General features: G+C 45.5%; 5 protein-coding genes and 1 long non-coding RNA gene across 7 annotated transcripts in view; 3 read left to right on the top strand and 3 right to left on the bottom strand.

The window, feature by feature from the left end:
* The window catches only part of LOC132463140 (TOG array regulator of axonemal microtubules protein 1-like), a 5,552-nt gene extending 4,943 nt beyond the window's left edge, over positions 1-609 (bottom strand). Inside the window, exons 1-2 of the mRNA XM_060059085.1 lie at positions 341-609; positions 109-214 (exon numbers count right to left, since the gene is read on the bottom strand). Coding sequence (XP_059915068.1) covers positions 109-214; positions 341-483 — 249 coding nt within the window. The 5' untranslated portion in view covers positions 484-609. The remainder of the gene's footprint in view (positions 1-108; positions 215-340) is intronic.
* A 12,287-nt stretch (positions 610-12,896) lies between these two features.
* On the top strand, positions 12,897-18,443 carry rab11bb (RAB11B, member RAS oncogene family, b). Its single transcript, XM_060059558.1, has 5 exons — positions 12,897-13,111; positions 14,986-15,181; positions 16,544-16,737; positions 17,093-17,173; positions 17,652-18,443. The coding sequence occupies exons 1-5, from the start codon at positions 13,072-13,074 to the stop codon at positions 17,795-17,797; spliced, it is 657 nt and encodes a 218-aa protein (XP_059915541.1). The 5' UTR covers positions 12,897-13,071; the 3' UTR covers positions 17,798-18,443.
* A 1,110-nt stretch (positions 18,444-19,553) lies between these two features.
* LOC132463410 (uncharacterized) lies at positions 19,554-21,314 on the bottom strand. Of its 2 annotated transcripts, none has more exons than XM_060059556.1 (4): positions 21,032-21,314; positions 20,570-20,663; positions 20,359-20,446; positions 19,554-19,841 (listed from the first exon to the last, which is right to left on the bottom strand). In XM_060059556.1, the coding sequence occupies exons 1-4, from the start codon at positions 21,057-21,059 to the stop codon at positions 19,803-19,805; spliced, it is 249 nt and encodes an 82-aa protein (XP_059915539.1). In that variant the 5' UTR covers positions 21,060-21,314; the 3' UTR covers positions 19,554-19,802. The 2 variants fall into 2 exon arrangements, with proteins under 2 accessions (XP_059915539.1, XP_059915540.1); XM_060059557.1 differs by lacking the exon at positions 19,554-19,841 and adding an exon at positions 20,041-20,170.
* Positions 21,315-21,891: 577 nt separating this feature from the next.
* On the bottom strand, positions 21,892-26,536 carry LOC132463409 (E3 ubiquitin-protein ligase MARCHF2-like). Its single transcript, XM_060059555.1, has 5 exons — positions 26,227-26,536; positions 24,802-24,993; positions 24,447-24,642; positions 23,594-23,803; positions 21,892-23,206 (listed from the first exon to the last, which is right to left on the bottom strand). Exons 2-5 carry the CDS (start codon positions 24,987-24,989, stop codon positions 23,051-23,053), a joined length of 750 nt encoding a protein of 249 aa, XP_059915538.1. The 5' UTR covers positions 24,990-24,993; positions 26,227-26,536; the 3' UTR covers positions 21,892-23,050.
* Positions 26,537-29,944: 3,408 nt separating this feature from the next.
* On the top strand, positions 29,945-50,795 carry LOC132463408 (solute carrier family 25 member 36-A). Its single transcript, XM_060059554.1, has 7 exons — positions 29,945-30,387; positions 31,990-32,154; positions 37,981-38,058; positions 40,316-40,416; positions 44,899-44,965; positions 46,214-46,503; positions 47,862-50,795. The coding sequence occupies exons 1-7, from the start codon at positions 30,347-30,349 to the stop codon at positions 48,053-48,055; spliced, it is 936 nt and encodes a 311-aa protein (XP_059915537.1). The 5' UTR covers positions 29,945-30,346; the 3' UTR covers positions 48,056-50,795.
* Positions 50,796-52,978: 2,183 nt separating this feature from the next.
* On the top strand, positions 52,979-67,392 carry LOC132463407 (uncharacterized). Its single transcript, XR_009527019.1, has 2 exons — positions 52,979-53,236; positions 64,880-67,392. It is a non-coding gene; the product is annotated as an uncharacterized LOC132463407 (long non-coding RNA).
* The last annotated feature ends 3,293 nt before the right edge of the window (positions 67,393-70,685 follow it).

Here is a 70,685-nt window from a genome sequence, read left to right as displayed (position 1 = left end):
GCCGCCCGCCCACTCACACGCCCACCCACAGTGACAGACGCTGGTCTCCATGTTACGCGGTAGAGAGAGAGAGAGCACCAGAGAGCAGGCCCAGAGAGGGGGAGCTACCTCTTGAACGAGGGCGAGGCAGACGTCGCGGAGCCTGGGGAGCAGCGTGTCCACGTGGTTCTGGGCCAGACTGCGCAGCACCGTGAGCCCTTCCATCTTCTCCTGCCTGCGTTCAGAACCACAGCAGGTCAGTCAGATGAAACACAAGTTCGGATTGCCTCGACTAATTCTGTGTGTGTGTGTGTGTGGGGGGGGGGAAATTCTGAGTGTGTGTGGTGTGTGTGTGTCTCACCAGTTCTCTGAGCTGATGAGAGTGAGGCTCTGTGTCATGGCCAGCTCAGGTTTGGGGAAGGGGTGGGGCCCGGGTGGGTCTCGCTGGGGGCCGCTGAGGGAGCCCTGGGCCGGGCCATCTGCACACACACACGTTTGAAACATAAATGCCGGTCTCAATTAGACGCCGGCGCCTTGCCAGGGTCGCGTGACAACATCACAGACGTATTTTAGAGCATTACCAACTTTCGCCAATAGATGGCATCAGTTCACCAAAAGGAAAATCCAAAGGAATTAAAATGCCTGTTCCATATGGACGCCTGTCCCAAACACAAGCCGCTTGAGTTCAGGGATTGAAACAAATAAAAGCCCGGGCTAATAATTAAAGTTTTATGGTATGCAGGCTCAATCCTATAAAAAAGAAGAGTTACTTTGGATTGATTTATTTGTGTAAGAGATGCCATTCTTACCTCTGCTATCCAACAGCTTCTCCTCCAGCTCGGGCTCAGCGGTCAGCCTCTGGTCGGGGAAACAGCGGCCCCCGTTCTTCTGCCTCTTCCCAGAGGGCCCGGCCTCTTCCCCTGCCTGGTGGGGGGGCGGGCCCCGGAGCTTCTCCCGGGGGATCCTGCCGTTCCTCAGACGCTCCTGCACAGGGGGAAACGGGCTGAACGCGCACTTACCTCTGCCCGCCACGCCTTCAGGAACGTCAGAGGCCGGCGGGCTGCCTGGGGCCTGGGACCTCTGGCCGTTGGCGAACTGGGAGCGCTCCGTCCCAGAGAGGTCCGCCTCGGCGCCTCCGAGCGCCCGGCGGCGGGCGGAGGCAGCGGCGTTCCAGGACGAGGGGGCGGAGCTCAGCGGGGCGTCCCGCAGATCCACTGTGAAGGACACTGTTTAAAAGTACACGTTAAGCATACTTTAAAGCAACAAATATACTTGGAATAACTTTTTCAATGCTTCAATTATATTTGTACTTGTTCACCTGGGGGTCTATGTGGGGGCTTGGCCTCAGTAGGGCGGAGGACGATCCTCTTGTTGGCGCCAGCGGCTGGGGCAGCCAACCGGGGCAGCCTAGCCCCACGAGGGTGGTCAGGGTCAGCCACTTCTAATGAGGGGAAATTAAGTACACTTTAATAAAACATTTTAATAGTGTTTTACACAGGACTTGAAAATAAGTGTACTTTACACAAGTACACAATTGCCGCTTTTCCACTGCATGGTACCAGCTCGACACGACTCGACTCGACTCGACTCAGCTCGCCTTTTTTGCGTTTCCACCGCGAAAACATGGTATCTGGTACCTGAAGTGGCTGCTTTTTCTAGTACCGCCTCGCTCTAGGTTCCAAGCGGCTGAGCCGATGCTAAAAGGTGACGTCGGCAGACGGCCGGCCACTGATTGGCCAGAGTGTGACGAAGTCACGAGAGCGACATGGCAACCATGCTGGTAACAGCCATAGCAGCGCCGCAGCCAACATATTCCACTTCTTCAACATGCCAGCTAATAATACGAACACGAATACCATCGCATCGATGTTCTCCATTGTTGTTATGTGGGTTCTGTCCATGTGTGGGTTACGTAGGTGTTGTTTGCGTCGCGTACAAAAATAGGTCACGGCCCTTTCGCGCAGCCGACCCCGCCCACGTCCCGGAGGTACTATTTGCGGTGGAAAAGGACCCGCGCTGCTACCGTGTCGAGTCGTGTCGTGTCGAGTCGAGCTACATGTGCGGTGGAAAAGCGGCAAATGACCACCTATTTGCAATTTTTCTAAGGCACTCTGATACAATTTGAGATTAACTGTCTGCAAGTATACTAAAATACACTTCTACTCGTGTACTTTTTCTAAGTACACATACGTACAATTTACAATACACTTACAATAAAGTACACTTGCAATACACTAAAGTATACGACTTCTTCACCTGGGGGGGTTCGGCCCGGGGAAGTCTCCTGGCTCGAGGCGGCACCCAGAGCCCGTGCACGGGGGGACACGGTGTCGGAGTGGACCGCCGGGATCCAGGCTTCCTGGCCGTCAGCCTCCTCAGCCACAGCCAACCGGGGCAGCCTAGACCCACGAGGGTAGCGGGGGTTAAGGCCCGGGGGCTTGGCCTCAGTAGGGGGGCGGAGGACGACCCTGCCTGGGGCCTGGGACCTCTGGCTGTTGGCGGACTGGGAGCGCTCCGTCCCAGAGAGGTCCGCCTCGGCGCCTCTGAGCGCCCGGCGGCGGGCAGAGGCAGCGGCGTTCCGGGACGAGGAGGCGGAGCTCAGCAGGGCGTCCCGCAGATCCACTGTGAAGGACACTGTTTAAAAGTACACGTTAAGCATACTTTAAAGCAACAAATATACTTGGAATAACTTTTGTATACTTCAATTATATTTGTACTACAATAAAGTGTACTACTTGTTCACCTGGGGGTCTATGTGGGGGCTTGGCCTCAGTAGGGCGGAGGACGATCCTGTCGTCTGCGCCAGCGGCTGGGGCAGCCAACCGGGGCAGCCTAGCCCCACGAGGGTGGTCAGGGTCAGCCACTTCTAATGAGGGGAAATTTAAGTACACTTTAATAAAACATTTTAATAGTGTAGTACACAGGACTTGAAAATAAGTGTACTTTACACAAGTACACAATGACCACGTATTTGCAATTTTCCTAAGGCACTCTAATACAATTTGAGATTAACTTTCTGCAAGTATACTAAAATACACTTCTACTTTGCTATTTTAGTATACTTTTTCTAAGTACACATATGTACAATTTACAATACACTTACAATAAAGTACACTTTTTTTAAGTACAATGCAATACCACTTTAAGTATTTCAGAATTTATGTACTTTTTTTTTCAGTACATTAAAGTGGAACTTAATGACATTTATTGCGAAGTACAATTTTGAAAAGTACACACGTTAAACATACTTTAATTTAAGGACAAAAAGTAAAAGTTCACTTGTAATAACTTTTGTATGCTTCAATTATATTTGCAATACACTAAAGTATACAACTTCTTCACCTGGGGGGGTTCGGCCCGGGGAAGTCTCCTGGCTCGAGGCGGCACCCAGAGCCCGTGCACGGGGGGACACGGTGTCGGAGTGGGCCGCCGGGATCCAGGCTTCCTGGCCGTCAGCCTCCTCAGCCACAGCCAACCGGGGCAGCCTAGACCCACGAGGGTAGCGGGGGTTAAGGCCCGGGGGCTTGGCCTCAGTAGGGGGGCGGAGGACGACCCTCTCGTTGGCGCCAGCGGCTGGGGCAGCCAACCGGGGCAGCCTAGACCCACGAGGGTAGCGGGGGTTAAGGCCCGGGGGCTTGGCCTCAGTAGGGGGGCGGAGGACGACCCTCTCGTTGCTGCCACCAGCTGGGGCAGCCAACCGGGGCAGCCTAGACCCACGAGGGTAGCGGGGGTTAAGGCCCGGGGGCTTGGCCTCAGTAGGGGGGCGGAGGACGACCCTCTCGTTGGCGCCAGCGGCTGGGGCAGCCAACCGGGGCAGCCTAGACCCACGAGGGTAGCGGGGGTTAAGGCCCGGGGGCTTGGCCTCAGTAGGGGGGCGGAGGACGATCCTGCCTGGGGCCTGGGACCTCTGGCCGTTGGCGGACTGGGAGCGCTCGGTCCCAGAGAGGTCCGCCTCGGCGCCTCTGAGCGCCCGGCGGCGGGCGGAGGCAGCGGCGTTCCGGGACGAGGAGGCGGAGCTCAGCGGGGCGTCCCGCAGATCCACTGTGAAGGACACTGTTTAAAAGTACACGTTAAGCATACTTTAAAGCAACGAATATACTTGGAATAACTTTTGTATACTTCAATTATATTTGTACTACAATAAAGTGTACTACTTGTTCACCTGGGGGTCTATGTGGGGGCTTGGCCTCAGTAGGGCGGAGGACGATCCTGTCGTTGGCTCCAGCGGCTGGGGCAGCCAACCGGGGCAGCCTAGCCCCACGAGGGTGGTCAGGGTCAGTCACTTCTAATGAGGGGAAATTAAGTACACTTTAATAAAACATTTTAATAGTGTAGTACACAGGACTTGAAAATAAGTGTACTTACATAAGTACACTAAATGACCACCTATTTGCAATTTTTCTAAGGCACTCTAATACAATTTGAGATTAACTTTCTGCAAGAATACTAAAATACACTTCTACTTTGCTATTTAGTATACTTTTTCTAAGTACACATACGTACAACTTACAATACACTTACAATAAAGTACACTTTTTATAAGTACAATGCAATACCACTTTAAGTATTTCAGAATTAGAATACTTTTTTTCCAGTACATTAAAGTGGAACTTAATGACATTTATTTTGAAGTACACTTTGGAAAAGTACATACGTTAAACATACTTTTAATTAAGCACAAAAAGTAAAAGTATACTTGTCATAACTTTTGTATGCTTCAATTATATTTGCAATACACTAAAGTATACGACTTCTTCACCTGGGGGGGTTCGGCCCGGGGAAGTCTCCTGGCTCGAGGCGGCACCCAGAGCCCGTGCACAGAGGGACACGGTGTCGGGGGCCGCCGTGATCCAGGCTTCCTGGCCGTCAGCCTCCTCAGCCACAGCCAACCGGGGCAGCCTAGACCCACGAGGGTAGCGGGGGTTAAGGCCCGGGGGCTTGGCCTCAGTAGGGGGGCCGAGGACGATCCTCTCGTTGCTGCCACCAGCTGGGGCAGCCAACCAGGGCAGCCTAGCCCCACGAGGGTAGCGGGGGTTAAGGCCCGGGGGCTTGGCCTCAGTAGGGGGGGCGGGGACGAGCCTGGTCACCTCGGTGTCGGACTCCCTGTCCGCCATCATGATGGAAGCAGGGGTCAGTTGAGCCCACAAAGAAAACAATGTCTTCCTGTCCATCGTCGCTGTTCGATAATCTCTCTATGAGTCTCTGTAATGAAACATATTCAATTTATTATTTAATTAATGGAGTCTTTAGCACATACATAGATTGGACCACTGCTTGGGTCTGAAGCATACTCATGCAATTTTGCATTCTGGTACAAGAAATTAAGCGTGTGAGAAAAAATTGTGAAAAGAGAATAAAACGGCATGAGTTGTACGCTCCTATCACGGTGTCTCATTAAGTTTACAACAACATTACTTGCATTGGAAGTCGATAAAGACACTGAATAATTCGGTAAAAATCACGGTTCAACGCTGAAAAGTTGAACCAACCACGAGTGTGTACAGCGCACACCGAACCATGTAGCCTACTAACATAATTTATACATAAACGTCAGTAGCCACTAACTAGTAAGAGAGTGAGCTAATGCAGTCGTTAAAACACCTCGTGCAGCAGCATTGCTTCAGATATCACCCTCATTAAGTGCGACGGCGTGAATACATGCAGCAAGAACGTTCCACAAATGTACCGATCTGTAGGCCTATATTCATGCGGTATTACGGTTATGGTTTTCGGCTTTACGGATATGGTGACAGAAGGTTACGACGATTACCGCTTAATCGATCGGTGTTTTCACCGTGAAAAACCATTTGCGATAACATACATAATTGTTAGCGTTATCGACTAGTTAGATGACTTTCTAAAATGACATTAAAATTTTCGAAGAGGGGGCAAGGGCCCTTTGGTGTTTGGAGAGCGAGGTGAGAGAGGCCGTGGCGGGCCCGACGTCCACGACGCCCCGAGCACGGCTTAACCTTATTTCAATCGAGCAAAATGTGTTCGATTTATCTTCTACACTTCGATAAATATATAATTGACATGTAATAATGTGCCATGGACGGATTTATAATAGCATTGACATCAAATGGGACTACTTATTACTTAGAGCTATAGTTCATGACTTACCTCTACTTGGCGTCGAAGGGCGAATGAAAACTTTAGAACTTGAGCAGGTACTTGATTGACACGAGACATTATGACGAGTCCAGCTTCCCGAACCTATCATTGAGCGCATTGTGACCTCACAGTAATTTGTGTGTATTTTAATACAAAGCCTGCCTACAGGATACCCCAGATCTTGAAACAAAAATATCACAAAACACTGATGCTTTGCATTATTGCGTATGCATGCTATACTGATACTGAAATTGCACCAGGTGTGATGTGACCGTCAGACCGTGTGAGGATTAAACCAACCTGAGTTGGACATTAGTGAATCACACATATGAATGCATGCGTTCATATGCATGTGCATATGAACATTGCACAGAATAATATTCAACATTTCCACATTCAATCATCATAAAATATCTGATTGCCTAAACTACTGGGCCTACGCTACTACGCATTACAAGGTTAATGTTTGGCAGCAGGTGGCAGTATAGGACCTGAAACCAAACCTTTCAAACCTGCAAGAAAGACACCCTCATATCAATTTGGGGGCCGATTTGAAATCTTTAGTGCCACTCACAGGCCAAAGCTGGGCTTACTTTAGTGCTCAAAAGTTTGAAACATGGCCGGTTAGCTTTTTCCTTTCGGCTCTGTATTCCTTTTCCATGCTGAGAACAACACAATATTCAGTTATGCAATTTATTATTTTTTTGGGCGATTTAAGTCACTAGCCAAAGACAGATGCTTATGTCCAATGGCCTATTGTTGGCTAGGTCTGTTGGTTTACGGCCTGATAACAGATGCTCATTGAATCAGGGTCAAGGACAAAATAACATATTCAAGCACCACAATAACTTTCCTATCCTTCAAATGAATCATCTAATTTTGACATTCTATAATTGTAGGTTGTACTAGGTGATCATGCATTAGCCCTACAATGAAAGGGAGGAACGCAAGCTACAAAGTCTGAAGGACGAGCTTTCTTCAAGGTTGTGTTCTGACCTTGATTTAAACGATAATCACGTGATAATGTAGACCTGCATCGATTCAAGTTAACTCTTTCACATACTCCTTTCCTTGTTCTGTTGAGTTCACTTTATGGCATTCAACTGATACAATCATTTGGTGATGCATCTGTCACTTCTGAAGCTAATTTTGCATGTTATATATGGCATGCCTCAAAATGTTAAGACCTGTGAGAGGTGGCTTTGTTTTGGCCTATTTTACGGGTGACCCAGTTTTTATGAGCGAGAAAAATAAGTATACTTTGGACATAATAAGTAATGAATCCACTCCGCACCCATCTGGAATGCATGTGTTTGATGATGGTATCATGTTTTTCCCCGGCTCCAGGAACCTCAGCCTTCTCCAGCCGCTGCGCAGCCTCACTGGAGCCGCTGAAACAGCAGTGTGCGACGACGCCACCAGGCAGCGCTATAGTCCGCCGGAAGAGGGCGACCCCGGCCCTCATAACAACATAACCCGTACCGCCATTAGTAAACACCAACAAAATCATTGATACTTTATTAACTAATGTTCATTAATGGTTTTACATGTAGCCTACCCTTATCGTAAATTGTAATCCTTATTTACCCAAATAATAATATTTAATCATTATTTTTGTTTATGGTTATGGTTGAAAGTAAGGGAGAGAGTTGCTTTTTTTTTTTTACTTTGGCCGTGTAAATGAAAGCCTCACATGTCAATAAAGCCCTTTAAATCTTTATTTCTGTATTGCATAGAGAGATTGTCTATGTCAAATGTCCTATGAATTGTACAATTTATTCCTATATTGGAATCGATCGAGATAGCAACGTATATTTACACTTCTTATGGCTATGGCTTTTCTATCAAATTACCCTCATATAGTCCCATTGCCCTTAAATCGTACCTACAGCACCTTTTAAGGGTTAGTCCAGATAATAGAGAAGGAGTGATTGCATCTGTGAAGTACAAATATAATTGATCTAAAAGAAACGACAATACATGGCTGGTCAGGTTCCACTAGTTTGGCTGACAGCGATGTAACACCAGGAGTCTGGGAACCTCGGCTGTCTAGCAGCATGCAGCTCTTAAAGACCCAGGCCTGTGGCGGCCTGGGAAGGCATATCTATGTACCTATTTGTACAAAAAATATATATATTCAAATATTAAAACAAAACATTTGTTCAAATGTATGTATGCTTACACAACCAGGTCAAAGGTTAAATGTTCCACAACAAAGCCTTCTATTACATGGTCGTAACATTTTGACAAATGTTGTATTGTCATCCCCTGTCCTGTGGCCACTTCAGTCAGGTAATCAATCATCACACACATGCATTGATTCTTGAGTGGACAGCTTTATAATTAGTTCCTTTCCAATTAGCTGAATGGGGTGTTTGTCCGATGTCAGTGTTATGGATCATAATTTGCACTTGATCATAACTATAATATTTGAAGACCATTAACATTTTACGTGCACAATGATGTGGAAAATCCATTTATTGGAGTGGACTGAGGTAGGTCGTGGGCCACTGCATCCCAGGAAAACTAGAAATCAAAGAAATGATATGAGAGACACCAAAGCACAACTGCGACAATGCATTCCAATACAGCAGACATTTATCTTAACACAATATGATGGTATTTCAAGCATTATATAACCCATTTGTTGAGGTCTGCCCCCAATCCCGGCCATTGTCTTTTGGCTTCTCTTGTCCTTCAGATCCAACAATGCTACGATGCAACTTGCAGGACTACAAATACTGGCTGCCTATATATGGCAGAGAGATTACGTTTTTAAATTAGCCTCTGATTTTTATTATATTTGTAGTAAATGGTTTGAACTTTTCAACAGGATCTTCTAAACAATACCTTGAATTAAGCTTTACCCTAAATACCCTATATAAATTGTCCATGACTTCAAAATAATACTTTGAAACAGATAATAATAATAATAATAATACATTTAATTTAGAGGCGCCTTTCAAAACACCCAAGGTCACCTTACAGAGCATATAGTCATCATACAATTTTTTAAAAAAAACAAGACATTGTGGAAAAAGATAAATAAATAAATAAACATAAGCAATAAGAAATAAATAAAACAAAAACAGGACAAAACTAAAAAACAATCAAAACAGTGATCAGTTAGACGTTGTGTGCGAGTATGAACAGGTGAGTTTTGAGTTGTGACTTGAAGGTTGTAATGGTGTCTGACTGTTTTATGTGTGGGGGGAGGGAGTTCCAGAGCCTGGGTGCTGAACAGCTGAATGACCGGGCACCCATTGAAGTGAGTCGTGATGTGGGGATACATAGTAGTCCAGCAGAGGTTGAGCGGAGGGAGCGGGAGGGAGTGTATTCTTGGAGGAGGTCGCAGAGATAACTGGGGGCTAGGTTGTGGAGAGCTTTGTAGGTGAGGAGTAGGGTTTTGTATTGGATGCGGTAGTGTACTGGGAGCCAGTGAAGTTGAATGAGGACAGGGGTGATGTGGTCAGATGATTTGGTGCGGGTGATGATCCGGGCGGCTGAGTTCTGAATGATCTGCAGTCTGTTGATGAGTTTGGTGGGGAGTCCGGTGAGGAGGGCGTTGCAGTAGTCTATGCGTGATGTGACAAATGAGTGAACTAGGATTTCAGTGCTGGATTGGGTCAGTGATGGGCGGAGTCTGGCAATGTTGCGGAGGTGGAAGAATGCAGTCCGGGTGATGTTGTGAATATGGGGTGCGAATGAGAGGGTGTTGTCCAGGATGACGCCGAGGCTCTTGACTTTGGAGGAGAAGGGTACTGGGAATCCATCGATAATTATGAGTGGAGCTGGGGTGTGTTGTGATTTAGTGAGGGTGGATTTGGATCCGATGAGCAGGGCCTCGGTCTTGTTTCCATTGAGTTTCAGGAAGTTCCTGCTCAACCAGCTCCGGATCTCTTCCAGGCACGTGATGAGGGAAGTGGGGGGGATGGCAGCGGTGGGTTTGGTGGAGATGTAGACCTGTGTGTCGTCAGCGTAGCAGTGAAAATGGACCCCATGGTGACGGAGGAGTGTGCCCAGCGGGAGGAGGTAAGTGGTGAAGAGGAGTGGACCCAAGACTGACCCCTGGGGGACACCCAGTGAGACACCTGAACACCCGGACTTGTGGTTGCTTAGTTGAACAAATTGTTGACGGCCGGTGAGGTAGGATGTAAACCAGGAGAGTGCAGCACCAGTGATCCCAATACCAGCTAGGCGGTCCAGGAGCAGAGGGTGGGAGATGGTGTTGAATGCTGCGCTGAGATCGAGGAGGATGAGAATGGTGAGTAAACCAGAGTCGGCTGCAAGGAGGAGGTCGTTGGTGATTTTGACTAGGGCTGTTTCAGTGCTGTGTTTTGGACGGAAGCCAGATTGGAACGGTTCGTGGAGATTGTTAGTGTCGAGGTGGGACTGTAGTTGTGCGGCAACCACCCTTTCAAGTGTTTTGGAGATGAAAGGGAGATTGGAGATGGGCCGGTAATGGTTAAGGTCAGTTGGGTCAGCACCAGGTTTTTTCAGGATGGGAGTGATGGCAGCCAGCTTGAGAGTGGGGGGTACAGTACCAGTAGTGAGGGAGGAGTTAATTATGTTGGTGATCATGGGGGAGATGGACGGAAGACATGCTTTGACAAGGGAGGTGGGAAGAGGATCGAGCTGACAGGTGGTGGTTTTGGCTTTGCGGATGAGTTCTGAAACGGTCTGTTCTGTTACTAGGGTGTTACTAGATGACCCAAACTGTCCAGACAAATACTCATTTAGACATTAAAAATGTTTTTAATATACACAAAACAACCCATGTGATGTTCGATAAAATGCTTAAAATTGTGTTGACAGAGTTAAACAGATAATTTGACAAGAGCCAGCCACGACCTATGAATGAAGGAGCATGGAGGTGGCGTTCTCATATTGCCATCAGGGCTGCGTTTATCAGTCTGAAAAGAAACATTTTTGCTGCAAGGTACAGTCAAGTCCTCACTACATACGTGGCCCACAAGAGGGAGCTGTTTCTCAAATCCAATGGGCCAACATAATCCTCACGCTATTGTCAATTAGAATGCAGACCCCGGACAGCCAAAGCTCATGGATCGGCCTGTTACCAATCAGCCTCATCCCCGCTGTCAGTAGAGACCCTTTGTTGGTCGATCCCTGCAGGCCTGCAGGAAGCATCTGCTGTGTGGACAGTGCTGCTGAGCGGGCTTCCTGGAGCTCCCTGCAGAAGAATACATGGACTTAATGGTTTGAGGTATCCCCTTCTCCATTTGTTATTGTAAATAAAAAAAGAAAACATTATTTAACCTAACCAACACATTTTGCCTTGTATGATGTTTAAAATGCAAGGAGTAACGTTTGATTGTTGTTGGGAATCCTATTGCATTCCCATGCCTAGAAAATGTGAAGTGTGATGTATCATGCACTTTACACGTATAATGTCTTATTGATAATCCCATGTTATTTGAATGGGTTGTGCGATGTGTCATGATTATGTGAGGGGGTTCGTTACCTTGACATGACACAGGGATGTTGTTAGTGCAAATAGAGAAAATAGAGAAAGATATGTAATTGTCATTTTAGGCAATCATTTATTTCAGGCATTTCAGGCTCACCACTCCCCCTACTCGCTTCCCCTCAATGCAAAGCAAATAGAACTGAGTTGGGGGAGGGTGTAGCCTATAACGACCCCCTATAACGACCCAGTAAAACGCGACGCATTTCAATGTAAACATGTTTGAGGCTTTAACAAAATCCCAGACGATTAAAAAATTCTGCCCTGACACATTTGTAGGTCTCAAAAGAGGATGTGTCCGGGCAAAGGAGGACGTCTGGTCACACCATTACAATTTTGAAGAGAGCGCTAAAATTTTAGAACACCCTTAAGGAAAGTGACAGCAACACACTCCACAACAAGGCTCTCAACCACAGAGAGTTACATCAAGAGAAGTTTCCCATTCTTCGTCCTTCCAACACACAACAACCACCACATCTGGCAAAACCAAATTATAAGAAAACAAAAGGTAAACCATTTGGCACATTGGAAAGAGTTGGCATGCTATTTGTCCCTTAACAGAGAATGCACAGTTGCAGAATACCTGACCACCGTGACCGATCCATAATGGACGAAATCCTTGACCAGGTACAGACTCAGAGAACGTTTGGCTATCGAGAAGGGACACCAAAGATGCTAACAAACACCTGTTGGGAGAAATCACAGTAGCCAGATTCGTCACCTGTAATGAGAGAAGGCCCTCAAACTCCCAATAACCACACTCACCACCCTGGACTAAAATTGTCCACATGATTGCCCTATTTAACATATTCTCCATAGTGTAAACACTGTTGAATTTTTATAATATCCCACATTTTGTTATTATTATTGTTCACCTGGCAATGTAAATGTTCGTTTCTCATGTCAATAAAGCTTTTTGAATTTAATTTAATTTAGAGAGAAAGAGATCGTTGCTTAATTTTATTAGTTTCTAGTTTCCCCCATAACTCTTTGTTTATTTGAATAGCATCTCAACTAAACAGGCATAAATCACAAACATACATCGATTATGTCGAGAGAGAGAGAGAGAGAGAGAGAGAGAGAGAGAGAGAGAGAGAGAGAGAGAGAGAGAGAGAGAGAGAGAGAGAGAGAGAGAGAGAGAGAGAGAGAGAGAGAGATCATGTGCTGCTTACTTTTATAAGCCTCTAGTTTCCCCCATAACTATACGTCATTGATCGGTGTTCCCTGAACGCGTCGCTGGCGACCCCTAGAGGAAGGTATTGACACCGCAGGGGCTAGCGACCCCTAGAGGAAGGTATTGAACCTGCAGGGGCTCCTCCCCTTCTGCAGAGTTGAGGAGCTTTCCTTTCCTGCGGCCAGCTTGCTTTGACAGCCAATACTGGCGCAGAGTCTTGTCACAATTTCTATCCTTTTTATTGTATGTAACGACAATTCATACACACACACTTCAATATCCTCTTCCGACAAGAAGTGGAGGACCGGCCTCGTCTAGAATGGGGAACCGAGACGATGAATACGATTTCTTGTTCAAAGGTAAAAACAACATACAAAGATGACTGCATTCCCCCTATTTCCAGAACATCTACTTGGCTGGTAACATCTATTACTGTTTCATTATCCCGAATATGTATGAATCTAAAATATGTATCAATGTAACATTTATATCAAAGGTGTTAAGGGGGTGTTTAGCAAAGAGACAATGTATTCCCTGATATTTTGGTGTTTTTTTTTTGCTACATAATGCTATCATTGTAACATTACAACTACCGCAGCTATATAGACGTATAATGCCTCACACCATTTAAAACTTGATATGGCATACACTGACTGAATCTAATAGGTAACTTTTTAACAGATGTACTGTTTTGGTTTGCATGTAAACTGTTTGGGCATTTAAAAATCCACACACGGTGTAAAACCTGGATCTGTTGAATGCATAGCCTTTCCAATAGATCAATATAATTAATCAGCCTCTGCATGACATAGGAATGCTAGCCATTGGCGATACTGTGATGACATTCCCCATAATATATCAATTTATTTTGAATAGAAGAGAAGGGAGCGAGAACAACTATATTCACATTCATCATCACTCAGCCTATACTGGTGAAAGAAAGGTTGAGTTTGAGTGTGTATCTAATGTTTTGATTTCATGTCATGCTATTTATTATTATTATTATTCTTTAGCCATGCCATCACCTGTGGTGGCACATTAACAACCCAGGCCTCAGAGCCAAAGGGCCGTCTAAGATGTAACAAAGTATCCTCTGTGAGATGAATAGGACATCTGCGGAAGCACCAGCTCTCTCTCTCTCTCTCTCTTTCTCTCTCTCTCTCTCTCTCTCTCTCTCTCTCTCTCTCTCTTACCCCTTCTCTCTCTCTCTCTCTCTCTCTCTCTCTCTCTCTCTCTCACTCTCTCTCTTTCTCTCTCTCTCTCTCTCTCTCTCTCTCTCTCTCTCTCTCTCTCTCTCTCTCTCTCTCTTACCCCTTCTCTCTCTCTCTCTCTCTCTCTCTCTTACCCCTTCTCTCTCTCTCTCTCTCTCTCTCTCTCTCTCTCTCTCTCTCTCTCTCTCTCTCTCTCTCTCTCTCTCTCTCTCTCTCTCTCTGTCACTCTCTCTCTCCCTCTCTCTCTCTCTCTCTCTCTCTCTCTCTCTCTCTCTCTCTCTCTCTCTCTCTCTCTCTCTCTCTCTCTCTCTCTCTCTCTCTCTCTCTCTTCCCATCTCTCCCTCTCTTTCTCCCCCATCCACATCATTCTTGTACCCGCCGGCTGAACGCAGGAAGGGCCACACAGGGCTGAAACTGCCGATTCAGGTTTTGGTTTGGAACATGTTATCAGCTTCCTGCAGCTAACCCAGCGGCACGAGGCCGTCGGGGGAAGGCAAAAGTCGGGCTGCGTTTCCTTTCTGGAGAGCAGAGGAGCACAATGGGCCTTCACCACAACCAGCACCCCGCCGGGCTATTCCTGAAGACCGGCCTTCAGAGTCTTCGTCTGCTGGGTTCATCCCAGTTCAACCCCAGTTCTACAGTGACTCATCAGCCCAGAGCATCGACGTCCAACAACGACCAAAACAAACGCATGCATTGTACTAATGTAGCATATGATAGAAAGTATCATTATCTCAGTCATGCATCTGTTGTTGTAGCAGTTGACACTGGAAATCTAATCAAACTTTATTCATACAGTGCATTCAAACGTCATGCAAAGATGCATTGCAAAGTGCTTAAGAAGGGACAGTTCAGAGTAAAGAAAATCAACGATATCTGAATCACAGTCACACTTGAGTTGACAGGAATGCAAAGTGTGGTGGACAAGCTAATTTTCAGTGGAGTCAAAGGCGTGGCGCCATAGTGTGTATAACAGCTCTATTATAACGCCCCTTCTCCTCTCCTGGTGTCTCCCTCTGCAGTTGTGTTGATTGGGGACTCGGGCGTAGGGAAGAGCAACCTTCTCTCCAGATTCACACGCAACGAGTTCAACCTGGAGAGCAAGAGCACCATCGGGGTGGAGTTCGCCACGCGCAGCATCCAGGTGGACGGCAAGACGATAAAGGCCCAGATCTGGGACACGGCCGGCCAGGAGCGCTACAGAGCCATCACCTCAGCGTGAGTTTCCCCCCCCCGTCACCGTGGGACCCAGGGCCTGTGAATGAATGGGGTTGAAAATGGGAATGAATATGTGTGAGTAAAAATACGAATGGACATGTAGATGTTGTGGTGGTATGTCGCTCCGCTGTGAATATGTGAATGAAAATGTTTTTGTGAATATGTGAATATACATCCCATAAAATGTGAATGAATAGGTGAATACGTGGATGAATATATGTGTGAATGACCTAATATGTGTGTTAATATATTATCGAATATGTGTGTGATATTGTGTGTCTCTGATAGATGATGAATAGTGTTGCTGCTGAAAAGAGAGGATAAATGTATTTTCATTATGTCTTATTCTTAAAGTTGTTGTGATGAATTGATAATTAAAAAGGTCTATCAAATATGAAAAATTGAAAATGATAATCCCAAGTCAGAGCCCAAAACTGACGTTTGCCTGCTTGGTCTGACTAACATCCAGGATACTAAAGTAATCATTGTGTCATCTCAAACATAGGTAACCGGTCACACATCTGCATTCCTGAACGATTTTTTTGCTGGTTTTTTTTTTGATAAATGACCTTATAATGAATCCTTATGAACATAGATATCATATCAGAACTTGTGTGCTTTTATTAGCCTCTACTACCATGTGCTACCATGGTAACAGAACGAAAACATTGAATGTTGCTACGGTACAGTTAGTGGAAGACTTATAGCAAGGGTTGTTTTATTAGGGTTAATATAACTTTAGATTTACCCGGACCAGCCTACCAAATGAGGCATTGGTTATAGATATTCCAAAGAAATCTCTGTGAATAGAGTCGTGTTTTGGATATTTTGGTACTAGTAGAACTACTATGAGCAAGCTGAATATCATCCCGAAGAGCTGTGTGTGGATGCATTCTTTTCATGAGTTCACGAGTTATCAACCATAGACCTTGAGATCTCGAGAACAGAGAGAGGAGAGACATAGCCCACCCGTCCTCTGACAGATTATAAACTACCCTTGTACGCAGGCGTTCTCATCCCCAGACAGACGTCCTGGGGTGCTTCAAATCTGTGTTATTGACAAGACTTTGGAGGGAGTGAAATTCTCTTCAGTCACACAGCAGGTTTTGCGGTGGGAGGCCAGAGACTGGGAGGGACTTTTGGTAGAGGGTTAACTGTCTCCGTTGCACGTTTTGGATATTGGGTTGTTAAATTCCTTGTTATGCACAGCTCATAGGAAGCAAGAGAAACTAAATAGCTTTTCGACCGACCGGAGGAACGCTCCAAATCAGGACCCTCTCCCAGCCTCGGGGGGACCAGTTTGGATCCCTCTCCTTTCATTGGCCGGGCCTCACCCCACCTGACCTGCGGTCTCCTCCCCAGGTACTACCGGGGGGCGGTGGGCGCCCTGCTGGTGTACGATATCGCCAAGCACCTGACCTACGAGAACGTGGAGCGCTGGCTGAAGGAGCTGCGTGACCACGCCGACAACAACATCGTCATCATGCTGGTGGGCAACAAGAGCGACCTGCGCCACCTGCGGGCCGTGCCCACTGACGAGGCCCGCGCCTTCGCAGGTACCGGGGGGCGGGGACTCAGGAACACATCAGAGGGGCTTTATTGATGCAGTGAAAGTATCGGACAGTCATAACAATTAAAGAGTTGGCAAAAATAAGAAAACGTACTTTTGTGTAAAAAATGTCATAGGTGTGTATGTATGTGTTTAAAGACACACACACACACACACACACACACACACACACACACACACACACACACACACACACACACACACACACACACACACACACACACACACACGCACACACATACGGTAGGAGTAGTGGAAATGCTAACACTATAGACAGTTGAGGTAACACTATTGACATTCGTACAAGCACAAATTGTTTTGTTTTGTTTTTTGTTCCACAGAAAAGAACAATCTGTCATTCATAGAAACATCTGCCTTGGACTCAACAAATGTTGAGGAAGCTTTCAAGAATATCCTAACTGGTAAGCACATGAGAAACTGAAATTAGATGATTGCCTTAAATAAATAAATAAAAAAGCTAAACCATATCTGCTATTTAATGTCGAATACAAACATCCTGGTCTGGATGTTAAGTCTTATTGTTCGATAAGTCTGTTTATGTTTTGATAACAGGCATGTTGTGTCTTCAATCATTTGAAACATCAAAATAAACAATAATCTGGTCATTTGTGGGACAATTTCGAAAATAATATTTATTCCAAGGGATATCGTTTCTAAAAAATAAGGTTCTTAAAATTATCTTTTTACAATTAGCCTACTGTATATTGCACAAAACCTCCAGAACCAGTCCCATATTTAATTTGTTATTAAATATGTGCAATAATTCCTTCTTATCGTATTTGATTTCATGCTCCATGTCAATCAATATCCTGTATAACAACACAGTGATACTATTACTTTGACTATACCCTATTTGCATTGCGTGTCTTTTTTGAACAGAAATCTATCGCATCGTATCACAGAAGCAGATAGCCGAGCGGTCCGCCCACGATGAGTCCCCGGGAAACAATGTGGTGGATATCAGTGTTCCACCCACCACCGATGGGCAGCGGGGGGGCAAACTGCAGTGCTGCCAAAACCTGTAACCCACGGCAACTGGTCTACCACACCTGGGGAGATTACTCATTCAAAATCGTTTTTGTCAGTTATGTTGAGCATTTACTTTCTCTCTGGGCACCTCCAGTGTTTACTACGAGAACGATCGCAGGAAGTGCACTTAACAGAGCACACAGAGCACGCCGGTGCTGCCTGATCTCTGCATAGAGCCGTCATCCCAGAAAGTATGTAATTGAATAGATTTTCAACGGTAATCTCACCCAGATTGGCTGCATTGGTTATTGTCCCGAAACGCGACTGATGGTACTGCTATGGGTTGCCACGATGTATAAGCTGTGATAGCCTTAGCGGTGTAGTGTCGCCGGAGCCCCTCTGCCCTTACAACACTACCCCGCCTCGGCCCTGTGGGGCTGCTCCTCATTGCTCCGGCTCAGGGACCGGCATGTGATGTCATGCGTGAATGAGCTTGGGTCCTGTGTCAGTGGTACCAGCAGTCCTGGTTTCGCCCCCTCTCGTCCAGTCCATCATCTCAAAATTGGTCGTTACGCTGCTAAAGCTTACTTCAATTAGTGTAAAATATATTCTTGTTTTCTTTATTTCTTTATTTTTTAAATGATAGCTTATCTGCTCACATACATTATATTAATGCCATGAAATTAAATTTTACAATATTAAGATGCTGACTCATCCGATGTGTTTTCTAACAACACCCCATCTGTTCCTGACGAATAATGATAAGATGGAGAACAAGGACAAAATATGATGTAGGCCTACTTATCAGCCTATCCCTTTGAAAGGGTTTGTAGACCAAATAAAAACCACTAGATGGCAGTATTTCTAGATAACCTAGGCTATGGACAGCTGGGGCAGGTGACGGGTTAGATGAGATGAAGTGGAGTGTACTACTTTGAAGCAATAAGCTGTTATTCTTTTCCATGAACCTCTCAGAAACAACACAAAATACCACACTCCTAGCTATATAAGTTCAACATAGAAATGCCAGTCCAAACTAGAAACCCATTCAAAGGACAAACATATATTAATTTTAAAATATCCTTAAAGGTTTATCTGCACACTGTAGTATTGATGAGCCAGCATTCCTATTTTACCTCCGGAGGTAGAATAGGATTGTTGCAGTGCTATTGTGTAGATCTATAATATTGATTGTTGAATTGCCACCAAATCATAAGCACTTAAATGCTATTAAATAATACACAAACTATTAACCTATTCACTTCCTTTAGTGAATTTGCAATATTCTCTGTTGTTTATTCAATAGAGGAGTGTTCTTTACATGTCCTCCCCTGTAATTGGCTTCAGATGAAAGCATCTCTACCTAAAGCCTCTCATGAAGGCCCAATCCCATTTCTAGCCCTTACCCCTTCCCCTTACCCCTTACCCCTTACCCCTCCCCCTTACCCCTTCCCCTTGCCCCTCAATACAGAGGGGTAAAACGTTCCCCTAAGAAATGGGACGCCCCTCCATTACGTGGCTTCATCGTCGCTGACTGCGGACAGCTGACTGCTATGTCAACAGAGGCCACGAGTAGGCATGTTTCAGATCAAGCATACGTTGCGTTGCCTCACATAACATAATGAATTAGTGGATAAAAACGTCAGAAATGCTGGCGTTAACTTCCCTATGTGATGTGACGCGTCACATGGCTTTAAAAACTCACAGGATCTCCATTGTAACTCCGTCCGTCTGCTTTTCTGTGCATATGCTCTTTCAAATAAATGCAGACATAAGACACTCCCCTCAACATATGAAAACATTGCCATAGGATAGGATAGGATAGGATTTTATTTGTTGTCATTGCACATGTTACAGAGCAACGAAATTATCAGTTACATTCCGTCCAAGAAACATAAAGGACAAGGGTAATGAAAAACAGTTCTTTTTATTTGACTGCCAGGTATCCACCGCCGGGTTCATGCTCTTAGGTGATGGTGGGTACCCCTGCCTCCAGACGCCCGTATGTCTGTTGACTCCCTATAAAGAGCCGGTGATTGGGCGGGTGCAGCAGCGCTTTAATTACCGCCAATCCAAGGCGCGTTCTGTGATAGAGCAGGCCTTCGGGAAGATGAAGACAAGGTGGAGGTCAACCTTGGGTGTAGCGCTCCACCATCTCCTAAAGAAACAATGCAAGTCAGTTGTTCTTTAGAAATGTTCAGCTAATATCTCATGAAACATGTTTGAATAGCAGTTAGTGAAATTCATGAAACCACATCACCCTCACCATGAGGATAACCATGGGGTCTTGAATAGATTACACAAGGACTGGTGGGTCAATTGCTGGCCGGGCACCAAGAACGTCGTGCATCAAGTCATAATACTGCCACGTCGCCACAGTCACCTCCCCACTTTCAGTCCCCGACCCGAGTTTTGGGAGTCCTCAAATCCTGAAAAAACAAACAAACACACACACACACAGACACAGACACACACACACACACACACACACACACACACACACACACACACACACACACACACAGCAAATACTCAATTACAACAAAAACAATGGTCTCGTTTGGTTGATACATTCATTAGGCAATTGGTAATTGTTTATTTCAAACTAGACACATACCTTGTACTTCTTTTTAAGGTTCTCCCACCTCTTAGAAGCCTGTTGCCTGGTCACTTTCCCCTCCACCCCCATTTCTTCCAGAAAAAGCCTACATCACAGCCAACGTACAGTATAACGACACAGACATTCAGTGGGCTATTGAGCTCAACACAGAAATACCAAAGTAGAAAACAGACGCAAGAATGAAAAGATTGAACAACGTAAGACTCACTCCCACTGTTTTCTGGCGATCATTTTCGATTTTAGGAACTCATTGTCCCTGGTCGCCCTGAAATTAATGAGCCGTCTGGTCTCCTGTGGTGTCCCTGAGGTAAAAGTGGAAAGGAAATCTTCTGTTTGACAGGCGAGTGACGTAGCCTAGGGGGCAGCTTTACCGATATCAAAGCAGTGCGCCGGTATAATCAACCAAGTAATAGTAGTAGTAAGCAAATCCACTGCACACAAATTTTACTTGAAACCTTAACATGTCATGTCAAGGGTTATCGGATATCTATCTCAACAAATAGCGATAGCGGAACACATTAGCATCGGCTTCTAGTGATTCAAAACAAACTTGACTAGAGAATCAAAACAAACTTGACTAGTGATTCAAAACTAACTTCACAATTAAAAACCGCTCGAAAATAGTATTATTACACCAGTCTGCCGTAATTAAAGTGCTGAAAATACTTACATTTGTGCGTGTCCTTCGCTTGAGCCATCGCTGCTGTTTGTTTATTTGGCGATTTCGGTTGGCCACTAGAGAGCGCCAAAATCTTGTATGTATAGTTCAACGGTTATTTACCGTTATGTCATGTTTTATATTGAGCTCAGAGATCGCATTGTCCGTGTATGACTTCGAGCCGAATATACAGTCAACTTTACAGCATGAGTCCGAACGATAACAACTAGTAAAAATGCATTTTCGACCGGATTTTCCTCGAAGCCCTCCCTTTAAAGTGTGGTCCTTGGATAGCTTCGTTTCAAGGGGCTACGTAGCCTTTTGTCTTCGCCCTACCCCTTAACCCAAATGAGAATTGGGACACCCTTACCCCTTCAAACCAAGGGGGAGGGGTAAGGGGTAGAAATGGGACGCAGCCGAAGTGTCTAATGAAGATGTTAGGGGTGCTCTCCATGGTTCTGATCCCTCAGACCCCTGGGCACACACTCTAGGGGTACCAAGGCTTGACGCAGTAGCCGAGGGTGGTCCATGGTTGACAGAATACACACCTTCTCATCAGCAGGGTGAGGACACAAAACAACTTTTCTTGTCCACTGCACTATAATCGACGAAAAAGTAGTGACACCCCGACGATAAGGAACAGCTCACCTGGCCCGCGCGTACCTGACCACACCTGGTAGCAGTGGAACCTTGTCAGACCAAGTACAGTCAAATCATACTTTAGCAAAACAGATTATGGAACCATTAAAATAAAAAAAAGTAAGTTATCGAAAATGAATGCAAATCTTACCTGGGATATGAATGGAAGAACCATGGGGTGACGGTTATGGATACAAAGATACCACTCATAAGAACCATACAAGAAGTCCGGAAATCCTTTACATTTTATTGCACGATCACCCAACACATGTTCCCTCAAGGGAGTGCAGCAGGAAGACTAAACTTAAATAGCATTTGAATTAGCATACGCTGCACTGTAACTGACATCTCAGTAAACATGATACATTTCTCCTCTCTTCTTCCCAGCAGGGCCGCGGCCCCCGCGCCTGGGTGCAGTGAGAACAGTGGTACTGTAGAGGGTTAAGGGTTCCACGTCGCTACATTCACACACTAGGTTCTCTTATGTTTTAAACTGTGTGACGTCATCTTGTACAGCTCTGTTTGTTTGCCACGCAGTCCCAATAATGGTGCATATACAAGTGGGTCAAGACGGTACCTAGTGTCCTTCATAAGACAAAACAGAATCTCCAGCCAATCTGAATTTTCTGAAACTTCAATTAAATACCACTATACAGTTTTAACAGATATATTGATTATACTATAAGCAACCTTTGTTTTCTGAGCTTCAATGAGTTACTTTAATGGTCTGGGTAGGAGATAGGAGGTTAGCCTCTACAGTGCCACTCTGCCCAGACCATTAAAACAGGGCTGAGGTTATAGACAATGATTGTAATCAGAGGACCATATTTCTTTAGAAAGAATATTCACAGATAGCATGAATGAATTGACTTCGTCAATTATTGTGTGTTTGTTCAACAATTAGTCTTCAGGCAGGCTATTGGCTGCTGGTTGTTGAAGTTCTACTTAATAACATAGTGAGGGAGTCGGGGGATATGTAGGTAGTGAGTATGCTTTAGGTATACTGTAGTAGCATGCTGAATCAATTATATCCCGCTACATAAGCTTGTGTGTCCTATAATAGTTGTTCAGCTCTGGTCAAAGCCACACGGTTGGCCCGGTTCCTCCAGTGTGCGCTCGTCTTCAGTGTCCCCCACTCCAGCGGCCTCCGAGCGAGGCCTGACGTGTGTCACAGCTCTCCCCTCCGGAGGGAGAGGGTCTCCCGTGTCCGTCGATGTTGAGTAACATCAAGTGCTTCACAACAAAAACGATAGTCAGGAGAGAATAACTCCCATCCGTTGGCGTCCGCCCGAGATAAGTGCAAATCTTTATTCATGGTGTGACGCTTTCAAAATGTTTTAGAGGGTGCCATTTCCCCCCCTCCTCAGTGGTCCTTTCATGCCTCTGCTCGGCTCATACGATGGTCTCGTCTGTGGTTTTCTTGGTGGACTTGGTGGGCAATGAATGCTGGGTGGCATGCGCACCTTTGGTGTCGGGCATGAGCAGACGCACCTTCTGATTGGTCCGCCTCCACTCAGAGTACAGCTGACAGTGATAGCGGAACGACACCTGCAGGGGTGGCGGAGGAGATGAAAAATACTGGATTTAGAAATGATTGATTTTAGACTATAGACGACTAGGGCTTCACCATTCATGCTTATGTATATAAATCAAGGTTTTGGCCTCTGTACTGAGCTAAATGTGCAAGGTCACGATTCAAGTTTTCAAAGAAATATGAGATAAATATAAAATTATGAGTAAATCCGCAGCTAGTGCTGCAGCTAGTGCTGCGGCTAGTGCTGCGGCTAGTGCTGCGGCTAGTGCTGCGGCTAGTGCTGCGGCTAGTTCTGCGGCTAGTGCTGCGGCTAGTGCTGCAGCTTGTGCTGCGGCTAGTGCTGCGGCTAGTGCTACGGCTAGTGCTGTGGCCAGTGCTGCGGCTAGTGCTACGCCACGTACCAACGTCCAGAGGATGTAGATGGTGAAGAGGGCAATAGTTAAGGCGATGAGCCCCACGGCCTCCAGCCTGCTCTTCAGCTGCAGATGGTCCTGGGCCCCCCGGAGACAGAGCCAGCCAGAGATGGCGGCCAGCGGCGTGATGAGCAGGAAACAGGCCATGTCACACAGCAGTGTGCGCTTCTCGCTGCGAGGGCCCGGGTCCTTCAGCCACTGAGGAGGAGCAGAGACGGGGGAACAGATGACTCACTGACACTGTTGTGGTCGGTATTTGGTGAGTACACTTAGTACATTGTGATCATGTCCCCATCGAGTCCTTTTAATATTCAGTCAGGGAGCACAACATCCTAACCCCTACACTATCCTGCCACTGTGGTACTTAAAACCCAGCTTTCATCTATGATATAAGATGGTGTCAAACGAGCACAATTGTGAGACATTTTGCTGAGCATTGAGCTGGTATTTATGTCATCGTCTTAAATATTTGGACGGCAATTTGGACGGCAAATTGCATTAAATTTCAAAATCGAGTTAGCTATAATGTGATGACCTCAATAGCTCTCTGACCTCCGTGGCCCAATGTGCTGCAGCAAGGAGTCCTCATAAATTGGCCTGATCTTTCAGTTCAGCTATAAACATATCGTCATCTAAAGATATGATCATAAGAACCTGAAGGAATATTATCACCACATTACTGTCAATTCAACCTATGTCAAAATGCTCTATTCTATGCTCACAAAGCATTCAAATGTTATTGCGTTATAATAATTATAACGTCATTCATTTGGTCCTTCGATCGGTCTTTGAATCAAGCCGAGCCCCAGGGGCCGTGTTGTACCGCGACACCACGGCTGACCTGTGTGAGAGGCTGCGGCCTCCGCTCGGTGGTGAACTCGGTGTGGCAGAGCTCGCAGTAGCTGGTGTTGGAGGAGGACAGCCACTTCTCCAGGCAGCTCTTGTGCACTTTACCCAGGGTTCCCGTGCAGTCGCAGGGGGAGAGCAGTGTCTCCCCGCCTGCCCCTTCGTGGCAAATGCGACACATTCCTAGGTCACTGTGGAGGGGAAACCAGCAGCAGCGCACAACACATTAGAACGCATTGAGCGACGACAACGCAACACAGAGCGATGTTCGCTCGGGACAATGAAGGCATCGATGCAGAGGGCCATGTGATTTTAATGCACATTCCATTCCAGACATTGCTTCGTCTTACCTCTGCAGGCTGACGGCTTTGACGATGGTCGAGAGTGGTCGGCCATCTTTAGCCGTAACCTTGGCGACGTACTGGGCCTGTGAGGTGGAGTCAGACTGCTCCATTGAGTCCTTGGAGGAGTCCGCCTCACTGCCTCCCGAGTAGTCACACAGGGAGCCAGGTAGGTGGCAGCAGCCAGGGGAAGACATGGCTCTGAGGTGGAAGAGGAACCACAGGAGAATGGTATGAGCAACAGGAGAGTTAAAAGATTTTAAAATACTGGTCTGGGTGATCAAAACCATCGCTACCGTCTCTGCTGTTTACACTATACATCCGTTTACAATATCATCCACCTTTGTAAACAATAGCCATTTAGAACTTGGGAAATCCATGTGCATCGGAATTTGTGGACAAAATAATGAATCGCCATAAGTAGTTCACAAAATGTCTCATAACAACAAAAGAGCTATATTGCCGCTGTTTACATTCATGGCAGGCAAACGATTGTGCAGATTGTGCAGAATCGTTACAAGGAAGTAATCATGACAAACTATATTAATAAGTGATGTTTTGGTGAAGCCAGGAGAGACGGTTGCCCCTGGCTTTACCAGGCCGGTATTGTGCTTCAACTCAGATGACAGAGAAGGCCTTTAGTCTGTCTTGATACCTTTACAAACATCCTCATGAAGAGCCAATTCCAAGTTACTTTGTTTATGTATGTCCAACATTTTTAATCCACCGAATGTTTGTTTGTTGTCCTGAACATTTGACTTCTAAATAAGATGTAAATAAAATGTTACACGAGTTACGATATTTGTTTAAAAAAAAAGAAAAGATAAACAATGCTTACTATGTGTGACATAGCAGGGCTGTAGTGTAGGGTTACATACATTCAGGTCCAGACAAGCATAGCTGTCTGAGAAACTAAAAAAGCAAACTCTGAGGTGATGCTCCATGGGGTCATAGGGACACATGTTTTAATGTGTTGGCCCTTGGGTGAGCTCCATACCTGGATCTACACATCAAGATCGTTAACTACTATCATGTTATAACTCTAAATATACAGTAGTGCAAAAATAATTGATATTATGATAGCCGATGAGGGTGTCCATTGTAACGCCCCTTCTCGGTAGCCTCACGTTACAGGAATAATAAACGTGGATACTGCCAGTCAAGTGAGACAGGGTCTTACTAAAGGTCAAAAATGTAAGTATGACCGCAGATCATTACTGATCAGCGGTCACTCCTTTAAAGGAAGCTACTCTCAAGGCTCAATTCAAGTCTCCTACTGATTGGTGATTGATGACGCCCACAACAACGTCCGAGAAACGGTACATTTCTGGGGGGAAACAGAAGTCCACAAACAATGGCATCTGACAAAAAAATGTAGTTACGTTTCAAATAATTGGGAAAAGCTGTTACCGCATTAAAAGAGCAGACACTCACCCCGTCGGCCTGCGTTGCCTGGCCTCGGCCCTCTGAGTACCGTTACCGTCTTATAAACAGCACGGCTAGCGCTAGCCTAGCTACTGGAAATTACATGGACGTCTTGCAAAAATGCATTTCTGTCGCTGGAACTCGGTATCCTCCCCATGGCTTATGGTATAACTCGTTGGGTTTTTGTTTGCGTGTCTGTGTTAAATATCGGATGATCTATGTCGGGATGTTGAGAACAAGCCTAGCTAGCTTGTTAGCAACGGCCAAGCCTCGCGCAACATCCCTCAGCTGTGCGCGAGTCACGTGACCATAATCTTTGCAGGTGTAAAAAATAAAACGCAGTTTACGTTCGGGCTGCAAGGTTTAAAGATACATACAAAAAGAAAGAAAGAAAATGTATGTATTGCGGAGAGTAGGGTATGATGAGCCAATTTTTACTCATGTTGTCCTCTATGCAAGGAAAAACAGAATTAAAATGAAAACATCTACTTTTATTTCACGATGCCCCCTGTCAATCTAAATGATAACAATGCATACATACATATATATAATTATTTTTCACTTATGGTCCTAAACTTCTGCTGTGAAGACTGAGAACCTCACATATTATATGTACTTATGTGTGCGTGCGTGCATTCCATGCGTGCCTGAATGCGTGCATGTGTGCGCGCCCGTGCAAAGATAGAAAACGTGTTCCTCGTTACACATCCCACGATTCTGTTGGGTCAAAGTCCAGTGGAAGTCATGAGATCACGGGACAGACCTGGGTGCGTGTTGGAGAACATCATGAGATAGCTGTTAGTGGACTTCAACAAACGCCAACGGAAATATACCAGCAGACGAAGGATATACATTTATATATAATATATGATGATGTTTGATGATATCTAATATATATATATATATATATATATATATATATATATATATATGGTCTTTGGATTCAGTCCTTTGTTTCGTGTTTATGCTTAAAAAAAGATTTGGCACACTGGGTTTTTGTTCTTACTTGATAAAAAAAAAAAAGATGAATACATTTGCATAAAGTTATCATATTTTGTCCACGCCCATGGTGAGTATTACAATTTTTATTCTCACAGAAAATACCTTCCCGGAGACTTTTGAGCAGATAAAATAATGCGATATATGTAGGCTAAATATATATAGGCTATATTTTTTATATATTATTTATTTATTGATTTCCATTTAACACAAACCACCAGAACCGCACATTCTCGATTGGATATATATACAGCACAACAGCAATAAAAAATAAATAAAAGCTGATAAAAGTATTTTAAACATACTATGATTGCTGATCTGTGTTAATCAATAATTTTTGACCTTGTTTCTACTTGTTAAATCTGCGTGCCTCAGCCTGCCTTTCCAGCAAAAGAATTCATTCAAATGTAGACGTGATAAACTGGCCCCTGTATTAGTATAGAAGTGAGGTGATGTGGCAGCGGATGGCATACATTTAAAAATACAAGAAATACCCAAATGAGGTCAAATACAAAAGTTATCTTATCATGAGTATATACACGTACATTACTTTATAGTGTCAACGAGAAAGGGAATAAAGAGAGAGGCCATATAGGAGCCACAGAGCAGGTCATCCGGAGGGAAAGGGAGAGCAGCATTACATGGGTTATTCAGAACGTTTGGCGTTCCATCAGAGTGTAATTCCTGCTCTGCAGTGGCTTCTCGTGACTCCTTTAACTTGAAGAGTGAGTCCTCATGTGCGGTTGGCCAGGCGATGCAGCACAGCACAGCCTGGTGAATTATTCAATTTGACTTGAGTAATCCATGCCCTTGGGCAATTGGAGGACTTTCCCACAGTTTTCTCTCCCACAAGCCCTTCCCGCCCGAAACGTTCAATGAGTACTTTAGCATCCATAAATTCACCTCTAAATTCATCCATCGTATTTCAGACCATTATTTCCGTCAAACCATAACTCTTCCATTTCTGAGCTTCGTCCAGCTGCCTCTGTTGGCTTCCTAGGGATCCCCAGGCAGGCTGGGTTGGTGTAACCCCTCCAGCACAGGCTCGTTCTTCAACCCAGGGTCTTCTGACAAGTGGTTGTGCGCACCCAGGGAGCATGCCTCTTAAACAGTGCCCAAACCAGCCGGGCTCCTCACAATGCCAAATACCTGGCTATTGCTGGAGCTGCTGTATCTGAAAGGTTTCGTTTCGTTTCCTATGAAGGACTCATCGCTATGGGTGAGCCCAGGAATGCAGTCAGACTGGTACACCAAGTGCTTTGAATCCACAACTTTCTTTAACCTCAGTTACTGGGACACCAACGAAAGCAGTATAAAAGTGACAGTGATTTCATATCCAAAAATGAGATTTCTCGTTTGGGACGAATAAAGTTGACTTTATATTATTGAATAATTCTCCAATAAGATAACATGATGCCTGCGGCGACCCTCCCTGTGAAGTCGCGTACCCCCCAGGAGAAGACCACTGGGACCTGAAGTGGTTTGGTTGCATACCAGCCGTTCAACACTCGGGTGCTGGGCCCTTAAGCGGGTGGTAGCGGAGTGAGGCCCGGTTGGCTCGGCCAATTGAGGACACCAAAATTCCTGTGGGTCTTCGGTGATGAAATGATACTCTAATGAGCATGTCCTACTCTGGTGTTCCCATGGTAAACTGGCACAGAAGGCAGCAGCCACACAACTGGTTAAAGACGGATGGATGACATGATCTATAGGGCCTTGACCAAACCTGACACGCAATGGCTAAATAAACTCATAAGGCCGATACTGAATTCTAACTAGATTGAATAGTACATGTGCATTGTATCATATGACTACAGTAATCAGTTGACATGCTTATCTGATTTGGATTGGCAAAGGGTGGTCGGTCATAAGCGACTAACATGGCTTGTCAAACTGGAGTCCAAAATGGTCACATTTATTTAGCTTGTTATCAAATCACCAAACCAGAAGTTTTGACATACCAACTTTTGCTAACGTGATCAGCTAATGTCAATGTTACGGCACTAAAATAGAATTATGAACACTACTCTCGTGCTCTCTCTAGCAGACCAAGTGGGTTAAGGTGTATGTGGGTTGCGATTAATACTCAACTAGCTGCAAATAATACACAACTAGTGCATTGAATGATGACAATTCCTTGATGAAAGCTTGACATGTTAATATTATTTGAATAAAGGCATAGTTATGGGTCTATGTTAATTGTTTATAACACACTTGAAATCAAGCTGCAGGTATGGATAATTTAATTAACTGAAAAATGAAGATGGCTTTAGTACTTCCTTCATTTTAATATCCTCCATATTTGGACCCATGATGCAATTGTCTGTGAGATTCGGATGAGCCTGTACTAATGTTTTTGAAAATCTGCTGTAGGTAATAGTCTTTGTAGAGATCGCTCCATATGCTAGTTTGTATTTTTTAATTTTTTAGAATCACTGCGAACCCCTGCACATGTGGGCTCACAGACCTGCCAATAAGTTCGATACATTCTATATCATCCTTATAAAACAATAAATAATGTAAATAACTTGTAAAAGTGGTCACGAATTTATTTGCAAGTCCTCTATTAGAGAGAGTGGTTGAGTGTGTTAAGCGCCAGTCAGTGTTCATTCAGAATGTGTGTGCATGCGAGCGCTGCGTGCTCGGGCGGAGAAAGCGTGACGTCTGCAGGCGAACCAGCCAATAACAGCACGTTATACGGCCTATGATTGTACAGTAATACTATAGCCCCTCCCACTTATCCACTGCAGCAATAAGATAGCCGAGGTCCAAGATCACTGATGACAAATCGAGCCGTTTGCAAGCACCTGGGCTGTATTACATTCAAGAAGATATAATATACCTGCCGTGTATCATTATTTTGACTTTGTATCGAAGAAAATAGATCCGCGGTGCAGCAGAGGGGTGTGTGCTCGAAGCCCGAGCGAAGAGGCATGTCGGCCTGTGAATAATACTGCTTCTTTCACACTGTACCTGTATCTGAAACACCCGAGACGTATCCGCGAAGATTTGGATTCGGATTCATCGTCGACGTCTGTTGTTTCTACCCAGGGGCGCACATCGTCTCCATCGGCCAGGACTCGGTCTAGGGCCCCCGGGTTAGCTGTTACCCCGCGGAGCATGCTAAAGAATGAGCCAAAGGGATACACTGGTTCATTTGTTTGCCGGAGGGTAAGCAACAACGTTTCGTCCAAAATAAGTCAACTTTATTATCTGTATTGTGTCGAAACGAGTCGATATCTGTGGGAATGGACTGTGAGTTATTACAGACAACATAGATGTTAATGTTACGCCGGGGTCGAATCCCCTGCTAGTCGTAGGTCTACAACGATCATAAAGATATTCCCCATCATCACTTCAGATTTGTGTTGCTTGAATATTAACACTACTTTAAGCAAGAGATGGTCCGTGGTTCGGATTCATACTGTTTTTATAATGGCCTACAAGTGAGCAGTTGGTCTGCTAGGTTGCGTTAACAACAATTAAAGGTGGCATTTATTAGATTTAATTCACATACGTGTGTGTAGTTGTCTATAAAATAGACATAGCTAGACTAAAATAATGAAGATTAGCCTTTATCAAACCAAATTGCAGAGCAGACACAGTTTGGGTATTTGACATAGATATGATGGCCACACGGTAATCATAGGGTTAAGGGTCAATGCCGTCCCTTTATATTTATTGTGCTCGATTACCAGTCGATTCTATCGTTTTTCCCCCTCCATGCTTTTATATAGTGTTTCGCAAGGTCTCTCGTGATGAAAATACTGTGATAAAGAAACATACTTTATTTAAACTTTGAAACACAGGAGGCGTCCTCTCGCGGCGTCACTCACTTCACGCATGGCACTCAATACACACAGCCCCGAAAGTAGGCCAAAGGTCGGCCTGCCTCCAGTGCCTGCATACATGTGTGTTGGCCCTTTGGAAAGGCAAGAGTATATATAGCTGGAGCTATTGAAAAGGATACGAGCATAGCAGATGAGGACACAACACAACACAAAGATACAGCTCAGTTTCACAGAGGGGATCACTAATAGACCATTGGTTTTCCTGGAGGCACAACAAATTGAGCTTGTACATTGCTGCTTGTTGGCGATATGACAACAATGTCTGGTGAAATCTGACCATGCAGCCTCATCGTTACTAATCTAGGACCATAGAAAGTTCTAGCTTTGGGCAATGGTTATCATAATAACCAAAATTGTTACTATTCTGTTCGGCTACATGCTGACAACAACATGTGTTGTTTTTTTTGGAAGGGTATGATCGGGTCAAATAGTGGCACAAGAAGAAAGGTTACTTTCTTCCGTATTGTATTGTGTGCGTGTTGTCGGTCATAACAAGCAGAGCCAGACTAAGCCATGACTGGACACATAACACTATGCCTTCACAGCCCTATGTCACCATTCCCAGTTGTTGGAGGTTTTACCGTAAACTTGGGTGGCGAAACTTTCTGCTTTGACATCCTATATTTCTTGTCTGTAAACCAAGCATTGAACTTGCAAAGCGAATGTGTGTCAGCTGCTTGTCCCACTTTAATCACAATATTTCTTCCTATTTACCCACTATCACAATAGTGGGTCATTATAACTCTGGCCTTTTTAGATAAATTGAGTCTGCGATTAAGAAAAAAATCGTCCCTATCTAATGGACAAGATGGTGCATATTTCTACATTCACCATTCTTCTCCTTGTTCCTCTTCACACCCCCCTGCCCTGAATTTCCTTTCCCTGGTCCTGGGGTATCTTCCCTTCCTTCTTCTCCTCCTAGATGCGGGGGTACAGTGGGCGCCATCTTGACCTGTCCTCTGGAGGTGGTGAAGACGCGGCTCCAGTCCTCCCATGTCACCTTCTACATCTCCGATGTGCAGCTCAGCACCGTCAACGGAGCCAGCGTGGCCCGCATGTCGCCGCCCGGGCCCATACACTGTCTCAAGTGAGTTTGAAGCCACCAATATGTGATTGGATTGGATTTCGGGTAACAAAACATAGTATCTCTCCTCACAATTCATTAGCACAACTGCATTACTGCATATTGTTGTCCACACATAATTCCAAAGTGGACCTTCATGTTGAAACAAGTAAACGATAAACACAAATGTTGCACAATAATTTGTACCTGTACCTTTTAGTGGGTCACTCGAGAAAAAAGTAAGAAATAGAGCAACCTTGAAGTCGCAGCGGCATTTTAGAGAACTCAAACTTCCTCTACGCTATAAACGGCACTATTTTTCAGCATACACCGGGGGAATGAATGAAAAACTGATACAAATGGGTCGAACGTGAAATGGATTAGCATCGGACAATTGGAGAGATGCCTCCATGTCATGTCACAGAAGTGATCTTTGGAACGGTGAGGCCCCATGACTCCAGAGTGACTTGTGTTAAGACAGGCAGCCAAGCGTTATTAGGGACTGACGCTCTCCCATTAGCCAACATTATGCTCTCCAATTGAGGGTACGTAGTGACTGGCTATTGTGCCGAAGCTAGGGTTACTTTGTTAACCACTGCCAGACAACCCGTTCCTTTAGCTACAGTATGGGACTTGCTACCTTGACTCTGTGGAAATATTGAGCTGATAGCTTGGTCCTGGACTTTGGATTTGATGGGATGTTGCCAGGTCAGGGCACAAACTACATTATCCCTTTGAACGGCGTTCAACAGCGTTTTTATCCAGGTCAGGATTAAGAGAAAAGCTATGGTGTGTCTGTAGCTTCTGTGCTGAAAAAACAAGTCCAACTTCAAACCCAAAGTTTAAACATTTGTTCCATATTCATATGGGATATGCAGCCTCAGTCTGCTGCATTTGTCTTGGTAATTAGATAAACTGTGGCCTAACTCAAAATCTGTATGTGTAAGCCTGGCATTGCTAGATAAATGCAAACTGTAATTAGTCTCGAAGTCTGTTAATTTTTCGATTTCCAAGGGCCATCTCCAATGAGCAACTAAAAAAAATTAATCTTTCTTCTCAACAAAAGCTTCACGTCATTCTTCTTTTAGTGAAAATATGCCTTCCAGTTGGTTTAATACTGTCTCGATAGTGGAATCAAAAGACCGTTCCACATCAGCGGCAGCCATCTTTGTTGTTGTTGAAAATGCCTCTACGGCATGCCTATGCACCGTATTTATCCTGCCTCAAATCAGATAAATGGTTGTGATTGGTCGGTTTGTCCTGCCTCAAATCAGATAAATGGTTGTGATTGGTCGGTGTAATTCGCACCGGGCAGAAATCATTTGTATGGAAGTGAAGCTAGACCTTATCCCTAGAGCAAATGAAACACGCGTGCGAGATTTGTCTGGTTCCAAGGCTACGTATGTGTGGGGTGTGTATGGAGTGCCATGATCGTCTTTGAATCACAAATTTAGAAATGGTGTTTGCCTGTGGGAATCCCCTCAGTGGCTCCATCTACAATCCTATCTTGCGTTATCCCATATGTATTGGGCCAAGTTCCCTGTACAACCAGTACACGGCTTGGATTTTTGATTGCTACCACATGGCTATTGACATCCACAGTCCACGTTGATATAACACATGCTACAGGTTTCAGGAGGCTGAACTCGGAACCAAGAACCATGTTCATTGTCAGACCTCCCATTGTAGAAAGGCTTCTTTGATGTTCAATATGTTGATTTGATCCAGTATGTTTGCTCTAAAGGTGGACATTGTGCAGATATATGGGACTGCTTATATATACGGTTTATATTTCAATTGTCCATCCTAAGCTTGTTCAATAAATGTCGCACAACACAAATATGTGTCTTCCAGTGCCTCATAATGTTGCCATAACCGCCTTCAAATCTCAGTATAGTATTTTACAATGGCTTTTCCAATTGGAAATTAAGGTCAATGATATACCGACAAACTTTTATTTCATAGTACCACTTTAGGTGTTAGTCGTAATGAAATACTGGTCAAGCCCTTGGGTCGTTAAAAAATTGACATTGGACAAGCGCCAAGTGGTACTGTGATCAACTTTGGCATTTAGTTGTAGTTCTAGGACAATACTCTGATGCCATGTGCTTTTCCTCAAGGGAGGTGGCCACGGGAGCTTTGAACGACAACACCACTAGCATGCACACACACACACACACACACACCACACCATACCAGAATGGAGGAGCATTAGTAAGAAGAAGGAAACATAACTAGGTCAGAATGGAGGCTGGTGACTCAGCCCAGTAGGCCAACAGAGGAATGTTTATTCAAATGTGCTGCAGGACAGAATGCAGCGATAGGTTGTCTGTGGAGGCTGTGTATGTTTAAGAACTTTATTTTTAAAAGAAAATAAATGGTTAAATATCTAATAGATGGCTAAATGGATAGTTACTATGAGACATAAAGGAAACCACCTGAAACCGGCTGCCATCGTCTTAATATTAAACAGTGGGAGATGCCTTTTAAAGGTTGGGTATGGGATTGGTGAAACGCCAGCAGATTTTGAAAACACACAACTCAAATGGTCCTACCCCCTCTCCTTCCACGCTGACTCCACCCATTCCAAGTAAATGGACGCGCAATCATTCAAGGAGGGCAAACACAGATGCGCGAGAGCGAGCCATTAGCTAGTTAGCTAGCTCCAGTATCTACCGCAGGATAACAACAAACAAAAGTTTGCTCTGGGTCACGAGCTTTGAGTACGTGCACGAAGGGGTCGCACGGGGAGCGGGGGAGGGGGAGTGCAGTACGACCGTTTGATTGACGTACTTGCTGTCCAATGCCACTCGGTGGTTCTGGAAATCATTGGCTGGAGTTTTTCGAGCCCCGATTGACTTGTTTCATTTTCATGTCAGTACTTCTAACTCAGTGGCTGTAAGTGGGTTATGTTAAAGGGCAACTTCACCCATTTCACATAAGCTTTGTATTTTTAGAACCCCCCGCATATTTTTGAATGGTCTAGCATCATTCCCTTATTTTCTGGAGAGACTGGAGAGATCCGTATCGATCTCCAACACTTCCTGTTTTCAATGACGCAATATGACGATTTTTGCGTACAAAAAAATAGGAAGTGTAAGAGGGGATGATTCTCGTAAGACTACAACCACTAGTCCCACCCCCCTCTAGGGGGTGGGACCCACTGACGCTACAGACCTATTAGAGCAGTGCCAGTGGGTGGGACTTCACCAGCAGAAACTAACATCCACAGCGTCTGAAGCTAAGATAACAGAGGCTGTTGATAAAACTGAAGTACATTGGCGGAGGGTACTAGATCTGACATAGAAGATGGCTCCATGCAAAAGTTCACCATTTCGAAAGAAATACAAACGAGGACTACCGTATTTTCCGCACTATAAGGCACACCGGATTATAAGGCGCACCTTTAATGAATGGCCTATTTTAGAACTGTTTTCATATATAGGGCGCACCGGATTATAAGGCGCATAGAATAGAAGATAATGCAGTCAAACGTTTGACTGGGGTTGCGTTATGCATCGACTAGACCGAGCTGTGCTAAAGGGAATGTCAACAAAACAGTCAGATAAAGTCAAACTTTATTAAGCGTTCTGATAACTCCGGTCACTCCCATGGTAACAATGTTCAAACGTTAGTGTGCATATTAACAATATGCACAATATCTGATCAATATCAATATCTCTTAACAATAAGCTCATGTTAAAATTGTACCGGGGGCGAAAATTGTACCGGCCTACGTCATCGTTTGTTTACATCCTGACAACCTGCCCGGCAACAGACGACGCGATGCAGAAAACATGTTTCCAAACGACGAAATAACATAATACAGATAGCGGATCGCTATATGTATTATGATAGATAGCGATAACACTTGTTTTTACTTTATATTTGTATTGTATTTAATTGTTTAATCGAAACAATAAAAAAATTTGCCCGCGAAACGGGCGATCGCGTCAAATGACAAATGTTTTGCCCGCGAAACGGGCGTTCGCGTCAAATGACGTAGGAGGGTTCTTGAAACATAATACAGATAACAGATCGCTAGATAACACTTGTTTTTACTTTATATTTGTATTGTATTGAATTGTTTAATCGAATTTAGCTAGTAAACTGAGTGTTTTAAGCAGGTTTCATAGTCTAGAATGTTCAAGAACCTTCCTACGTGATTTGACGCGTCATTTTCCAGCATTCGTAGTGTTGATCAGCAGATAGTCCGCCAAGACGTTGAGGTTGCTTAGCAACCAGAGACGCTGTCCATGCAAGTGAATGGAGCGTTCCCTCTTCGTCATAACTATCAAACCAAACATCCTTCACATTCAACGAGCGAACATTATGAAATTAAAATGCACATTTCTCGCAAAAAATGTTTACATAAACGCATTTAATGGCGTAACTATGTTACTATTTCCACCCAGAATAAAGAAAGATGTCGGCCGTATGCTTCTGTGCAAGCGTCACTACTCTAGTGACGTCGGGTCAAGCTCCACGCTGATTTGTTCCATTAGTAGCTGGAACAAGGAGGTGTCCGATAGGCGGAGATGATCAGCGGGAGTGGCCGCCAGCGAAGCTGTGCATGGTGGGAGTTGTTGTCTTCAATCCACAAGCGCCAAAAAGTCACTTTCTGCCTTTTCTCGGTCAAGACGGCACCAAATTAGAATTTTATTTTATTATTCGATTACATATAGGACCCAATTTCAATACATATTCATGCCTCCACCGGTGAAATGCTCCTTTAAGGATATCAAGTAATTTTGCAACAATGGCCAAAAAAGAGAATTCCATACCCAACCTTTAAGTCTTCTGAGGTAGATTTATATTATCTGTTCAAGCCCATGCACGGTGATTAAACCCTTTGCTAAATGTTGTGATGTTTATCCCCCCCCCAGAGAGGCTTACTAAATATAGGTTCACCACGGTGGTGGAAATAATCAGTATCAGCTCTGCGGCTGCGCACCACAGAAGTAAACATGTTGGCGATTGCTGATTCAGAACTGGAGCAGACAATGATGATGACGTACTGAAGCGCAACATTTTATAACGGACGTCATGAAGCCACTACAGCTACCGCGCAACTAGTATCTTGTGATGTTCAAGCACCGCTCTTGGCCTTTCGGACCTGGATTGATCATCCTCTAGCCTGTGTAGGAGGGCAGGCTTACAGGGGTTAGGGCTGGAATTCTTATCTGAGCTCTGAAATGTCCAATAAGATTGTGTTGAAGAGCAAATAAACGTGACTGGTTACTTTCAAATAGACAGTCTGCTTGGGGATATATATTGAGAAGAAGCGCCTTGTTATCTGACCCCACGTGAATGAAAACTTTTTGATGCAACTCCATTAATGGTATATATTGATCACATTTGTCTATCGTTCAAGAACCAAAGTTCAATGGACTCATTGGGAGGTGGTTGGTTAACTCTATTGGGAATCTGGATACATTTTCCCTGGGGCCTCTCATTAATCGTGGTGTGTAAGTAACACTGTTGTATTTGTATACACCAAAAGACATTGCTTTAATCCACTTAACTTGACATAATGACAGAAGATAGAGGGCTGATGGGTGTTTAGTTTACAAATAAAATGTTGTTCCTTTTTGTGATATAACAAAGACATGATTGATAACAAAGTACGAACAAAGATTTCCCATTGTTTAAATTCTGACACTTTTCAGGGTGATTTCAAACTCTCATCATACTACTACTCAAACTGTGAACCTTTTTCATTCTTTAATTATGGATACTGTGCCAGCATGCCAGCTATATTCTGTCAGGTACCTTAGATAGTAATTGATCTGAAAGCGTTCAGGGTTTAACTCCCTATTTGTTTTCCCTTCCATTCTCCTCGGTTGCTAGGTTGATCCTGGAGAGAGAAGGACCTCGCTCACTATTCCGAGGTCTCGGACCTAACCTTGTGGGTGTGGCACCGTCCAGGTATGTATTGCATCACGGTCTAAAGTCCTCCACTGTTTGGACTTTATAGCTTACATCTGCCTTAACCATGTAGGATTAGGACACACACACACACACACACACACACACACACACACACACACACACACACACACACACACACACACACACACACACACACACACACACACACACACCCCTTTGTGATGCTATGGTTGGGAATCAAGCATTGTTATCATTATCACATGTGAAATATTGCTCTCAGACTTGATTCAATGAAGGCAGAAAACCACATGTGCGTCAGCAGCAATACCTTAAACATTAGTTTTTAAAACCTTGCATAGCAACCGAAAATATTAATATGTGAACCATTTTGACATGGTTTATGAATTTATCTATTGCACTCTGTGGTCGGCTTAACATTAAAGAATGAAACGCAAGCAAACAGAGCAATGATGGCGTCAAAGCTGGGGAATCTGAATGGAGACTGGGATTCTTATCCAGGCGGAAATGAATGATTTCAGTGGGTTAGCTTCTGTTGGCTCTGGGCTGTTGCTCGTTGCATAAGAGGCTTTACACTCGGCAGCAGCATCAGGAGCTGTAATGCAGCGATTGGCTGGTCATGTGACCTGTAATGTTGTTGCGGAGCATCCCAATAGAATGTTTTAAAGGCAGGGTTATTGTTTATGTCGTCAACTGTGGGCATGCGTGTTTTAGTGCTAGTTGGCTAGTTCTCCCTAGAGACCAGAGGCCTGGCCGTACCAAAACGTTGGCCTTCTCTGTCCTTGTCACGTATCTTTGGTGTGCTCTATATCAGCGTTATTATGTAATACTCCTCTCAACCACATTGCTATTTGGATCAGTGTTACTCAGCGCTCATTTTGAACAAAAGATGCCCTTGGCTTGCGTTTGATGTGTGTGTTTGCGTGCATGTGTGTGTGAGTACTTGGGGGGCTTTCTGTCCAGCTGTGTAGGTGGAACAGAACATTTGACCGTTCCAGCATGTCAAACTGTAGGAAACTATTATAACATAAGGAGAGAGCCCAATTATACAACATCAGATTATTTATAAAATCTTGGACGGGCTTGTTCAACTATTGGACGACTACAAAATACCAATCTACTGCTGTATGTGATGGATGTAATTTATTTTTAGTGCATCCTGCCAGCTAGCTTGTGCACTTTATTTTGGTTGCACTATGACACAAAGGTCGACATGACCTGGCAGACGCAGCAATCAAAATGGAGTTGCCCTTCCATTGGCATGGATATTGAAGCATCATGGCTTGTCGGCGAAAGCCAGTAATGGGAGAGAGAATTTCCAACGAGAAAGCATCTTCTGCCAACAATATCACGGAGAAACGGTGGTTATATAATAAAGAACAACAGATGAGTTACACAATTGCATGAAAAGGCGTTTGCTCGCAGACCCACACACTGGCCCTCCGGGGACTCACCGGGACCAACGTGATGCGTGGGAGGAGGCTCTCGGGGCTCTGGGTTTGTTCTGCACTGTGGACATACTTTGGATTCACTAAATCCTCATTTTAGAGAGGGAGGGTTTGAATCAGTGTGTTGGAGTTCCTGCTCTGCGAGAACAAGGCATCGGGGATTCAGTTGCTGCGCTGTGCAAACGCGTACACGTGCTCACGCACGTTAGCGCCCCCACACACACACACGTGCAGACCTCACGTGCACTCTCGTACTCAAACAGGGTGAAAGATAAGCTCCACTCAGTGGCTCGGTGGTGTCTCGCCCCTCTGCTGTATTCTGTATTCTGCTCCCCTGCACACACTAAGCATGCTTTTACTTCTTAATTTGACTTTATGCTTTAACCACAATATGTTTGAGTGTGACAATTGTCTGTTAGAAATTTATATTCCTGCTTTATTTAGTCCCCGGTGGCATTTTGACCTTGACTCGCCCTTAACCTACATAACCATTCACGCTGTTATCCCGCGGCGCCTGTTCTGTTTGTGTAGGGCAACAGTAGCTCAGTGGGTTGAGCGGGGTTGACTGTTAACCAGCAGGTTGCTAGTTTGATCCCCGGCTCCTCCTCGCTGAAGCTCGACGTGTCCCTGAGCGAGACGTCTAACCATGACTGCTCCTGACAAGCTGGCTGTTGCCTTGTGTGTATGAAGGTTGTTAGTCACTTTGGATAAAAGCGTCAGCAAGATCAGCCAAATGTAAATGTATTGAAAGCCCTGCGGCGGCAGGGCTTCAGACCATCTGAACCTCTCCCCTCACCGTTCTGTTTGTTACTTCTGGTGCGGTGCAGGGCCATTTACTTTGCCGCCTACTCCACCGCCAAGGAGAAGTTGAATGGAGTGATGGAGCCTGACTCCACCCCGGTGCACATGGTGTCCGCAGGACTGGCAGGTAACCTCTCCTCCTAAACCCCGCCCCACCCACTCCAGCCCCACCCCCTGCTGTCTACCTGTCTACCTGTCTACCTGTCTACCTGTCTCTATTTGTGTTGCCGGTCTGTCCCTGTCCGTCTCTTTATGTGTGTCAGTCAGTCTGTCTGACAGCTGCTGGATGGTGTAGCTCACTGTCAAGCTTCTTAATGCAAACTTACACGAGTTTGTATCTTTTTATGTAGGTGCATCGAAAATACTCTTTATTGGTATTTTTTATATCTACGTTTCACGTTCCCCATATAGAAATGGTTTGTGTAAGAAGATTGTTTTAGAATGTGTGGTTCATTTTGTTTCATTTTTTTTCTGTTTCTTTAGCGATTTATGCTAAAGCTGAATGCTATTTTTGTTTATGGTTCATATCTAGCTCCCTCTAATATGAGAATAATACGAAAGCACAATTTAAGACTCTCTGGATCAAAGGAGTTGCATAACACAACTAACACATCCACTATAAAACTTTATCACTCGCCTAGACAATGGACTCGCTTGGATGAACTGTTATCATAACCAGTGTGGTAAATACTTATCACCAGTGCTGGATCGTAAACTAAAATGAAACTTAACTCTCAAGTTAACTAAAGAGAGAGTTCCTCTCTGCTATGGTACTCTGTGAGAAAGCAGGAAACACTCTTATCAGCTCATCTTTAGATGGGACGATATCCCATAGATGCATTGCTTGACTGTGGTAAACTGTGTACGGATGCGAAAAATAACGGGTTAAGACCCAAGTCAGCCATTTTGACAAGAAAACCTGACGAGGTCCTTAAAGTTTGGGTTGTGCTTTCCTCCACCACATGGCCAACTGTCTCCCGTCGCCTCCATTTTGTCCTGTCCTTGTCCCGCTCTTTTATTTTTATTTCCGAATCTCCATCCCCTTGTTTTAAAACGTCTTCTTCACGGCCCCCCCCATGATATGGTTTAACATCCCAGTTGTTACTTGAACAGTGTTGCCTGGGCCCCCCTTCTGTGCTCTGTGTGTGTGTTTAGAGGAGAAAGCACGGCCACAGCTGGGGCTCAGCTGGGCCCCCCCGGCACTCGGGCGGACGAGTTAAGGTAGCACCCCATTTCCTTACACTGGTATGATGATAACCAATGGTGCATTGCTGTTCCGTTGTCTCGTGCTTCAATGTTTACAATGATAATGGGCTCTTGGTGCGTCTGTCTGCGTTGTCGTAGTAGCTCCGCAGCCTCGGGACAACCCCGGCCCGCTGCCTAGTCGCGGCACGGCGCCGGCGTGTGGCCGTGCCGCGCGCAGCACAATGAAGAAGAACAAAAGTTGAAGCCGATCAGGTCACGAGTGACATTCCTGCCGAATTCTTTTAGTTGTGTTGTCAGCGCGCGAGAAATGCTAACCTTGTCAGCGTCTGAGGGAGCTGCGTCTGTCGTGTTCGTCGTTTTGTTCGTCATCCACCATTTGAGGAATGTTGTGTCATTTCATCAGGGAACGAATCCCATTCTTTTGTATGCTTCTTTTTTTTTTTTCTCCATTTATTATTTTAACTACACCGACAAACTATTAGAACTGGCCTAGTTCTGTAACTTGACACAATGACTTTGTAGAAGGAGGCCAGGCTTTTTCCCGTGCGTAAATAGGTTTCTGTTGCTATTCCAGCTGCCAATATTTAAACACCAGCATGAAGTATAACTGCTGTTATGACCCGAACTCGAGCCTGACTGATGAATACTTAATAAGACATACTCGATTAAGGATTAGTGAGGCATTAGTAGTCTAAGGCGTTTGTATTATCTTACAGGGCTATTCAAGGTCACAATGCTAACAGTCAATCTATCATAGACTGCAGTTTGTTTTTATGCCAAATCTTGTGTCGTTAGTCTCGCCATTGCCAGTCCCCATCTCTTGCCAGTTGCTATTCTGGAGAATGTGTGGAGTCTATGAATGTAGGCCAAACTTGTATGGAGAAAGGTGCACTGTTCTCCTTGGTATTCCTAGAGTTGCACAAGGGGTAGTCACACATATAGGCCCTCTTTTAATATTGCAAGCCAGTGGGCAACAGCTGCAGTGGTCTATTGCAACATCACTTCTAAAAACAGTATAAAAGCTGATGTGGAGTGTGTACGTCAAGAACATCTTGGTTTTTAAATTGAGATTCAGAGGCTTAATGGTAATGTCAATATTGGACTATTGTGTTAGCAACTCCAAGGGTTATAGTTTAATATTGAGAAAGCAAAAGCAAATGGCCTTTAGCAGGAGTGACACCTTGCTCCTTTTCATAGTTTGATAAAAAAAAAAATCTAGATTAAAGTAAGCCTCCCAAAAAATAATGTTGCGTGGGTTTCAAGTTTGCTTTGGTTCTATTTTGTGTTGCATTCATCCATGCTTTATAACACTGCCAATGAGATCCCCTTCTCTGTATTTCATCACCATCCACAGAAACATTTTAAAATGCAGAAAGACAAGGTTAGCATTTCCACTTGTGTCCTCATCACTCACCACGTCCTTTTATATCAACGGCTTCCTACAGCCCAACAAAGTTTCCCCCCGATTTAGTTTCAGGATTTAATTTCGTCATTGTCCAGTACTCTCTAGTGCATTATTCTCTCTTCATAAATTCACAATTGATCTGAGTCCACTCTGTTGTGGCCACGGATTGTGAGGTGATGGTATCAAACATCCAAACCCAGTCCCACGATCTGTTTTGGGTTGGGTTTTAGCAGGATGGGGACATATTAAATATCAGGGCTTCATCTTGCGTGAGTTGGATTTACTTTATTTACTTCCAGCCAACCTCTGACCATCTTTATTTCAAGTAACTGCTATATATGATTTATCAGTAGGTTAGAGGGGGCGGGACCTAAAGGGCCATCTGAGCCGTCAGGGGAAAGATGAGTGGAGGAATGACCTGCCGCTCATCTCCTCTCGACCTCCTCTATTTAACATAAATGAAGTGGGGGAGGGGGTCGGGGCGGGGCCTGGTTCGTTCTGACTGCTGCTTGTGTGTTGGCGGCGGACCAGAAACCAGTGTCTATCTTAGGGCTTTACTGTAAAGCTTTGAGTGATTGGGTGGGACACCCCCCCCCCCCCCCCACCATCTGAACCCCCCCCCCCCCCCCCCCCCCCCCCTAATATCTGCAGGCTGCTAGCTGCAGCGGGGAGGCGCTGGAGGAGCTTTGCCCCTCCCCCGTGAGTGCCTGCCATAGACGCTACCTCCATCCAACCCCATGCCTCTGCTCTCCGCTCTCCGCTCTCCGCTCTCCCCCCCCCTCGGTGCTCCTCCTCCTCCTCTGCTCCCTCCACCTCAGACTCTCGCCGTCCTCTCTAGTGTGGTAGTGCGTTGCTTGTTGCACCAGTCGTCACAGACTCGTACGGCCGCCCGCTACTCACCGCTCCTTGCTAGGATCAGTGTTGCATTGCCTTGTGACATAGTGGATCGCAGACAGCGTCTTAGTCCTTCCATTTGTTGCCAAGTGCACCTTATTTATTGTTTCGTTGGATCACCTTTTGATAAAGTGTTTTACTTGTTGTCAAACTACAAACCCCCACTATTGTGATCAATCAAACCGGCCAATCAAACCTGTATTTGAGATAGATTCTTATTTACCAAGCCAAACTGATGGTTACTGTGCAGTGAATGAATTAGGATTGAATGGCACAGCTCGTATTTCCCTTACTATTTCGGCCTCGGAAACTTCCCAATTTAGCACACTTGAATAATTGAAGAGGCTTCCTCCATTTTGTATTTTCCACCGTCTTTTACCAATGCCTTTTGGGCATATGGCCAAATTTCACTCAGTCTATGATCGAACAAATGCCCCCATGCATAATTTCTTCTGTAGTGAAATCATCTGATGATCTGACATGTAAAGGGCATTGTGATGCAGTATTTATAAAGCCTTAATAACGAGTTACGGGTGCATAATGGATATCACAAGCAGTCTCTTACAGCTACCATAACTGCCAAATTATACTTCAAGTGAATATAGACAATATTTTACCCAGGCAGTTCAAGATTAAGGGCAGATAGTTATAAAATAATAGAAAATTCAGTTTTTCCAACTCAAGAACGATTTCCATTTACTACTCTGTGAAAGTGGCGGTTTAAATTACAGCACATTAGTTTGGTTTGGAATAGACCTGGGATAGTCTTTCAACCAAAGAGGATCAATAGTCTCATAACTAATTTAGAAAAGCATTAAGAGATAAGGCGTCCATTGACTTCATCCCCTCCCCCTCCCCATCCTTATCTGCACTCGCTCATGAGGTCTAGACCTCATGCACTAAACTTATGTAACACAGTTCCACGTATCACCTTCCACGCAGATGCCACCTGATTGATCCTGTTTGGTGAAGTGCTTCCCGCCCGGCTCCTAGTCTAGAACCTAGTCTAGAGTATTGAGTGTTGCTGGCTCCACTGTGTCCTATTGTGTGTGTATTGTGTGTTTGTCCCTGCTGCGGTCTGAACCTCTGAACTCTATTTCCCAGGGTTCACCGCCATTACTGCCACCAATCCGATCTGGCTGATCAAGACACGCCTACAGCTGGATGCCAGGTGACTAGCTCTCTATTCTCTGCTACCATTGTCTAAGGAAATACCTTACTACTGCTATCTCTGGTGGGGTAGCGTTATCAGTGGTGGTGTTTCTATTTCACTTGTGTTGACGGTCAACACAAGCATCTGTGATGCTATAGGTCTCATGCCTTAAAAAGCCAGTGTTGGCTTCTGCTAAAATTGAAACAAGAGTTTCAGGAAAGAGGGGGCTATTCATCCCCATGGTTGTGACCCATGGCAACTTTATGCTACTTTTTTTGTTCTATTGTTATGTATGAGCGTTTATAATAAGACATGTTGTATAGGAATTCTGCCACACACTGTAGATTTGTACTATGGGTGTCCGGGAGGTTAAACCCTCACTCGGACCAGGACATTAAATATATCGCTGCTCAGACGTGTTTACGGTCATATAGTGTTGTGGGGAGAAAACAAAGAATTTGACCAAAATTGTATCTAAATTAGGGACTTACTGCAGTAAAAGTGATGAACGTCATCGATTTCTATGTTGACGGTCCAATAAGACAAATGATCACCTTTTAAACAAAGGAAAAACTGGTTTGGCTGCACTGGCTCTCTAGTGCCGCTTTCACACCAAAAAGAACCGAGAGCCAGTTCCGGGCTGGTGCTAGGGCCTGTTCCAAACTGGTTCCAGCCTTACCCCAGTTAAGAACCGGTTGGTTTCACACCGGCGAGAGCCAGCCACGGAGCCGGCGAGAGCAATGTCATGACGTCACTGCAAACGTTTGCTTACGTCTCCGCTTTACCAGCAACCCTCGCAGTTTCAAACAACAAGAACAATGGTGGAACTTTTTCTGGACCTCGGCAGAAGACCAAAATCCAAGGAGACAGGTTGTCTCCTCCACGGTCCACTGCGATTTTGTCTTGGCGTCCATCGTTCACTTCGGTGATTTAAAAATGCCGCCCTTCGTTGGTCTTCCTGGGATAACTCCGCCCCCTGTGTAAAAGCGGTTTTCGTTCTAGCCCAGCTCTAAAGTGGGGCCAGAGTTGAACCGGTTTTTAGGGGCCGGAGCCGGTTCTTTGGCGGTGTGAAACCAAAGCCCTGGCCCTAGCTCCGAACTGGCCCGGAACCGGCCCCGATTTTGCGGCGGTGTGAAAGGGGCATGTGTGTTGTCCACAGCATAGGTCACTACAGGCTCCAGGGCACAAAGCATAACACAGACCCACACCGTGACAGCCCACGACGCCCCTGACATTCCTTCTTCTTACGCTCTCCCTCGCCCGCAGAAACCGGGGCGAGCGCCGCATGAACGCCTTCGAGTGCGTGCGGCGGGTGTACCAGGCGGACGGCCTGCACGGCTTCTACCGCGGCATGTCGGCCTCCTACGCCGGCATCTCGGAGACGGTCATCCACTTCGTCATCTACGAGAGCATCAAGCAGCGCCTGCTGCAGTCCAAGGCCCAGGCCAACATGGACGACGAGGAGGAGACGGTCAAGGACGCCTCCGACTTTGTAGGCATGATGCTGGCCGCCGCCACCTCCAAGACCTGCGCCACCTCGTTAGCCTACCCACACGGTGAGGGACGCACCTGCACTGCACCCAACAACAGAGCCTTGGTTGGCTTGCTGACCGGCGTGCGATAGATGCATTCGAGCTGAAGGATTTGGCGCAGTTTTTCTAAGACTCGATGTAAATTGGGTCATTGACATCCATTATGTTAAAGCGTTCTGCAGATCCCAGAGCTGTACCTCTGGATACAGGTATTAGGCTAGGTTTTTTTTTTTTCAATTTTGTCCCCAAACTAACAAATCCATGTTGACTCAGTGTTAACATGCCATTGCTCATGGACTGAGAGACGAGCACTTTGTTCCATTAGTATATTGATAGAAAAAAGCCAAATATTCTATTTGGCTCTTTTCTCTCTCTTTTTTGTGCTTTTTGTTCTGTATATGCAGTGTTTCCCCTAGGATGGAGTTGCAGCAGCGGAGGTGAAATGTTTCTTTTTCCGCTCGCAATTCTTTTGTGTGCTCGCAAAGCGTGCACCCTGCAGGGAGGTTTCTATGTGTCTGCCGGCACCAGAAGGGTGTACATACAGTACATTTGTGCACAGTAATGAGCAGGGGAAATATGGAGAGATTTAACATAATACAAGTATAATCTTTGGAACAATTATTTACATTTATTTAACAAAAATCACATAACACAAATACTACAACAATTGAAAAGGTCTGTGCCTCCAACCAATGCATCTTTCCACCCCCTCCCCACTCCCCATCACAAAGTTTGTAGTAGGACCATAAAGAGGCCATGCCTCTATTGAACAAGTTTTGGGGCTCTAGAGTCAATAAGGGCGACGCTACTGAAATTGTTGTTTTAAAAAAATGTATATTGACATTTTTGCTAAAAAGAAATTCCTTAAAAATAAGTAGAGATATATTTTTCAAAACTAAAGGCTGTAGTAGGACCATAAATAGGCCATGCCTCTATGGAATACGTTTTGTAGTGTAGTAGTGTAATGCCTTACAATTCAAAGACAAAGTAATACTGTAATGTAACTAATTACTTTGAATTGACAGTAACAAGTAATAAATAATGCATTACTCTTTTGAAGTAACTTGCGCAACACTGAGCGCAAAATAATATAACATTCGTTTTTTAAAGGGATAAGAAGGAGCTCTCCTCTCCTCTCCTCTCCTTTTATATGCTTTACTCACAAGTGTGTGAATTGACCTGGATATGAAGCGCTTATCCAGTGTCCGTAGCGCACGGAATGTTATATTATTTTGCGTAGAGCAAAATAATACAACATTCGTATTTTAAAGAGAAAAAAAGATATTCAGCAGTGGCGGTCATATTTCAGGTGCGTATAGGGGAAACACTGATATGTGTTTTCCCTCCCATTATGTTTGTCTCTAATTCTCTTGCCCCCTCAGAGGTGATCCGGACGCGGCTACGAGAGGAGGGCACCAGGTACCGCTCCTTCTTCCAGACCCTGATCCAGGTGCCGCGGGAGGAGGGCTACCGCGCACTGTACCGCGGCCTCACCACACACCTCGTCAGGCAGATCCCCAACACGGCCATCATGATGGCCACCTACGAACTGGTCGTCTACCTGCTGCACAGTTAGCTGCTTTCCCAAGTTGGCGGCTCTCGGACACAGGAAGTAGCCAACAACTGTTCTCTGGCCAGAAGTAGAAGACAAAGGAAAGCTGAGAGGTCTTTTAAAAAGAAAGAAGGAAAGTTGGTTAAAGAAGAACAAGATGGTGGAGGAGGAGGAGGAAGATGAAGATGGGGTTCCCAACAGCGTATGGAATGTCCAACACGGCTCTTCTTAGCCTCCTTCCATGGAAGGAGCACTAAGTCAGTTGTCTTTACTTTGTGACAGAGATGATAATGTGAAATGGGAATGCTTGGTTACAGTCTTGGATTTTACACAACGGTGGCGATGTTGGAAAACCAAAACGTTTACATGGATTTTGCAAAAATCTCTTGAAAGTTTTGTTTTTAACTCGCAACATTTCAGCCTCTTCCGAGTGTGAAGAGGCCTTTCCACTGTCGAAAAATCTCCCCTGGCCTCATTCATTTATAAGTCTACTGAGCCTGAGAAATGAGGGCAGAGGATACAGGAGTAGTGGGACTGGGAGAATGTAAAGGAAAAAACATGCACGTTTTTCGCCGTTACTATATACACGCTTATTAACAAGGCGACGTTCAGATGGTAAAGAAACGGCCCCTGCTTCTGGCACTACAGAGAGATTGTCTCCAAGCATTCCCTGATGCTCCCGCATTCAGCCCGCCACCCGGGCTCTGAGGGTTCGTACCTGAACATGCCTCCTCCACGTAAGAACTCAAAAAAGTACGCTCGTCACCTGAAAAGATGCCTCAGACACTAACCAGTGTTATCGTCCATTTAATCTCAAGGCTCACGCTTTATCCGTTGTGTGGGTGAGCCACACAAGCATGTGCGTAGCACCTGGTTGCACGCTCCGTGTGGAAGAAGACGGTTCTCACTAGACGACCGCGCGGCCCCCATCTCATTGAACCTAAACGGTTTGCACGGGGGGCGGGTGGGGGGAGACGGACATAACTGAAGCTCGCTGGTCCTGTGGAAGCTGCTGTGTCTTCTGTGTTGAGTATGTGGGTGCCTTATACAGGGTGTTAGTCAGTAGAGATATTGGTCAAAAGAACTACAAGCATAGAAGTGGCCATGGGTCCCTGTTTCCAAATAAGGTGTGTGTGTGTGTGTGTGTGTGTGTGTGTGTGTGTGTGTGTGTGTGTGTGTGTGTGTGTGTGTGTGTGTGTGTGTGTGTGTGTGTGTGTGTGTGTGTGTGTGTGTGTGTGTGTGTGTGGGCGAGTGGTGTATGTGAGCGAGTGTGCATGGTTTGACTGGGATCAAGTGATTTCCGTGAGTGTATTACTTTTATTCTGAAGTAGATTCATCCTGTTGGGTTCCCTTCATGTTGTGATACACGAGGTCTGGAGTGAAGGCTTTCTCCACAGTATTAGCAGCTCCACCCATGTCTGGCTGTGTCTCTTCCTCCAGTGGCTTCCCACCTGGTGTTATATTATGCACTTTCGTGGCCTTTGAGGGCTTGTGCTTAGCATTTTACTGTGTGACAAATTTGAACCTTGTACATTGTGAAGAAAACCACAAAAACCGGTATTCATGTATATTGAAAAGGTATTTTGCTCAACATTTCTGATATAATATATATATTGTACAGTTCAGAGTATTCCACACTTGTGTAGGATATTCATTTGTGTGTATGTGTGTGTGTGTGTGTGTGTGCGTGTGTATTATTGGCCTACATATCTGTGCATCACATTTTCTTTTCCACATTTGGCTTTGGATCCACTAAACCCCCAAGCTGGTTGAGGTGGATACATGGTTTGCAGATTAACCTTCTTGCAACACGGTGTTTGTGTTTTTTATTTTGGTTTATTTTTGTTCAAAGATGCACACGTTTTCTCTGTGCGTCGGCTTTACTGTATCGCACAATGCTACCTGCCACGCTAAAAGTCAGGAATTGGTCACTAATTGGTCCCTAGGTAAATATAAAAGAAAACATCTTCTTTGCACGTTTTCCATCAATTCTTTAAATCGATTGATAACTCGTTCACTCCCAGGGGTCTGGGTGATGCTCATTACTGGATTGACCTATTTTCCTTTTGTAGACAAGGCAATACAAATAGGTTTAACCCCTTGAACGATACTTTGGACACTGTTTCTATATTCTATAGACAGTGTGGTGTTTAGAAAGTGATCCTTGAATAACTAACTCTCGATTAAACGTCCTTGTCGTATGTTGATGTTTTCTTACCCCTAAGCAGAATAATTTAGTCCTTTCTGTGGTTGATGTTGAAGGATAAGTCAGTGATGCTGCTTTCAAAGACCTCATATTGATTTAAATGTAACTTTGCCTTGTGTAATAGTCTAGAAATGTCCCAAACGGAGCCCTCTATAGAGTTTTAATGGTACAATCACACCTTCCGTCCCAGCTGAATGAGCCCTAGGCTATATTCTCAAATGATGGTGTGAGTAAAATTCCAGTAAGCTAGACTTCCATGAGATTGATCAATTTGAGGTTGTGGAAACATTCGCCAATTTACCTTCAAAGCATCAACGCCTGATGTGGAATTACCAAAATGTGACAAAGACAGCCTGTGCTATGCAAGTGCTCAAGTGAACACTTTCAAAATGAACTATTTTGACATTTTGTTTTGTATGATTTAACTGTATTTATGCCAATACTACAATTCTACAGACATGTCCGTGGTGCATTATCTAGCAAAACAAACGTTTTATGACGGCTCCATTGTTGTTTTTGATTTTTGGATAAAAGGTCAATAAAACTATTTGCAGCTGAGATGTTTGTGTTGTTTGATTTGAAGGCACAACACTATGCATGTAGTCTCTTCTCTCTTCTTTCGGTGCCCCCTGATCTGCACCTTAAAGGTTTCTTTTTAATCTAAAGTTCAAACATCCTTCTTCGACCCAGACAAAACTATTTGATATACACTAATTTCTCCACCCGCCTGCTGATGACACCTGTCCTATATCCGTCTCTTCATCTACTTTAACATACTATTCCATGGGGTGAGATACTTGGCCACCTCCCACCTCCCAACCAGCTGCCCTCTCGACCTGTGCCCCTCTAACCTTCATCCTATTGTTCCCGACCCTCCTCCCTCTGTCTAATTAAGACCTCTTTGGCAGCTGGTTATTTTCCAAACACTCAACCCCCTCATTTAAACAAACCTCTCGCTGTAAAGAATTACAGTCCTGTCTCTCTTCTACCAATTATTTCCAAAGCACTCAGAGAGAAACTTGTCACCACTAGAACCACCTCCCTTGTCGCCGTCGCAAGGCTGCTGGACCATTCAGCAGACGGCCGTACAGTGAACCACCAGATTACCTCCACAGCCACCCTCCCAGACAGGGCGTATCAGGGTCTGCACTCACCCGGTCATATCGTACCTCAAGGATCGCACTTACAGGGTCATCTGGAAAAAGGCGGTGTCTGAACATTGGGGTCTTACTACTGGGGTCCCTCAGGGTTCTGTTCAGGCCAAGCACGCATTAGTCCAGGTTCTGCTTCTTGCGTCTAGACTGCTGCACCTCTTTATAACTGGCATGGTTCTTGCACATTATGGTATGCATATTCATGGTAGAATGCACTTATTGTAAGTCGCTTTGGATAAAAGCGTCAGCTAAATACATGCAATGTATACTATAATATAGGCCTACAACAATAGGATTGTTCTTCCATGATCAATATGAGACGTCATTGTGATACACGCGGGTCGAGTTCTTTGCAGTTTCTTTTGCACAAAAGTAAAATCCTAAATAAATATTGATATATCGTTACCTAGGCTGATCAAAACTTCGTTTTGCCACGTCTCACAGGATTAACGCTGTGGCTGTTTCAAACAACCCAAAGTCCCCTCATAATGAGTAATACTTTCACCATTTATTATTAAACAAGGACCAAAACACAAGTACTACTAATACCATTCCTTCTACCTTTACTTCCAAAACAGACTAGGCCACTGCGATCTGATGCCAAGATGCACAAGTCAGATATCCTCTGCGCGAACCCAGTGGTGCGTGCAGAGGTCAATGGGTGCGCGCAGAGGTCACTGGTGCGTGTAGAGGTCACCCTTGTTCGCAGGAGGAGACGACACTCAAAGTGATTATGGCTACGACCTTGCAAAATAAACCTTGAAATGAGCTCAGCTGCCTCATCAAGAATATGGCCTTTCTACTTAAAACTCACCCAAGATACAGAATAAATAGCTACCTAGACAGGAAACCGCCCGAGACATCCGACTGAGCTATCCATTTCCCATTCGTGCACTTTGGCTTTAGTTTCACTAGAGGGAGCCAGATAAAACCTAATCTAATACAATGTTCCGATATCCTCTTACAAACTGTTCAGATTGTTTTGCCACTGAGTTCCATGCAGAGTGTGCACACAAATAGGTAGGCGAATAGCCTTTTCATTTATCCAAACGTTTTACAAGGTTTAAACACGTTGTTAAACATAGCCCCTCCTTGTACAGTCTTACTTCTTCTTGTGTCTAAACGGCATAAGCGTACATGTAAAATCATGAATTGAACAAATGCAGAAGTATTACATGGATGTAGATAAATGGATGCTGAAGGAATATTTCTGTCCTATAGGCCTATATATGCAATTGATATACTGTCAATAGCAGGCTATACTGTACATGTTGCTATACAGAATCATGCTCCACTATTGACTGTATTCCATTATCCAGTTAAGTTTTGTTTTGGGAAGTTTTTAACACATCATCATAAATCACAAAATGTACATAAATAACTATGCACGCTCTAACGGCCCGGGTACTAGGACAGAGAACCAGAGCACAAGACTAAACCTGAGCGACCAATGGCATCAGAGTTCCGCCGTGTTGTGATGGGATCTGCCAATCAGCGGCCGCTCCGCCCGAGCGACCAATAGCATCAGAGCTCCACCGTTTTGTGGTGGGCTCAGCCAATCAGCGGCGTCTCCGCCGGGTGAATGGACACGCGGCGGCGGGTCCCTGCTCGCTGACTGCCTGTGTGCGCCCAGCTACTCAAACTGCAACAAAGAAACCACCGCGGTAGTCATTCCGCTACGTTGTTTAGTTGCGTGTCATTTTTTTTAAATAGACATGTTTTAACACTGTACCGATGACATTGTCGCCATTGGAACCGAAACCACGTTTTTTTTTTGCCAAGACGAACTGACTTTAAAGAGCGTGTAGGAGGGTTATCGCTCATCGCAAGTTGAGGTCCCCGACGGTGAGTGTGTGTGAGTGATGTGAGTGTGAGTGTGAGTGTGAGTGTGTGTGTGTGTGTGTGTGTGTGTGTGTGTTATTATAACCTATGCTTTCTATCGTCTGCGAACGGCTGTGGGTTCAAAATATACCACCAGGGTATTATTAATAACCTATATTCACCTGTGACCTATTATGCATTAATGGACTCACCCTAACCCTGGAAGTTGATATGACAATATATTAGACAACCCGGATGGCATAAAAGACCACAAAATAAGAATTTTGTTTATCTGCTTAAGATAAAGAGCCTTTCCTGTTTCTTGGGTAAAACCGTATGCCTTTTTTGCTTTATAGCCTACCATGATCATTGTGTGTGTGTGTGTGTGTGTGTGTGTGTGTGTGTGTGTGTGTGTGTGTGTGTGTGTGTGTGTGTGTGTGTGTGTGTGTGTGTGTGTGTGTGTGTGTGTGTGTGTGTGAAGGGGAGAGAGAGCAGGCGCCAGTAGACATGTTTATTCATGGGAGATATTCCGATGATGCGTGTCACTGAGTTGTATTGATGCATTATTTATACTTTTAATTATTTTGCAAAAGTCTACGACTATTATCACATATCAATCTATGTTTTGTATGTACGGAAGTGGATTTACTATCTGGCTCTTCTGAGATTTTTAAAGATGGTAGGAGGAAATTAGATGAAAAACGATAGGGAACAAACAACATTAAACGACGTCCTATGTTGCCTCGTCAGCACACGGGGGAGAGGGAGGGAGGAAAGGGAGAGAGAGGGGGGGGGGGGGGGGAGGGAGAGAGAGAGAGAGAGAGAGAGAGAGAGAGAGAGAGAGAGAGAGAGAGAGAGAGAGAGAGAGAGAGAGAGAGAGAGAGAGAGAGAGAGAGAGAGGAGAGAGAGAGAGAGAGAGAGAGAGAGAGAGAGAGAGAGAGAGCAGTCTTGTATTTGTAAAGATGGTCAGTATGCCAATAGAGTTAATTTATAGAGCTAATCCTGCACTGCTCATTTGGTTTGTTATTGCGGCCTATCATTAGGTGGTGTGGAAATGAGCCAGTAGTACCACTGAATGAACAGATATATCCACAAATAACTGAAACCACGCCACTAAAAGCTGACTGTTATAACAGTAATATTGTGTTTTGTTTAGCATCATGTGTGTAAAATCAGTGTGTCCATATTTGCTGTGTGTGGTGCAGGTCTATGCCTTCACCATATAGGGGAAAGGTGAGCGTGGTCCCTAAAAGAGAGACCAGGTGTCACTCATTGTAGGTCACCCCGCCCCATTTTCATTGTGACAATTACAGAGTGTGTGTGTGTGTTTCTGATGGGGGGGGCTCGTGATAGATGCCCCATCAGGGGCTAGAGGTTCTGAAGCAGCTCTGAAGAGATGGAGAGGACAGGGTTGTACGGTTAGAGGACAGAGAGTAAGAAGAAGAGGAGTGAAAAGGAATAGATGGCCATTCATCTGTCTGCAGGATTTGCCTAGCCCCTCACTAGAGAACTCGATCTCTGCCCCTCTCTGTCTCTGTCTCTTTCTCCATCTAGCCGCCTCTCCAGACTCTTTTTTTTCCCGTTTCTCTCTCACACGCCTCTCCCGTCTCTCTTATTTGTCCTTCAATGTCTCTTGTCATTCTCTCCGCCACAGTGTGTCAGTCTGCCTGTCACTGTCTCGCTGTCTGTCCCAGTCTGTGGTTCATAGAGTTTCGTCGTTTGAATCACTCACATCCCTTACAATCTATCCTCCCTCCTGTTCGATTTCACATCCCTACCTGCACTATCTCATCTGTTCTCTCCGTCCATCAGCCTGTAGGCAACTTTCTTCCTCACACACTCACACACTCATGATGTGTGTGCGGTCGGCCCTCCAATTCTCTCCTCTCGTGGTCTTGCACACAACTCTTACTCACTCTCTCTCTCTCTCTCCCTCCACTTAGGCTGTCCCTCTCTCTCTCGTCACCGTGATCTGAGTCACTTCAGTTGCTGGCAGAAACTCCTTCTCAATCGTTTTCAAGAACCCACCCCCATCCACCCCTCCCTCCCTGTGGCCTCCCCCCCCACCCCGCGGCCCCCCGCTCCCGGGTCCCGGCCCCACCAAACCTTGTTTGGAATAGTTATGAGTCGGATGGGATTGTGTAAATAGCTGTTCTGGTGACACACTGATGCTTGTGTCAGGTGTTATCCAAGCTAATGAAAGTTTGTTCTGCTTGTCTAGCTCAAGAGCTAGCCAAAGATGACCGTGTTTACAATCTTAAAAAAGTACTATGTGTTATTATTAAGCCGTTCATGGGGATGATGAGGAAATGTTTGGGTGGTTCTGAGATTATTCTGACAGCTACCTTCTGGGTTCACCAAAGTACGACAGGATATCAGCGTTTGCTATCATTTCAAATTCCCCAAAGCAGTGTTTTGTCGTGTCTGGCTCAAAATGTGTCTATTATCTTTAACAGTTTGCCTGGGGTCACCATAGCAACGTGGCTGCGTCGTTCCCCGCTGCATCGTAGCCTGCGCTAGCAACTTCCTATCAGCCCACTACCTCATTTCCTCTCTTAACTTCCCCAGCTGTGTTTGTGGTGTCCGACATCTTTTGTCTAGACAGAAAGGTGTAGTTTTGAACTTGCAGTGTTGGTTTTCTCACGAGGTGAACCTCAACCCACCGAGGCCCGTAGAGGGGCAGGCAGCACACGTCTCCTAGAAGCCTCTTGTTTGCCAGTTCAGCAAACAAAGTTCAATGGTTGTGGTAGAAGGAAGATCTCATGCAATTAATACAGTCATGTGCATGTTGGTACATTCTTTCTTCACACCGCTCTCTCAAATCCTATTAGAAAAGTAATGTTCTTACATTTCCGAAGGCAAGTTAATATAGTCTTACCTGTAGAGGGCCTGTTAAGGCTCTATGCACATTTCCTCACTCATAGATGACACAGCCTACATACCAAACGAAATACAGGATAATGATCAGCACATGTTATGCACTGGGGAACATGTTATAGTCCTGCTGCTGAAGGAACTGCCTTGGCTGATTACTCTGCCTTCGCTCCTTATGCGCATGATAAGCAGTGGTACGCGTCGCTGCCTGGAGGCTCGTGTCAATGTGTGAAGATCATGATGTAGATAGCACCAGAACCCAGGCACTTCACTTGGCAGCCTCCAGTGAAGTGATGATGGACCGCTACACTACGGAACTAAACTCAAAGAAGAGCCGACGCATGAGCAACAGCACACGTTCACACATGCTGTGCTGTGCAGTCTTAAAGTAAATGGGTTGAGGTGACAGTGCGACTAGGAAGGAGACGGCAAAGTACTGCGCTCATCTTGGAAATGACCGATGCTTAAGTGGGTGTCTGTGTTTGTGTGTGAGTGTGTGTCTGTGTGTGTGCGCATGCATGTTGGTCCCAGCATGTGACTGCAGCTGGAACGCTGTTCTGCCTCACACTGCGCAATACAATGAAGGGCCACCTAAAGCAATCGTGCACTTTACAGGAAATTGGCAGCAATTTCCCCCCTATCCTGAGGATCTATTGATTGGGTAGGAGGAAATCCTGAATGTCACGTATTTACAGGCTGTATGCAACTATGCTCACAGCTCTCACTACTCCTTTTGCTACGGTCCACTCCTCAGACAGGCCTGGAGAATTACACTTACCCTGTGATGTGCATCAGTATGTCAAGGGGAAAGGACACACACACACACACACACACACACACACACACACACACACACACACACACACACACACACACACACACACACACACACACACACACACAGGAAGTGTGTATGACAGGAAGCTATGCACAGTTTTAAGGAATGTGTAGAAACGGTTGTGTAGAAGTTCACAGCTTCAACTCCACTCAACCCATCTCATTCCTGCAGTCTTATCTCGTTTGACCGGGCCACTATGTTGTCACTGGCTGTTTGGTTTGGCCACCACCTCTCTGCTTCCATTATCTCACGTCTCATCTGATAGGGGAATTCACTGCTTTTCCTTTGGGGCTTTTTGTGGTACTTTTTTTTTTCTCTCTCTCCATCAGTGCCGAGCAAGCGCTGAGCTGCTGTACTAATCTACATATAGATGACTACAGTGTCTGAGGTGTCCCGCTTGGACTTGTGTCTGATCTGATTTGATGGGATGTGTGCGTGTGTGCGTGTGTGTTTTACACGCAGTAACAACTGTCCAAACAGGGCTGGTCAACATATGTGCACATTTTTAATTTACCCAAATTGGTACACTAATGGCACGTGGTAAATGTTAACAAAAGTTAACATAGTGGCCCCCCTTTTTTTTTTTTGCACCAACCGCCCTTCGTTTGGTGTCATTAAGTTTTACTTCCCGATGGACAATGGTGTTCTGGCCCTGCCTCTATATTGTGTCTGGTCAGAGTCACGTGTTGGCGTCTGGGCCCAAGTGAATCACCTCCTGCCTTTTAACCACGCCAGCTCCCTCACAGGTCCCCCTCAGTGCCGTGATGCCACGGCTTCTATCCCTTGTGGTTGCTCTCCTCTCTGACGGATCCCTCTTCCCGTGAAACGGGCCCACTTCCATTAGGTCATCAGCCTTCCTGGGCCCTTTGTGTAAGGCCTGCTCATCAGAGGGGGAGATATTCTCTCTCTAAACACTGTGATTTGTATTGTTTGTCTACAAGGGCAGGATAGCCTAGTGTGGTGTTACTTTCGGATACAAGTGTCTGATAAACTCCTTAATATTGTGATAACAATAATACTTATCTAATTGCTTAAAGAGCCGATTGGTGCTGTCAGTAAGGTCATGCCAATTTTGACGAATTTCTTTTTTAATTTAACCTTTAAATACCTTTTTATAATAATTGTAGGTGATGGAAATGCGGGTTTATTCTGTTTGCAGCTTGATTTAAAACCCTGCCTTGAGTTGGAAGGCCGTCGACCTCATTTACCCCATAAACCATTTATAATTATAAGATGTCATTAAAATTCATAAATCATCAATCAGAACGGATAAGTCTATAGACCTTGTTGTATCAAAACCAAGCAGTCAAACCTTTCTGACTGAAACAACGGCGTGGTCTTGCCTTCTATCACAATTGGCGTGTCACTTATGTGTAAGAAATGTCCAGCACTTTCTCTTTTTTCTAATTTTCTTTCCAGCCCTAATTACAGAGCTCATGAAAGCGTTTAAAATTTCATGAATATTTAAATCTTCCAAGGGAAGTGTCAGGGGAGACCCATGTGTGGCTTCTCTGCCCTAATTATGGTGGAACACACACACACACACACACACACACACACACACACACACACACACACACACACACACACACACACACACACACACACACACACACACACACACACACACACACACACACACACACACACACACACAGGGAGTCCACATTTGATGCTGTAAATCTCGCAAACATGGATGGGCTAATATATGCTGACTGAGGGTAGACCCATTTGCAAATATATATTCACACACACACACACACACACACACACACACACACACACTACAACAGACACACATCTGTGAATTGACACATGTCTGGGTATGCACACACACATACACTCAGACTCCCAGCAGGCTGGCAGTAAGAGACTACAGCTGGCGGTGTCTGCAGCTGCTTCCCAATAAACAATATGTCGATGATGGACGTCTTGGTTCAGCATTGAGTCACAGACTGTGTGTGTGTGTGTGTGTGTGTGTGTGTGTGTGTGTGTGTGTGTGTGTGTGTGTGTGTGTGTGTGTGTGTGTGTGTGTGTGTGTGTGTGTGTGTGTGTGTGTTTTGGCCAGTTAACTGCTAGCAGGATGAGGTTGCCACCATGTAAGTTTACTCACTCATAATGACATGTTGGTGGGTTATAAGGTCTAAGGAAATCGTGGACTGAACATTTTACCACGTAGTCGGTAATCTTGTAATCAGTTTAGACGACAACACCCTTTGAGTATCTGTGGATTTGTGTCGCTGTCTCAGACCTTAAACTGTTAATACCCCAATTAGTTTCACGGTAGAGATCATTTATAGACAAATGTTGCAACGAATCTCACAGCTACAGTTAATTTATGTCCCAGACAGTAGGAGGGAAACATAAATAGTGACTGGAATAGAAGAAAACTGGACTGAACTGACTGCTCCTGTTCTGAGTCAGTAGGAATGCCTTCATTCTACAGAGGGTGATGCTCTGAACTCACTGCTTTGAGGATATGACTAAAGATTAACAGGGTGCGTTTGTCCCTCCGGAATGGGAGGGGGGTGGATACAAGGACAGTGGATGGTGATGTGTCGGAACCAAGGGTGTTAAGAAGGATGGAAAAGAAGGAGGGAAGGTAAGGAACCAGAGTGACGGCGACCAGGGCAGAGGAAAGCAGGTTCAAAGATGAAGGCAATGAGAGGCTAAAGGTTTATAGAGGGATAGATGTACAAAATATACCACAGATAATGCATTACCAAATTCGGGGGGGGGGGGGGGGGGTTAGACACTTTGATATTTGACGGCCGGAGACCGCTTTACCAGACAGAAGAACGTCAACAGGAAGTGGCAGAGGCGCGTCTCTTCATTCAACTTGTCGTGTTCTCCTGTCTCTCGGTGTTGTAACTGCTCCTGGTTCGTTGTCGTGGTGCTGCTGCCTCCTCCTCACGGACCCGTCTGAAGATGTCTGGTGGGCGGGGAGAGCAGCACACATATTAGAGAGGAGTCGCAGCATCTCACGGTGGCTGTGGCACACCTCGACATGTAGCCTGGTTTGGCAGGTGTCTGGCTCTAAGGGTGGAGGGGGCTACAGAAACTTGAGAGGAGCAGGAGAAGCAGATGCTGAGAAGGAAATGAGAGGCAGATAGAGGGGGAGAGAGAGAGAGAGAGAGAGAGAGAGAGAGACTGCGCCAAAGTTGTCATCCCAGAGGGTGATTTAGGATGGGAGAAAAAAATCAAGAAAAGGTGTAAGAAATGAGGAAAGTGGCAAAGAGGAGGAGACCTCAAAATAGAATAAAATACAAATCCCTGTGATGATGAACTATGCGGCGCTCCTCTAAGCAAGGCAATTTATTATTTTTAATTGAGTGTTGGAGCTGTGGCGAGTACAACAAAGCACATCCAAGGAGCGTGCAGAGATCAACGGTCTCCAACCAGCCTTCCAGCATGAGTCGAGGACACAAGGTGGGACTGATAATGAGGGGGTCAAACGCATCGGAACACAGACCTCGATGCACAGCGTTACCTGACCCCCGAGTTGCCTGCAAGAACCAGTTGATAATGGACTTTAATGTGCACCCCTACATTACACTTTACTATATTTAAAATGTTGCTGACCAAGCAACGGTAGCCTGCAACACGCTGGTCCTCTTCCAGAACCATTTATGTATAAACGGCTGCCAAACCAGAAAAGCCTAGCAAGTATTAGTGTGACGCTACAGGGAACGAATCTCCTCATCATTACCATTATTAAGAATATGCACTCCCTCCCGGAAATGTGTGCATTAGATACCCTGCCTATTTCCATGACAACAAGAGGCTAAAACGGTGTAGTATGAATTTTATGCTGTCCAGTAACCCCCGCTAGTCAGTGTCGTTGGCGGAGTGAAAAAGGCATGTTCTGCATTTGGTTCATCCAAGGCTCCTCTGTGGTTGGGATTGAACACCAGACGTTTCCCCCCATTCACCCTGTGCTGGATCCCCCCCGGACCACTTCACTGGGGCACTGACGGAAACCAGACCACCGCCACACACACACACACACACACACACACACACACACACACACACACACACACACACACACACACACACACACACACACACACAGTCAGAGTGCAGCCCCACGGCACTTAGACAGTGACTCACATATGCTAGTGATTTGACAGTAAAAGGCGTTTTGGAGGAGACGAGCGGGCGGATGGACAGATGTACTAAAGCGCACACACATGCTTGCGATGCGTCAGTTCCTCGCCGCGCTAATGGGCCACAGGGCGAGGTGTTTTGATGGTGGATTATGCCTCTGGGAACACATGTTTTTCTGAAGCATTTGTTATTTTACACAGGCACATTGCTGCATAATATTGGCAATGTCAGGTTTGAAGTAGACACTTACCATTGGTAAATATATATTTTCTGCTACTCCATGAAGTGGAGCCTACGACTGATGGTGATCCACCAATTTGTCATCTCAGCTAGACTTCCTTTTTCTGAAGATAACTCCTGGTATGTGTAGGTAAACAGTGTTTGACAGGGTAAGGAAGACGTTAATCGCAGCAGACACCGTAGGAAACTCAATTCTTTGCCATAAAATCGTTTCCAGAGAGGGAATGGAAACAGACGTAAAGTCATTGCAATGTGCACCTGTCACTGACTGGTTGACAGGTAAACAGATAGACCTGCTTGAAGATTAAAGACACGTTCAGAGGACGCGGGGAGACAACAACATACTCTGAAAGACAGGGCACACCACAAATACCAATAAGCCGTATAATATTGCACCTTCAAATCTGGCGAGTGGCATCTGCTAAATGTGACTCACTCTCTTTCCTGCGCCTGGAGGCAGGAATGACCATATCTTTGAAAAGAGGGAGAGACAGAGGGGGGAAGTCGGCAGCTGGAAGGTTATACCGAGAAACAAGTGCTTATCAGCCATTGGCTTCCATCCATACGTGGACAGAAGCAACACTTTTGGAGCCCGCCAGGTGTTGGTGAGCAAGAGGCTGACAATGTGTTGCCGGTTGTGGCAGAACAGTAGACGCAGCTCCCGGCTCTCCGGTATCGCTCATGTGTCTCAGTAACGGATACGCCTCGTCTCCTTGAATTAGTCAAGACACACGAGAGGCCAGTGGAACCGGAGAGCCCGCTCACTTCAATGTGCATTTGGATTTGAGGCCTTTAAGGCCTGCCCATAGGTGCGTCCGGGCTCTGATTGGCTCCCAAAATGAATTAAAAAAAGGGTCGAACCATGCGGTACTGCAGGATATTTTGACGTGAACAATATTGACATGGAAAAACCATCACTATCTATTAAATTGCTATAATGCCCCCGAAATGAGTCGCCTCTGGTTTGTGTTGGCGTTTGGTTTGTCTATGACTTTGATGTCTAGGAACGACGTGTGAGAAATAAGTGAGCGTGGTACAAATTGTTTGGTGTGCTTTGTCACACCTCCTTGCTTCCATGCCTTAGCAACAAGGGACACACTCCTAGTAGCAACGACAGGTAGTGCTACGTTTTTCACATGCCTGTATTTTCTGGTGTGAAACTAAGTAATAAACACTAATAAAAATGGTTCAATTTTGGACCAATGAAAGATAATGGCGGAAAGTTTATACGGACAGCCTCTCCGGATCTAGGCAGCAGGTGCGTTGATAAAATAGTTTATTGCAGCAAAGCTCAATGCAGCGGGTGGAGGAAATTGCTTTTGCAGCGCGCCCTGTGGAGGAAGCCGCCGTATGGATATGGGTGTACACATTGCGAGCCGTTGCAGTATTTCTGCACACCACTTAATTGTCTGTAGGCAAAAAACAGGCGGCCACACAATAGAAAAGCCCCAGGCATAACTGATGTGTCCTGCCTGTGCTGGATCGAACGGCCTGCGGGGAAATATGACTGAGTGGCTGACTGGCTGGCAGAACTATGGAGTGGTTTGGAGAAATCACAAACACAGGAAGACCAAAGATGGAGGAGAAGGAAGATGAAGATATTGGAGCGATGATGCCGGTGACGCCAGGCCGATTGTCCTGTTCTTATATTGCCCAAACACACACACCCTTAAACACGCGCACACACACACACACACACACACACACACACACACACACACACACACACACACACACACACACACACACACACACACACACACACACACACACACACACACACACACACACACACACACACACACACACACACACACCGCTCCTGTGTTATCGCCCCCTTTGGAAAGGGCAGGAGTCATTCTCTGCATGCATTGTTCCAAAGATTTCTGTGTGTGTTAGTGCATACGTGCCTGTGATCCGTGTGAATACGTTTGTGTGCACTCCAGCGTTCAATTCATCTTGTCTTATGTCGGCGTGCCTATGGGTGTGACTCTCCTCACTACTTGTGTCGTTGTCATGGTAACGTCAGATCGCCGCGCGGCGCGTTGCTGCCGGTATCTGTCTCCGCGGATAATGATGCTCCGCTAAGGAACCTTTTTTGTTGTTATTGTTAGGGTGGAAATGGTGGTCATCATTATGACCTCCTTTTCTCTCTCTCTGTCTCTCTTTCTGTCTCTCTCTTTCTGTTTCTCTCTCTCTCTCTCGGTTTCTCTCTCTCTCTCTTTCTGTCTCTCTCTTTCTGTCTCTCTCTTTCTCTCTCTCTCTCTCTCTCTCTCTCTCTCTCTCTCTCTCTCTCTCTCTCTCTCTCTCTCTCTCTCTCTCTCTCTCTCTCTCTCGGGAGATCAACAGTGTGGGGGAGCGTTATCGACCCTGCCTCCTCCTCCTCCTCCTCCTCCTCCATTGTTCTGCTCAGCTCATTAACAGGGGGCCTCCTCAGCGCTGTTTGACTCCACAGCCCGAGGAGATTGAGACGCATGGCTCAGCAGCTAGGCAATGGTTGCAAGTTTTGGCTGATGCCGTCACCGGCCACTGACACAATATCAACACCACCGCCCCTGCCTTGATTAAGTCCCACAGAGACGATGAGAGAGAGATGGAGCGATAGCGGGGAATCGGTGGCCAGACTGAGCTAGGTAGACTGAAAGACGAGGAGGATCAGAATGTAGCTCCTATCTGCTAATCCCCAGCGGTAAAGTAGATTACTGTGGCTGCCGTCTCTCTCTACCTGGGCCCTCCGAGGCCTGTTGGGGACGGATCCCGTAAACAACTGTGCTAACATGGAGTGGATAGCCGCAGGGCAACACCAGGCCTGTTGTGTGTTGTGTGACGCTAGGCGACATCGCACCTAAGACCTACATGGTGCTCATATCCTCTCTCTAGTCAAGCTACTTCTTACAATCCCATTTCTACCCCTTACCCCTTCCCCTTGTTTTGAAGGGGTAAGGGGGAGGGGTAAGGGGTAGGAATGGGATTGGGCCTTAGTTAGTCCTTCTCTTAAGATAAACCTATCATGCGGGGATTTATGTTGTTTTAGCACGGAGCAGGTTGGAGTTCAGCATCTCGCTAAAAGATGCCTACAAGTAGATAGCATTCTACAGTCATTGGGGTTTGAATCCACACCATTTTGGCGGGGAGTTGAACGACATGACCAGCGTAATCCCTTTATAAACTGCCTGCATTATACTCCTTTAAGGCACCCTTGACAGTTTAGCTGTAACTGAGCTGTACGCTGTTCTCACATTTTAACTCTACGCTCAGTTGATTTTCTCGCACCCCATATAAAATAATCCCACAGATTAACATCATTTCCAAGAAGTGTTTGTGAAATATTTCTGGGCCCCCATTCTTTCATCTGATTCATTGATCTCTTGTACTTACCCACTCTCCGTTTCTGGGTAGCTCTTCTTCGACTGGACACAAAGCTAATGCTGAAAATACTTCTTATTTCAGCTTTCATGTTCTTTCAATTATTTATCCCTCGCCTTTTCTTCTTTGCATTACTTTTTCTCTGTGCTAAATATATATTTTTCCACAATATATTTTCCATGGCAACGCTGAGCGTTGCCATGTTAACCCTGTTGGTCTGTGATGTTTCCGCCTGGCAGGAGACCCTTAAGACCCCAGGGTGCCCCCTTGACCCTCGACCCCGGGGCTGGACCCACGCTGAGGGGCGAAGAGATGTTACCATGTCCACACTGAGCCCCAGGTGAGTCCATTTTACCGCTCTAAAGTGAATTATAAAGACACCACTCTTTAAGACTCTTTTTGGGCTCCTGGTCAATTTAAACCACGTCATTGAAATGTATTGAATTTAATTAATTTCAGGCGAACATTCAATACATTTGGTCCACCCCCAGCGTCTGTGGCTCCGTCTGTTCTGTCTCTCTCCCTGCCTGCCGCTTGTGTGTTGCTCAGTTGTCTTCCTAATTATACCCCTATCCGTGTCTTGGGCCCACCTCGTGTTTCCTCGTGCTGTGACCTGAGCTGCGCCGCCGTGAAATACCGTCCAGGTGACGCAACGCTGGTCCTCAACTACAACCAGCGTCCTCATCGGGGCTCATGCAACATTCACACTGTCCTGTCAAACACACACGTGCGCACACACACTCACGCACACACACATTAGTCGGAACTGTCATTTTAACGCTGGTTAAATCAAGATTTCAAGGCGTTACGTCTTACAGTGTCTGTGGATCAGGGCAGTGGCATTTCAGTTGCTCCCGTAAGGACTAAACCTAATCCTCGGCTTTTGTGGCAATAAAAAGTTTGACATATTAAAACCTGAACCAGATAAACTATTGGCTATCAGCAAAACTGAGTGCGGTACTTGAAATGTCACAGCTTTTACAAAACAGATAAGCCATGGTGGATCAGACTCAACTGTCTCGATACAATCTCGTAGATTCTGTTAAATCTATAGCAAGTTTCCACATCAAGCTGGTACCTAAATTCCCGAAACAGGAATTAGGTAAAGTACTGAGCTCTTACTGAGCTGATATTGACCTGAATGTATGTAGTCTCAATGTATGTATTTTCCCAGAATGCTGTGGGATTGTTTATATAGCTAGATATATCTGTTTGGCCTATTGGTGACCATTAACAAGGAATTTAAATAAAAAGATTGGACATTGAGTTCTGCGAGTACATGCCCTAATCTGTATGCCGTCAGAGGTTGACATTCAACATTTATAAGACGGAAAACTTCCAGCTGATGAGATGTAGTACTGCCTCCCCCACTGTGTGAATTGTTAAAACGTTGAAGCATGACTAGGATAGGGGGACGGGTCAAAACAACTGACAGGTCTCAAACCAAATAACCCTGTGTCGGCATAGCCTACCCTGGTCCCCATGGCTCTAGTTGGGGGTTGGAGTAGGGACCACCAGTGCAGACCCACCCAGCGATGGGTTTTGTCCCCTGGATGCTGCTCAGAGTCTATACGTCTAGCAGGAGAGGTGCACGTTAACGATACGCCTTGACATTATTTTCGGCAGCGCTCCCAAAGGTATTGATGGTCTGATTGAATTCTATAAAAAGTGTGTTCTGCCAGATGCCCCTCTGGCCCGTCGACTGTAATAGTGTGACATTTAGACGATTTAAGAATCATAAACGATGCTTTGTTGTCCTGACAGTCGGCAATCCGTCTTTCTGTGTGTGTGTGTGTGTGTGTGTGTGTGTGTGTGTGTGTGTGTGTGTGTGTGTGTGTGTGTGTGTTAATTAATGATTTAGGGTCTCAGAGGGAATTGGGGGGGGTGAAGCCCCCGGCGTGTGGCAACAAGGGGTCGGGGTTGTCAGATGGGGGCCAGCAGCTGGGGGAGGAGGAGCAGGAGTAGGGGGAGGTGTAGAGGCAGGGGGAGCCGAGGGGAGGGGGTCGGCACTGAGGACGGAGCGGCATCGAGGACGTGAGTGGGACAGGTCTGGATGCAGAAGATCTATCATGGAGAAATTGATTCCCTATCTTGGGTATCCTAATGGCGAGCTGTTATCGTTCAGTATTATATATAGACATGGGCCAGCTCTTTATTTTATGTGCACAGCACAAGGGGGATGTCTCCATTGGCTCCGTCTGCCTATCTACGGTTATGTTAAATCTGAGGGAAGGAAAGGTTGTATACCTGCCTCTCTCTCTGTCTGTCTCCCTTTTATCCTCTCCCTCTCCTGGGGGTTTCTCCCCATTCTCCCACCTCTCTTCTTTCTGTCCCATAATTCACACGTTGCCCTACAGGGACTGTCCTTCTGTCCTTCACTTCTACACACCTCTCCTCATTTTTTTTTTTATCTATCCATCCATTCAGCCCATCTAGATGGATATCTACACCTCCCTCCCTCCCTCCCTCCCTCCCTCCCTCCCTCTCCCTGGCAGTCCTTTCCCCTAGGGCCACATACACAGTTGGGGTGCTTTTGTCTTTGACACGTGCTGGCAGAAGGCAAAGCTACACACACACACACACACGCATGCATACACATGCACACGCGCACGAACACACGTGCCACAGTGCTACAGTCAGCTCTTGTGTCTATTGTTAGTAGGCTGCTCAGCTGCGAGGCCCCTGGCCCTAATTTTCTCTGTGGAGGTGAGAGGAGGGTCCCCCCTTTGTCCTGCAAATACCCCCTCCCCACACACACACACACACACACACGCGTGCACACACACACACACACACACACACACACACACACACACACACACACACACACACACACACACACACACACACACACACACACAGTCCGCCCATGGGGTTCCTTAAGTGTGAATGTTTCCTCAGGCAGAAAATCAGGGCTGCAAGGAATACGGGGTAGGGGAGGAGGGGGGAGGAGAGGAGGGGGGAGGCCTCAAAAGAGGTGGATATCCTCCGCTCAACCCCTGCAGTCAAACTTAAGTCAGCCAATCAGATCAACGGAGTCACACTTCAAAGGCATTCTATTTAGAAACGTGTATGCCTGTGTGTGTGTGTGTGTGTGTGTGTGTGTGTATATATATATATATATATATATATATATATATATATATATATATATATATATATATATATATATATATATATAATATATATATATATATATATATATATATTTATATATAGATGTATAGATATAGATAGTTATATTCATATAGTTATTATAGTTTATTCTACTTCGTGCCGGCCAACATAAAACAATTCAAATACTTTAATAATTAGCCTTTTTCTTATTCGTATTGCATGCTTATTAAATGTATGCTCTGTTTAAGTTCATCTCCCTCGAAAAGTAGTTCCCTTTAGAACTACGGTGAATAACGTTAGCTCAGCTGTAGGTAACGCGTTTCTATAGCAACCACACAAGGTTGCAACTGATCACTAGTTTAACAACGTAGTTGTTACATTCGTATCAAGTCAGCTTTAATGACGATCGATCAAACATGCACTCCTTGGTTTATTTTTACAACGGACCTCATGTATGAAATGTATGTGATAGAAAACGATACAAGCGGCGTATTGATCTACTGTGCTCAGTCAGCAGCAAGTAGAACCGACAAGTCAGCGGGCAATATGCCGGATTAATGCACCCCTCCCAGCCAATCAGAATCGAGCATTCTTAAATGAAGTAGAATAAATATAACTATTAACGTGCATGCATACAGGAATACAGCATTGACAGGATATTATTTCTAGTTCAGAGTGGATTTGAACAAGCTAAATCCTGTTCCCATCGGCCGCAGTGCTAGAGGGGGGGGGGGGGGGTAGTTTGCATGTCCCGGTAGACACTGGGTCCTCAGACTGCCCTGCTAGTCCCCGAGCCTCAATAACTGGCCTCTTCCTCTGTGTATATTATGCTAAGCCGAGCAGTAACTGTGCTTCCTCACATCCAACACCCCGGGCCTTCATGGGCCAGACCCTGTCTCGGATGACGGCGAGTCAGTTACCAGGTCATGGTGTGTGTGTGTGTGTGTGTGTGTGTGTGTGTGTGTGTGTGTGTGTGTGTGTGTGTGTGTGTGTGTGTGTGTGTGTGTGTGTGTGTGTGTTTCCGTGTGTGTGTTTGACTTGTTGTGTTTGTGTGAGTGCGCTTTTAGATGAAAGTTTCATATTTCATATTTTTTCAAGCGGTACAACCTGAATGAGAGCATTTTGTCTGGCTCCGCTGTGTGTTTGTGTGTTCATTCAAAACATGTGTCGGTCAAAGCTTTGGCGAGCGGTGCCTGAGCGACAGACTTGAGCAAGGGGCAAGTGCTGAAATACCTGCCAGCAAGACGCATGATCCCGTCACCGGGTCGCACTGCCAAAACTGTGAAGCAACGCGCTGCAGATGGGGGAAGGACGCTGAGCGACGGCGGGAATGAAGAGTGTGCAACGGAACGAGCGCTCCACTCCCGGAGTGCTGGTGGAAACCAATTTGATGCAATCCAATGATTCACTTCCAGATTTGGGAAACACTGAAACTAGTTGAAAATGTGTGTGTTTTGTGTGTGCGTTTTAGATTTACACTTTATCTTGTGCTCACAGTTGTTAGCATGCCTCTACGACTAAGTAATCATAATTAATTGATTATTCAATCCGAAAAGATGAACGAAATGTGATTTAGATGACGGATTTATCTTCTGTGTGTGCCACACATGCTAGATTACCATTAGGGCTGCAGTGTGTGTGTAGTGTGTGGCTGTGAGGTGGGCCATGGTGTGGGGATGGAGGGATGTGTTGGGGGGGGGGGGGGGGGGGGGCTAATTTAGCTGCTTGGCTTTGCCGTCACCCCCGCCTGGTCGCCGTCGGTTACGCCCGCCAGCTTGATGAGAGCGGAAAGGATTACCTCTTTCTTCCACCACACACACACACACACACACACACACACACACACACACTTCTCACTCTTGTGTGACCACCCGTCAGTGGGGGGGGGAGAGAGAGGAACAGATACAGTGTGTTACCTGGCTGCGCCGGTGACGTAAGAGAGGGCAGGGAGGTGGGGGAGAGGGCGGTTAGAAGCGCCAGCCCCTGGGGGCAGAGATAAGCTCCAGGGAAGGTGTAGCGCGGGCGAGGGACAGGGGGGGGGGAGGAGGAGGAGGAGGAGGAGGAGGAGGAGGAGGCTGGGCCATCCCTCCGGTGTGTGGGGGCAGAGAGAATCAGTCGTCTCTGTAGTTGGCTGACTGGCTGGCTGCTGGCGTTGTCTCTTATATCACCATCATCCTCACAGCCAGCCTGGCTCCTCTTGCAGCCTGCTCACCCCCCTGTCTGCTCCGCTGTCTGCTGTCTGGAGGAGCACTCTGTCCTACCGGCAAAGTTGTTAATGTGCTCCGGGAGAAGCATTCACAATGAGGGAAGCTACGGAGAGCGAGAGGAGTTTGACAGCCTTACCGTAAGCAGTTTTCCTTATTTCCTTTTCTGTTTTAAGATTGTTTTCCTCTTTGTTTTGTGGTGTTCTGTTCCCTATCTGTCTGTCTCGTGAATAAATTGTTTCCAGGGTGGCTTTCCCTACAGATATCTTTGTGTGTGTGTGTGTGTGTGTGTGTGTGTGTGTTTGTGTGCTGAATTCAAAGCGCACAAAAGAGTACTTTACAATGCTTTCGTGAAACCTCTCTCTGAATGCAGTGGGGCTCGGAGAACGTTTTGGATACCGTTAAGTTTACCGAGGAACATATGGCGGCCCTACCCTAACAAATGTTGTGGGAAAGAGTGAGACGGAGAAATAGGCAGCCCCCCCGTCGGCATTGATTAGCTTAATGGTCTTGTTGAAGCTTAGGCTGCCCAGCTGGGATACCCCTGTTTTCATTGTGAGTGTGTGTCTTTGTGTGTGTGTGTGTGTCTGTGTATGTATGTGTAGATATGTGTGTGTGCCCGTCTGTGTGTCTGTCTATGCAGGTGTGTGTGTGATAATGTGTGTGTGCATACCTGCCCAGCTCCATACTGGAGCGTTAGTGAGGGTTAAGCCACTGTATGATA

This window comes from Gadus macrocephalus, chromosome 8 (genome assembly GCF_031168955.1).
Source record: "Gadus macrocephalus chromosome 8, ASM3116895v1".
Classification (NCBI taxonomy): Eukaryota; Metazoa; Chordata; class Actinopteri; order Gadiformes; family Gadidae; genus Gadus; species Gadus macrocephalus.
This window is presented reverse-complemented; position numbering and strand designations above follow the sequence as displayed.

What these genes read in the sequence shown, in the direction of transcription:
- LOC132463410 (XM_060059556.1), bottom strand. Translation starts at nt 21,059, where the DNA reads ATGGCTCAAGCGAAGGACACGCACAAAT. An exon ending in AGCGAAGGACACGCACAAAT is followed by an intron (nt 20,664 to 21,031) that starts GTAAGTATTTTC and finishes CTTTTACCTCAG; the next exon opens with GGACACCACAGGAGACCAGA. An exon ending in ATCGCCAGAAAACAGTGGGA is followed by an intron (nt 20,447 to 20,569) that starts GTGAGTCTTACG and finishes GCTGTGATGTAG; the next exon opens with GCTTTTTCTGGAAGAAATGG.
- LOC132463409 (XM_060059555.1), bottom strand. Translation starts at nt 24,989, where the DNA reads ATGTCTTCCCCTGGCTGCTGCCACCTACCTGGCTCCCTGTGTGACTAC. An exon ending in GGCCGCAGCCTCTCACACAG is followed by an intron (nt 23,804 to 24,446) that starts GTCAGCCGTGGT and finishes GCTCCTCCTCAG; the next exon opens with TGGCTGAAGGACCCGGGCCC. An exon ending in TCTACATCCTCTGGACGTTG is followed by an intron (nt 23,207 to 23,593) that starts GTACGTGGCGTA and finishes CCACCCCTGCAG; the next exon opens with GTGTCGTTCCGCTATCACTG.
- rab11bb (XM_060059558.1), top strand. Translation starts at nt 13,072, where the DNA reads ATGGGGAACCGAGACGATGAATACGATTTCTTGTTCAAAG. An exon ending in ATACGATTTCTTGTTCAAAG is followed by an intron (nt 13,112 to 14,985) that starts GTAAAAACAACA and finishes CTCCCTCTGCAG; the next exon opens with TTGTGTTGATTGGGGACTCG. An exon ending in CGAGGCCCGCGCCTTCGCAG is followed by an intron (nt 16,738 to 17,092) that starts GTACCGGGGGGC and finishes TTTGTTCCACAG; the next exon opens with AAAAGAACAATCTGTCATTC.
- LOC132463408 (XM_060059554.1), top strand. Translation starts at nt 30,347, where the DNA reads ATGAGCCAAAGGGATACACTGGTTCATTTGTTTGCCGGAGG. An exon ending in GTTCATTTGTTTGCCGGAGG is followed by an intron (nt 30,388 to 31,989) that starts GTAAGCAACAAC and finishes TTCTCCTCCTAG; the next exon opens with ATGCGGGGGTACAGTGGGCG. An exon ending in CGCCTACAGCTGGATGCCAG is followed by an intron (nt 44,966 to 46,213) that starts GTGACTAGCTCT and finishes CCTCGCCCGCAG; the next exon opens with AAACCGGGGCGAGCGCCGCA.